The 71,889-nt window shown below is 40.3% G+C and overlaps 2 protein-coding genes and 1 non-coding gene across 7 annotated transcripts; all 3 read right to left on the bottom strand.

Moving 5' to 3' along the window:
* Nucleotides 1-170: 170 nt before the first annotated feature.
* Nucleotides 171-3,863, bottom strand: LOC121014983 (microtubule-associated proteins 1A/1B light chain 3C-like). The gene is made up of 5 exons (XM_040451640.1): nucleotides 3,806-3,863; nucleotides 3,640-3,695; nucleotides 3,375-3,483; nucleotides 1,040-1,049; nucleotides 171-375 (listed from the first exon to the last, which is right to left on the bottom strand). The coding sequence occupies exons 1-5, from the start codon at nucleotides 3,861-3,863 to the stop codon at nucleotides 171-173; spliced, it is 438 nt and encodes a 145-aa protein (XP_040307574.1).
* An 11,200-nt stretch (nucleotides 3,864-15,063) lies between these two features.
* Nucleotides 15,064-51,606, bottom strand: EXO1 (exonuclease 1). Of its 5 annotated transcripts, none has more exons than XM_040451807.1 (16): nucleotides 51,498-51,606; nucleotides 50,698-51,135; nucleotides 48,581-48,753; nucleotides 47,603-47,722; nucleotides 44,722-44,845; nucleotides 43,588-43,725; nucleotides 42,444-42,656; nucleotides 40,630-40,817; nucleotides 39,959-40,055; nucleotides 34,751-34,976; nucleotides 30,131-30,374; nucleotides 25,522-25,612; nucleotides 24,835-25,410; nucleotides 21,543-21,644; nucleotides 18,048-18,241; nucleotides 15,064-15,628 (listed from the first exon to the last, which is right to left on the bottom strand). In XM_040451807.1, the coding sequence occupies exons 3-16, from the start codon at nucleotides 48,739-48,741 to the stop codon at nucleotides 15,487-15,489; spliced, it is 2,616 nt and encodes an 871-aa protein (XP_040307741.1). In that variant the 5' UTR covers nucleotides 48,742-48,753; nucleotides 50,698-51,135; nucleotides 51,498-51,606; the 3' UTR covers nucleotides 15,064-15,486. The 5 variants fall into 5 exon arrangements, with proteins under 5 accessions (XP_040307741.1, XP_040307742.1, XP_040307740.1 ...); XM_040451808.1 differs by having other exon boundaries at nucleotides 24,835-25,418; nucleotides 25,530-25,612; XM_040451806.1 differs by having other exon boundaries at nucleotides 24,835-25,612.
* Nucleotides 51,607-66,501: 14,895 nt separating this feature from the next.
* Nucleotides 66,502-66,691, bottom strand: LOC121015211 (U2 spliceosomal RNA). The gene has a single exon (XR_005783700.1). It is a non-coding gene; the product is annotated as a U2 spliceosomal RNA (small nuclear RNA).
* Nucleotides 66,692-71,889: the final 5,198 nt, after the last annotated feature.

Raw genomic sequence — 71,889 nt, 5'->3', positions numbered from 1 at the left:
TGGGAGTGATACAACAATCATCTCGGGAATGGCACAGATAAGGACCCCTGCCCCCAAATGAGTGGGTTCATAAGGCCCCACACAGGGATTCCCCAGAGACCTGTCCCCAGGCTGAGGTTCCCAGTGACCGAGCCCACATGGAGTCCACCCACATGGGGTGACACCAGGTTCTAGACATGCTCTGCAGAGGACAGCAGGGTCTTCCTGGAGCCCAGGCAGTCGAACATCTCCTGGGAGGCGTAGGTCACGTACACGAGGCCGTCCTCATTCTGGTAGTCCCTGTAGACCTCTGCCATGGTCACACTGATGCTGACCAGGCTCTTATTGTTCACCAGCAAGTAAAAGGCTTCAGAGGCCCCCAGGACCAGGCGGCTCCTGGGAGGGGTGGGGGCCGGAAAGGGAAACTTTAAGTGGGCAGGGAATGGGCTCCTGACCCAAGGCCTGACTTACCTCTGTTTGTTCACTGCAAACATGTCTACCCAAGGAGCCCACCTCCCCACTTTGGTGCGAGGTCCTCAAACTTGACAATGACCCAGGAGTGCCTGCTGAAAATGCGGATTCCTGGGCCCCACTCCAGATTTGGGCTTAGTAGATCCAGGAAGCAGCCTGGGAATCTGCAGGATTGTAAGAGAGGCACACCTGACTTTGAGAAAGATTGTTCGAGAAGCACAGTCCTTCCACCTGCTTCCCTTGCTGCTGCCTGGAGGCTTTCAAAGCGTCAGATACATTTCCCTGCCTCTACCGGTCACTGCTGAAACAATAATTTATATGCGTCATTACTCAACTTTTTATACAAAACTTCATCTCTTGTCCCATTTGCTTTCCTACTAACAGATAAAGAAACCAAAGTGCAGAAGTTAAAGGGTTGGATGGAGGGAAGCAACTGTCCATCAACAGGCCAATGGGTAAACCAAAGTGGTTTGTACACACAATGGAGCATTAGCCTTATAAAGAAGGAAATTCTGACAAGAAATTGTTACAGCATAGATGAACTTTAAGAACTTATGCTAAGTGAAATAAACTAGCCAGGAAAAGACACTGTATGATTCCTCTTGCATGCTGTTCCCAGGGTAGCAAAATCGGAGAAACAATGTACACTGGTGGTGGCCAGGGAGGGGCGGGGCACGGGACACAGTGGGGAGTTAGCGTTTCATGAATACAAAGTTTCCATCTGGAAAGATGAAGAAGTTCTGGAGCTCAACAGTGGTGATGGTTGTGCAACTGTGGGAATGTACTTAATGCCACCGAACTGTGCACTTAGAAATAGTTAAGATGCATTTTTATCACGATTAAAAATAAAAGAAAGGGAAGAACAGCTCTCTGCAGTGTCTCTGGGGTGACAAGGGAGTTGTTGGAATCCTGCAGAAAGACTGTTCCCTTCCCTGGGGATTAAAAATGCCCTGGGACCCTCTGACGGGCTCAACATGCAAGGCCACCCCATCACTAGCTAGAAAAACTATTCACAGCACCAAAATGCTAAGCAAATAGGTCTCTGTTTGCTATGAGCTTAAAGCAAAGAATTTCCTGTGTGGTGACAAGAGAATATGGAAACCTGGGGATTCTGACGTCATTTAAGCAGCTCTGGGGTAACATTTGCAAAGGAATTACTGCCCTAAGGTCTGAAATTCCTCCCCTCGGGTTAATGCTGTAGAGAAACAGCTCCATTTGGTTGGAGTGCACGGCTGGATGGGTCTGTTGGTGATGGTTAGCCCTGTCTACTCCCCCTCGCCCAAACATTCAGGGCACAGCCAGGGCGCTCCTGGGATACAGTGATGAGGGCTACATTTATGTGGTGGGTGGGAGGGGAAATGGTTTCGGATCCTGGTTACCAAAAGGTGGATAACCTGAAGACCAAACCCTGACCACTGCGCTGCTCTCCCTCAGGGAGCAAATGGCCACTCTGCCTTCTGGGAAAGGGTAAGGCTGGGGGGAGGGGCTGTTGCAACCTCGCGCCTCAAAATTGCACCTTCACCTTCATTTTTCCACCAGGCGGTCCTTTTGTTAAGGTTGAGGGGTCCCCAAGAGTGAACGCTGTGGTTCGGAAGATGTTCAGGGCGGGGATTTTCATCTGTTTTGTTCGGTGTTCTTCCTGCAGAGCTTGATACACAATGGGTGCTTAATATCAATATGTTTAAATGCATTAATGTAGAGATTCAAAGTTATTGGGATGGAGAATGGGGAGTGCCTGAAAATTGGAGGCACATCTATATGGAAAGAAAGGGGGAAATGGGGTCAAAACTCACTTTCCAGTAAAGCCACCCATTTCCCCCCAGCATCTGGAGTCTGACCGGAGTTGGGATCTAAGGCTGACTTTGGTTTTCTTTCAGTTGCCCCCACTTTCCACTGGATCAACCTAACCCTTAGCAGGTCAGAGGAGGATGCGGAGTGTTCTAAAAGGGCTCATAAAAAAAATCATAATAAACACTGTGAAGAAACTGTCAGCATCAGCCAAAACCTTTGGGAGGTGGTTTCCAGTACAGGGAGACTCACGCCAGCCATATTTACTGAGCCCCAGTCAGCTACTTTTAGTTTTCATGTCATTTTTTTATTGAGGCCAGCTGGCAGGTGACAACTTCCATCGCTTAAGCTTTATTTTTAAAGCCAGCAACACTTGTCTGACTTTGCTCTTCCTTGTTCTGAGTGGGAGGAAGCTGGATATGGGGAAGGTCTGGCTCCTCTGCTCAGTGACTCCAGCAGGTGGGCAGACCATTGCTCTACCAAAAATTCCTTAGAGGCAAAATGCCGTCATTGGACATTTAAAACACCTGACACTGGACGGTTCTTTGGACTCGTTTCCAAAGTTCCTTTGGAAGATTCTCAGAGAAATTTGAAGCCAGAAATTAGAACACAGTACCAGCAGAATTTTGAAAAATAAGAGACAACAGCTCTTCTGTCAAATTGAGAGCCCCCACTTTCTTTAGAGTTGTAAGGTCCTTGCAACCTTTTAATGACTGTTTATTCATGAGACCATCCTTTTAATTTTTTTAAAAAAAAAATTTTTTTGAAATGTTTATTTAGTTTTGAGAGACAGAGAGAGAGAGAGAGAGAGAGAGAGTGTGTGAGTGGGGGAGAGGCAGAGAGACAGGGAGACACAGAATCTGACGCAGGCTCCGGGCTCTGAGCTGTCAGCACAGAGCCTGACGCAGGGCTTGAACTCGTGAACTGAGAGATCATGAGCTAAGCCAAAGTTGGACACTCAACTGACTGAGCCACTCAGGCACCCCAAGACCATCCTTTTCAAAGGCACAATTGAAGGGAAAAGGGCCAAGCAGGACTACTTCCCTGCCTCCCTCTGCTAGATCCTATTGTTCTAAGAATCCTGGGCATACATAGCACACGTGCCAATGTGCGCTCTGTCACCTCCCCGGTGACACTGAGGAAGAGGGTCATGGTCAGTGCCTGCAGGACCAGGAACCGAGTCTTGTCCAGCGGGGGCAGGAACCTCTCCCTGGGGTAGTGCTCCACTACTACTCTGTTAAGAGTCTCTGCGTGAATCTCTTTGGAAGCAAGTGTCCAAGAATGTGCTCAGTTCTCTGTGTCTTAGGAACTTGGAACAGAGAGAAGGTCATTGGGTGAGTTTCGGTTTTTCAAAGAACAGGATATTGCAGGCATCACTCAGGAAGCACAACGGAGTCTTACCAGGATCTTGCTGGGGAACTTCGCCTGGATTCTAGCGACTTCCTCTCTTCTGGTTGCTGTGAACATGTAAGTTCAAATTAATACATCGGCATGTAATAGAAGTCTGTGTCTCCTCTCCTCCCTGTCTCAAGGGCCAGAATCCAGACAGCGACTCTGAGAACTTTACCTAAACTCTTCCTCTGCTTGAAGGGTCTGAGGCTTTGGGTTTTCTGTGGAGGCTGCATTTTGCTCAACAGCTGTGTCTGTGTCTGTGTCTGACTTAAAAAAAAAAAAAAACAAAACCCACAACCAGGACCTAATTCATTCCTCCAGCTGCTTCCAAACCACCTGCAGGAGGCTAAAGGAGGCCCTTAGGTAGGGCTGTGTCACATCAGGCATCTCCAACCCGCCTTCCCCTCCCCCTCCCTGGGCAGGAGGAGGTCAGTCCTGAGGAAGGACCTGGAACAGCCCCCTGCTTGCTGGTCTGAGAAGGCCGCTTTGCTCACAACCGGTAAGGAATTTGTTTTTGTTGAAGAAATTAAGATTTACAATGTAGTGCATTGGTCCTCACACTAATGCTTACCGATGGGCCTAAGCTTAGGACCCCTGGGTAGAAACAGCTTCGTGAGGACACTGAATATAGTTATGGAGCAGGTTGAAGATCGATTTCACCTCACCCCGAAACACACTGCTATTGTTCACGTAAGAAATAGATACTCCAGAAAGGTTGAGTGATTTGCCCAGATAAAAAGAGGTGAAACGGGATAAAACCCAGGTATGTATGAAAGTAGCACTTTACTCTGCAGTTTTCCAACACGTTTTGTCATATTTATGCAGTTCTAGGAATGTGGGTAGGACAGTTATGCTCATGCTCAGGGTCTTGTATTTAGAAAGTGATAGAACTGGGATCCACAGAAATGAACTCACTGGCCTAAGATCCAGTAAACAGGCAGATCCGATCTCCTTTCTGGGCCACGATGTTCCACCCACTGTGCTTGTCTAATGCACCAGTGTGGCTTTCGTGACTGCTTCCCCTTCAGGGACACAGTATTGCTACTGAGGTCAGCTGCCTCCTCACCTCACATCCCTCTGTCTTATTCAGACCTACCCCTGTCCTGAGAATAAACAGGACCCTTTGCATCTCCTCTATAGCGAATGGAGACACCGTGATCTTCAGAGGGTGTCCCCGGCACCATTCCATGCAGAGATACCTGACATTTGAAGAGTCTTCTGTCAAATGATAATGACGTAGAGGAAAGTGACCAAACATTCTCCAGGTTGTTGAGGGACAGAAGGAAAGGTAGTATTTTATATAATTTTTTAAAATCTCTTTTATTTTATTTTATTTTATTTTATTTTATTTTATTTTATTTTATTTTATTTATTTTAATTTTGCCTTTCCTCCTGCCTAGAAGGCTGGGACAATGATTGCTGAGCTCACTCTGAGTCTTTGAGTCCACAGAGAGGAAAGGGAACGTGGACTTAGTAGGTAGAGCGTTTCTCAGTGGTTTCAATACAAGGGCTCCTTCTCCATGGACACCATCATTCCCTGCCTGTCTCGGCCCAGTGGGGGAAGTCAGGGCAGACACTTGAGGTACCAGAGTCCAGTTCCAGGCTCTGGCATATCTTCCACAGAGACACAACTGCCTTGGGACCTCTTTCTCATTCTTCTCTTAGCCTCATGTCTCTTTCTTCCCTGTCTCCATGCATATCATTCAACCAATCCCTTGAGCTGTGGGCTTTCAAATTGTTTCTTAATGTTCAAGAAGAAAGAATTCTATATATTCCATATCAACTTCACAAGATTTCTTTCCACGGTTATCTATATTTTACTTGGAAAAAAGGATCATTACTGACATTTAATGACTTTGTAGTTAGAACAGGCTGTGCAATAAAAAATACACGCCACATCCATTAGTGAAACATAACAAAAGCTTGATTCTTCCCACATCACAGTGCACCTCACGTGGGAGGCTTTCCTGTTTGGCTCTCTTCCAGAAGAAATTCAGGTGCCCATGTGACTTTACACTTGTAATTGTGTCTTCTCAAAATCCTTTGCTTACACATGTTCAGAGGAGAAAACTAATTTGCTTTTTCTAAGCAAATTCTTTTTTCCCTCTCCTCTTCTTTTCTTTCTTTCTTTCTTTCTGTCTTTCTTTCTTTCTCTTCTTTTTCTTTCTTTCTTTCTTTCTTTTTCTTTTCTCTTTCTCTCTTTCTCTTTCTTTCTTTCTCTCTTCTTTCTCTCTCTTTCTTTTTTCTTTCTTTCTTTCTTTCTTGTTGGTTAAATTGATTTCTTGATTGATTTATACAATAGCTTGTTCCTAACTGATTTGGAACTTGTGGGTCACCTAAGAATGTGAATACTAGGAGGCAGGGATCATCAGGGGCCATCATGAGGCTGGCTACCATAGGAGAAATTTTCTATGAGCTCCTGTTTCCTCTTCTATAATAATGGAAACAATTATTTTAACTCCACAGCAACATACTTTTATTCATCCATTTACCCACTCAGAAAAAAAAAAAATCCTTAGATACCTACCCTGTCACAGGCACTGTGGTAAGTGCTAAGAAAAGCAGTCATTACAGTTACATAGTTTCTGTCTTTCCATCTTCATTGAGCTTACAGCTTACTGAGGAGTAGACAATAACAACAAATACACAAATAAAAGTAAGATCTCAAGTGAGGACAATTACCTGGGGGTTGCCAGTGGGCATTCTGAGTGGAACTATATTTCAGTGACTAATTCTTGGCCTACCCATCCCTTCCCTTTCCTACCCACTCACACCCGATAACTGCTCACTGGAACTGCCCAGAGTTCAAGTCCAAACTCCGGTTAAGACCTTAGCAGTCTGAGCCCCTTCCTGAACTTCCAACCACCGTCTTGCTCCCCTGGTGCAAACCCCCTGATCTGGCTCAGCTGGTCTGTTTTGTGCTACACTCTGTGCATCTCCTTCTCTAAGCTTTGCTCACACAAAGTCCCTGTGCAGAATGCACTCCCCACCCCACTGCCTCTTATCTATCTCCATCACATACATCCCATTCAAGCTCCGTCAGGTTGTAAATCCTAAAAAGTCCCAAAGAGGGGCCTATCCTTTACCCTAGAAATACTTGCTGTAGGTACAACTCATTTTACATTGTCAGACATATTTATATTTAGCTTCTCTTGTGTACATGAAATACGAATAACTCTGGCTCATTTCCAGCAAATATTTCCTTAACATTGCAGAGGATACAGAGACAACTAAGACACAGCTCCGACCCACACTGGGATGACCACACTTGGTCACTCCTTTCTTGTCTTTGTCCTCTGCATCAACAAGGCCATTTGTTGCTTGGGTCTGATCCAGTCTAGGACAAAAATACACTTGTAAAATGCCCTAACAGGCATGGCATCCAGGATGATTTACATCAGGGAATGGAATAAATCTAATGCTTCCAAGGAAGGCTGCCAAGTGCTTTTCCCTTTTAGTCCCTTTTCTATAAATTGACTTCATATATTTGTGGCTAGTAAAATTTTAAAACTATTCCTACTTTGGTTAATAAATTCACTTTAAAATCTTACTTACTATGAAATCTTGTGAGGCTCTTCACTTTTTTTCAAAATGCAGTACTGAAATATTTGAGGAAATGTTTGAATACTGAAAAAAAAATCTAAAAGTCATTAATTGAGAGACAATTAAGTAAACCATGACACGTGTTATGGAGAAGAATTAAAAACAAGTTAATCTATGTATATTAACAGGAAAAGATATTCAAGTCACATGTAGATTTTAAAAAGTTAGCTGCAGAAATCGTGTTTTAAAAAATCACATAAAATAAAACTTCATAATTTTCCATCAACCTGATAATAGGGGGAGGGGATTAGGATTGGGGTACTAATCAAAAGAGACTTGAAGCTGGTGTGTAATGCTAGAATTTTTGTAAGTGAGACTACATTTGTGCTCTATTTGTATAATTAAAAGAAATAAAAATAAAGCATTGTACGAGAGGATTTTTAAAATAGACTTACAGGTGCTTGTACTCGCCCTTCAGATATCAAGCAATGTGGAGGGGCTGCCCTCTTGTGGATCTTGTGGAACAGTCTTTAAATGGTTACTCAGAAATCAGTTCACTGTGTTTTATTCCCCGAATCTTGGAGTTGTAAACTTCTGAGTTACATGGCAACCCCTCATGTTTGTCCCACAAGAAAAAAGACAACACAGCTTCTGTGGTTAACCCAAAGTCACTTATTTTAGGCAGATAGATTACTATCTGGAATTCTTCAATGATTCTTTTGCCTCCCCTAAATCATAAGTCAACAAGTGTTAAACACCAAAGTGTGTTTTGAAAGACACGAGGTGCGGTATAACGTTCAGCACTTGGTAGCTAGGCGTCAATAAGAGGAATGAGGAACACTGGCCCTTTTGCCAGGATCTTGCTGGGAGTTGAGAAACAAAGGAGGATAATGCTTTTATTATGTAGTGGATTGCAAAGTCTAATGTAACTGACACATTTAATAATAGCATTTAATAATAGGGTAACCTCAAGGCTGTACCTCGTCAATAAACAAGCACCAAATAAGGAACAGCCACTTACTGCTGGGAAGGGGCAAGGGTGTGGAGAGAGACCCCTTCTGGGCCACAGGTGCATGAGGAAGGCTGACGCTGAGGGTACTGCAGGAACACTGATGAAAACAATACAACCCTGGCACCAGAGCCCCACCCAACCACAGGCAACGCTAGAGGAACATGAAGGCAGTGGTGCCCTTAGGATGATTGTAGTAACAACAAATCCAACCCCATTAAACTCCTGACTAGCTTTCCCAATGCCCCGCTCTGATGAATAGAAGAGGCATGCCCACTTCTGGGCATAGACATTATTTCAGTCACTATAGTTCTATATCGGCATAGATGGCATTCAACCAAAAACAATGACACAAACACAAAAATAAATAGGGCAAAAGAAACTGTCAAACACACAAGATACAGAACCAGACTCAGAGATGAGCCAGATGTTGGAAATATCAGACAAATAATTTATAATAACTATGGTGACTGTGTTCCAGCAGGAAAAGTAGGTAATAGGCATGAACAGATGGGGGATATCACTAGAGATGGGCACTAGAAGAGTAAAATAGAGAGGCGCCTGGGTGGCTCAGTCAGTTGAGCATCTGACTTCAGCTCAGGTCATGAGCTCACTTTTGTGGGTTCGAGCCCTGCGTTGGGCTCTGTGCTGACAGCTCAGAGCCTGCTTCAGATTCTGTGTTTCCCTCTTCCCTCTGCCCTTCCTCTGCTCACACTCTGTCTCTCTCTTAAAAGTAAAGATTAAACAAACTTAAAACAAAGAGTAAAATAGAAACGCTAGAAATAAAAACCAAAAACACAGCAATAAAGAGCCAAGTAAAGAACTGGTAAACTTGAAAATGGATCTGTAGAAATGACCTAAACTGAAAACCGAAAAGCAGAGTAGAAGGTAGACATAACAGCATTAAGAGTATGGGACAATTTTGAAAGTGTGACACAGTGTAACTGAGATCCCAGCAGCAAAAGTGAGAATGGGAGGCTGAGCAGAGAGAAGGGACTGGGGATCACACTGTCAGCTTAGCTCTCATTCCTTCTTGCCAACGGCAACACCCCACCTGTCCCTCCACTATGCTCTTGGTCTTTAAAGTTCAGCAGCTGTCTGGTGCTGACTGTCCAGAGTAAACTTCAAGTCGTTGGGAAGTGGGGATAGCTGCTGGATTTTGTGTATGAGGGACAAGACCTGTGATATCTAAGTGCTGCATTTCATCTAGTCTAAGGTACACATTGTAACATTTTTGAAAATAGTGTGTCTTAAAGTTGGTGGTGTCAGTATAACAGATTTTCTTCTTTCAGTGGTAAAAATAAAATAATGGTGCCCCTGACAATCAATTACATCTTCAGTATGATGAATTACTATTTAAAAATATCATAAAACAGAAAACTACACAAAAGAGCTAAATAGCCTAAGTTCTTATAAAACTGCCAGCCACTCCCAGAATCCCCTCCATGTGCTTTTTCCTAACATCAATGCCCTCCTCCTCCCTGGAGTAACCACTCGCCTGAATTTTAGTTATCACTGCCTTGTATCTTTATTGCTTTATCAACAGTGTGCCTCCCTAAACAATCTATTTCAGTTTTTATCCAGCTTTCAAAAACATATGGACTTCCCCTCCTTATCCCTTTCCTTAGCTCGCCCGTTGAAAATCCCAGCGTATTAAATCTGTGGCTTCCCATTCTGGACTGTGCTAACTGCACATTTAAGATACAGTTCCACACGTTCCTCTGTCCTCCTTGTTCCTACGTTTTGGCAGCTGCACCTAGAGGCATGACCAGACTCCCCTCCCATCCCTTGGCAAGACTGTAAGAGGATGCTGAGTTCTTTCACTAAGAGGTATAATGTGTCCAGCTGTCTCTTTTGGGGTTTTAACTGCAGCTGACGCTCAACGTGTAAATCCATTAATCCACCAGCGGCTGCAAAACGGTGATTATGATCTCACTTCTTTTTCATTATTGGAACACTAAAAAGTTTTCTTTCCCTCCTTCATCTGTTTGGTTACACAGTGGTGCGGTTCAGAGGAAAGAAGAAAATGATTGATGTTTCTCCTTTATTTCCCTGTTTTCAAGATGATGAGTTGCATACCCTATCACTCTGAAGGTGAGCATTTGTCTTTAATCTGTTTCTGATGCATTTCAGTAAGTTGCAATTATTACCCTTTTTTCAAGATCAACTTTAACCATATTTGGGCCTCTTCAAGTTGGCTCCCGTCTTAGCTTCTGTTTTAATAAGCTATTCCAGGGCTTTCTTATATATTTTCTGCCAGGCACTTCCCCCCCCCCCCCCAAGATGTTCTGGTTTCCTTTGATAAAAAATAGTATTTTAAGACTTAAAGTTGAGTGGGGCACCTTGGTGGCCCGGTGGGTTAAGCATCTGACTCTTGATTTTGGTTCAGGTTATGATCTGTTTGTGAGATTGAATTGCTCATCAGGCTCTGTGCTGACAGCAAGGAGCTTGCTTGGGATTCTCTCTCTCCCTCTTTCTCTTTGTCCCTGCCCACTCACACACTCTCTCTCCCCAAATAGACATTATAAATAAATAAATAAATAAATAAACAAACAAATAAATAAATAAATAGGGGCACCTGGGTGGCTCAGTCAGTTGGGTGTCTGACTTCAGCTCAGGTCATGGTCTTGTAGTCCATGAATTCAAGCCCCGCATCGGGATCTGTGCTGACAGCTCAGAGCCTGAAGCCTGTTTCAGATTCTGTCTCCCTCTCTCTCTGCCCCTCCCCCACTCACCCTCTGTGTCTCTGTCTCTGAGAAATGAATAAACCTTAAAAAAATTAAAAAAAAAGAAAAAAAATAAATTTGTTTAAAATAAACATTAAAATTTTTTTAAGAAAGACTTGTTAAACATAAACATTAAAAAAAATAAAGACTTGTCTAAAAAAAAAGCCTATAAGCTGAGCAATGCTTACTAGTACTGGATTAGTTAATTTTTCCTAGGTCTCTTCAGCATGTATACATGCAGCATATATGCATATAACGAGTGTATACATACACACATATTTAAGTTTCTATCACTACTTCCAACTCAAATTTATAACTACAGGGATTAAAGGGGCGCTTGGGTGGCTCAGTCAGTTGGGTGCCTGACCAGCCCAGGTCATGATCTTATGGTTCACGGGTTTGAGCCCCACATCAGGCTGTGCTGACGGCTCAGAGCCTGGAGACTGCTTTGAATTCTGTGTCTCCCTCTCTCTCTGCCCCTTCCCTACTCACACTCTCTCTCTCAAAAATAAACAAACATTGAAAAAATTTTTTTAAAATATCCCATAAATGTCCACATTATACACCCAACAGTCTAAACTAACAACACTATCAGATACCATGAGCTAAGCCAAATGTTTCTGCACCTGCTTTCCTCTTTTTTAGTTTTACTATCATCTGGACATGAAGCCGTTGCACATCACACTGTCTTGCTTAGAACTCCAATTAAAATACAAAAATCTTTTTAATGTTTTATTTTTGAGAGAGCATGAGTGGCGGTGGGGAGGACGGAGAGGGGAGGTAGCAAGCAAGAGAGGGAGACACAGAATCTGAAGCAGCCTCCAGGCTGAGCTGTCAGCACAGAGCCGGATGTGGTGCTCCAACCCACTAACTGGGAGATCATGACCAGAGCTGAAGTCAGATGCTTAACCAACTGAGACAATTAGGGGCCCCTTAAGTCCAATTTCTATATACACAGGCTGCTATATTAAATGCCCACCACTAGTCTTTATGATGCTATTTCTCTAGTTATTTTGGTTTTGTAAAGGAGCTCATTTTCTGATAGGTTCTTCAGGAATAACTTAAGGGAACACTATTCCCCAAATTCTTGCCTGGAGTATGTTCAAAATGTTCATTTTCTTTTTCTTTTTTTAATTTTTTTTAACGTTTATTTATTTTTGAGACAGAGAGAGACAGCATGAACAGGGGAGGGGCAGAGAGAGAGGGAGACACAGAATCCAAAGCAGGCTCCAGGCTCTGAGCCATCAGCCCAGAGAGCCCGACGCGGGGCTCAAACTCACAGACCGCGAGATCGTGACCTGAGCTGAAGTCGGATGCTTAACTGACTGAGCCACCCAGGTGCCACCAAAATGTTCAAGTAAAAAGTAATTGTGGAAAAATCTGTTTTTGCTTACCCCAAGGATTTCTTTTTCAGTAACTTTGTTACTTAGGTCTTGGTGTTGCATGTTTTGGATCAATAATCTTGGGTATGAGTGCCCTTTAAAAAGTTTCAATTTTTTTTTTTATTAGAGTTTTCTGAAATTACAATTTTTTTCCTTTAGAGACTATTACCTGTATATTGCACCTTCTGTCCCTATCTTCAATATTTGTTGCTTCCTAATCTTTTTTTTTTTCTTTCCGTTTTGTCCAGATTTTTACTTCCCATCTTGTAAGGTATTATCTGTAGTATCTGTTATCTTGTATTACTTCTGGTTTAGTTTTCACTTCTGAAATGTCCATTTCTAATGCTTTTCTGGGTTTGCCTTAAATTTTTCCAATTCTAAATTTCCTTCATATCTATATTCCTTTTTCTTAATTTTTACATTTTTCAAACGGACTGTTTTTCATCTGCTCTGTGGACTTTTGGTAGATTTTCAATATCTATAAAGATGTTATTCTGCTTTTTAAATTATCATATGAGATTGATCCAAAAGCTTTCTCGTGGTTTCAAGTAAAATTAGTTTTCTTTGAGAAGGAAGCACAGTTCATGGGAGCTTCTTGAACATCAAATGTTTCTAAGTGTTCAAAAACAGGTATTCTGCGGAGATTTCTTGGTCATCCTTTGCTCCTCCCACTATTTCAACCATCTCTCTCTCCTTTGCTTCTGTTGTTTGTCCTGCTCAATTTCGGGCTTCCTCTCACCAGTTTTCTTCCATGGGGGACCCTGTCCCAGAAGGAGCCTTGGCCAAGTCGGCAGCTAAGTGGCAACAGTTCACGTGGACCAGTCAGCACTAGTTCCTTCAGAGGTCACACAGGCCCCAAGCACTTACCACAGGAGTGGGGAAGGCTTTCCTGGGTCCAACATGACCTACTATGTTTTAATGGTTATTCTGGAATTCTGTTCTCAGCTCCAGTAGACTCCCTGTTGCCTTCCTGATTCTCCATCCTGTGGTCTTGCTGTTGGGAGCTTGTCTTCACCCACTTATATCTTGGGATTTAAGGAAACTCCATCATCTGTGTCGTAATGCTGTTCATAAGTGTTTGATTTTTTTTTTTTAATTTTTTTTTTCCCAACGTTTATTTATTTTTGGGACAGAGAGAGACAGAGCATGAACGGGCGAGGGGCAGAGAGAGAGGGAGACACAGAATCGGAAACAGGCTCCAGGCTCTGAGCCATCAGCCCAGAGCCCGACGCGGGGCTCGAACTCACGGACCGCGAGATCGTGACCTGGCTGAAGTCGGAGGCCTAACCGACTGCGCCACCCAGGCGCCCCATAAGTGTTTGATTTTGATATCCACTTGGTTATGTGGGGATTTGGAGGCTGATAATCCATGGCATGGCTGCCATCTCCCACCCTCCTATACCAGTTTTGAATGTTTTCAGCCAGCTCCATTTTCAGATTTACCTCCAGCCCCTGGTTTTGAAGGAAGCTGTGTTGCCAGTTGCTGAGCCCATCTGAAGTCTGCCTCCTGTTGGCTTCTACCACTGCAGAATTGATCATTTCTTTGCTAAATCACTCACCACTTATCCATCTATTTCCTTGCCTGATGTCTCTTCCTCGGTTAACCTTTATGGATTTAAACTGTTTTATTCCTTTTCTGTCAGTTAAGTGGCATTTTAAATGGGCAAGGAGGGGCGCCTGGGTGGCGCAGTCGGTTAAGCGTCCGACTTCAGCCAGGTCACGATCTCGCGGTCCGTGAGTTCGAGCCCCGCGTCGGGCTCTGGGCTGATGGCTTGGAGCCTGGAGCCTGTTTCTGATTCTGTGTCTCCCTCTCTCTCTGCCCCTCCCCCGTTCATGCTCTCTCTCTGTCCCAAAAATAAACGTTGAAAAAAAAAAAAATTTAAATGGGCAAGGAGATAAACATTTGTAGACCATGTTTGACTCACATTCTTAATTTGTTCTATAACAGGAAACATTCAGAGTTCAAATTTGTTTTTTTTTTCCAGATTGTTGGTTTTTAAAAATTTTTATGGTGTTTCCTATTTTTTTTTTCCCATTCTGACTCTTTATCCAAGAGTCCTCTATCACATCTTATTTAAAAATTAAAATAATTTGGATCTCTTTCCTTTATCCTCTGTATCTCAGGTAAACCCTCTGCCCCCTGCCAGAGTTTTCCTTCCTTCAGATATTCACCTGCATGGCTGGTTTTTTCACCTGCATGGCTCGGTTTTTCTAGGTACCTGACTGTGGGGAAATAGGTTCTACTTACATAAATGGGTTAGAAAAACAGCTTAGGGTGGAAAGCCGCCACCACTGGGCGAAAGCACCCAAGGTTAGCTAGTGACATATTGTAATGGGATCACAAGTAACTTGTTATATCACCTGCAGCAAATTGCTTTCCGTCTGGAGCCAATATACCTTGATCACAAACTCCACTTGCCCCCTAGACCTTTTGATTCTTACACATACAAGTTAATGATTACAGTCTGATTGTTTTCTCCATGTTCACACGTATAAGGTCTTGTTTTCCTCACGTTCACCACATGGGTAATACCTTATGAGCTCAATAGATATGGAGACGAAACCCCTGTTCCGGGCTCTTGTCTCCTCCTGGACATTAGCCTCTCGTATTCAATTCTGCATCCACTCTCTTTCTGGACAAGAGAACTCCAGACTCCTAGTCTGCTACACCTGACCACCCCTGTCGAGTGTACCCTTCACAGACCCTAACGCTTTAGTGTCTTACACCACACCTAAGACTCTAGTTAAGGGATTTTCAGCTCACACTTTAACCTTTCCAGCTATCCCTCCCATTCCAGAAACTTTATTTCCAATTCAACCCTGAGAGGAAATACAGTGATTCCCTCCAGGATAAAATGATTACAGAATTGTGGCTTTTCATTTACTATCCTTACACTTGACAACATGACAGAAACCTTCAGAGTAGATTTTTCTAAATTCCAGGGGCCTTGCCCCAAAACATCAAAACTTCCAAAAACTGTCAAAGATAAAATTATTTCTCTATTTTAGCTTCTTACAAAATATAAAAAGCTGAACAAAAGAAATAGTTACAGTTAATATACAAAATGTACTCTATTTAAAAAATGGCATTACATCTATGCATAAATCTTTCAGTCTGGTAACTGCCCCTTTCCAAAACAGCACTTCAAATTGATAGAGATTGTCTTGCAGGCAATAGCCTCCCAGCTGCCTGCATTTATTGGAATATTGCTCTCTGAACACGCATGCATTCAGATTTGTTAAATATATCCTCTTCTGCTTCTGGAGTTAGTTGGATGTTGTCTTTGACTGGCGACAGGGGATCTGGCTTCTTACAAGAAGGAAGCTTTTCAAAATCTCTGCAAAATACAAGAAAATGAATTTGGTGTTTTTAGGGTACTAGTTATTAGAGAATAGTCTACCTAGACAAAAGAGAGATATATGAAGACAAGACCTTCTAATTTGTCTCTCTTCTGAGTATCCCAATAAAATGTGAGTTTTGCTTCTCAGTTCCCCCTTCCTGCTTCCTAAATCACCTTTTAAAGCAGGTGCAAGGCCACTGCTAAATATGTACTAGCTAAGAAAGAATGATTCCAATAAAGAACCTTTAGTTCCTTTCTCCTTAGCACCCTTCTCCAGTCTGGCTAAGAACCAACCTAAGTGAAGCATGAATAAGGTTTAAGCCCTATCTTTTACTCCTGCCTCCTCACAACCTTTTTTTTTTTTTTTTTTTTTTTGGGCTGAAAATCTCTAGGTCTATAAACATCCTATTAGGAACACACTTAGGAATACTTCTGCAGCCTCAATTTCTCTTTAGTAGCAGTTCTCGAAATATGGCCCACGGTCTCCTAAAAATTCTCAAGACCGTTTCGGGGGGTTTACAAGATCAAAACTATTTCATAATAATATTCACACTTTATCTGCCTTTTCCACCATGCTGACACGTGTTCATCCAAAAGCTGAACTGACGTAGAAACTACTGGCAACTCAGCACGAGTCAAGACAGCGGCCCCAAGCGACGCGAGAAATACAAGCAGTATTTGTATTCTCCAGCTCCATGCACTTGTAGTTAAAAAAAAGCCAGCCTCGCTTAAGAATGTCCTTAAAAAAGCAGTAAAAATCATTAACTTTATTAAATCTCAACCTTCAACCTCTTAGTGTGAGAAAATGGGAAACCAAGGAGGCACTTTTGTTGGTACTGAAGGATGGTGATGGTTATCTCCAGGAAAAAAAAGCACGTGTGACACTATTAGGGTTATTCAAATTTAGGTGATCGACTAACAGTATTTGTTGCCGAGGATAAAATTCAAGCTTTCAAGAGAAAGCTAAGATTTTGGAAAACTTCCTAATACTTAAAGACTTTGCTGATAAGATTGTGATTTCTTTATACTGTAAAATGAAATGTGTCAACATTTGGAAGGTAACTCAGTAAGACAACATTTCCTAAATGACCACTTCATGCATGAATAAAAGAGGCACTCAAGGTGCAATCTGGACCAATGGATGGTAATGTAACAATATGCAAAGTTGGCTGACAAGTTTCAGACTCTACACTGCAACCTTTAAGAAACCATCACTTGTTGAATTTTGGTATAATGTCAAAGTAGAAAATTTACAACTAAACAAAAAGTCTATTAAATTATATGTTTCCCAGCCAAAAATATGTGTGGAGCCAGATTTTAGTCCTATACTTCAACCAAAACAATCTACCATAACAGATCGAACACAGAAGCAGACATAAGAATCCAGTTCAATCCTGTTAAACCACAGTAAAGATTTGCAAAACAACCATACTTATTTTATGTAATAATATACTATTGATTTTAATATGGGCTTGTCACTGTTAAAGATAAATATTTTAAAATGTCCATTTTAATTTCTAAGATAGTTAAGTGCTGACAGGTATAATCATGTAAACCAAAGTATTTTGGGGCCCTTAGTAATTTTTAAGGGTGTAAAAGATGCCTGGAAGCAAACGTTTGAGAACTGCTGCGATATGGTATAATCCTAGACTTTACACAATGCAAAATAAGAAAATAGTTGTCTGGCACTTGCTTATTTAAAGCGTGTCCCCTCATACCATCCATTTAATCTGATTGTGACAACATTTCTATTAGATAAGATTTAATCCCACCACCCATGTAAGTTTCCCTCCCTCTACTCTTAGCACATTTGCTTTATTGAGAAGAACAAGAGAATAAGTTAATTATAAATCACAGCTACTCCAAGGCTAATTTTGTAGTCTAACAGAAGGAAGTACTACGGCTCAAAAAACATACATATACAGAAGATCAATTCTATTAAAATAGGGTCTGCCCCCTACATTAGAAACCTGGCACATTCATCATAGACACTGGATGATTCTCCCCACTTTAGATGTGATGATCTAGGGAAACAAATTGCTTTAAATCAAGAAGTGTGATGCAGCATTATTATCCCATCCCCGTGTCTAGAACAACCCTACTCTCATCACAATCCGGAGTGATAACAGAACAAAGCTGAGACACTTAGGCCAGAAAAAGTAATCTGCTTCAACAAAAGACCCCGAAGCCAGACCAGGAACTCAGGATTTTCAGTCTGGCATCTTTTCACAAGAAGGCATAGACACTAAAATTAAATATACTTAAAAAGAGCTAAAGAGAATAGAGAAAAATAATTCTTATAGGGTAATAGAAAACAAAACTGACTCAAATGAAAATAGAAAGAAATGGGAGAAAGTAATTGAAGTTACAAAAAAACAATAACTTATCCTATCTTAGAAGTAACACGGCAACTCACTTTTTAAATCCAAAATTTTTCCAGAGCTCATTGATTTTTATCTGCAATCCTGGCCTGTTCTCTGCATTATGATGATTTCTCTTCTGGATGTTTGATGGCTTCTTGCTGAGCCCACTGGCTCGGGCTGGAACTAGAGGCTTGATCCTGGTCGCAGAAAGATTGTCCACAGAACTAGATTTATACAGCCCGGGAATCTGAAGAATAAATGCTCCTTTTAACACTGTTCTGTTCAAGCAACTACCTTTAGTTAACTTTGAACTAGTAGCTGTAGATACTAGATACTGTTCTACTAGAACAGAACAGAAAAATAACTGATAAGCAATGTGTAAACATGTTCACTTAATATATTTCGATTCTACTTAGTAACGTATCTTGGATAGTTTTCTTTTTTACACGTAGAAGTGAATTTTGTTTTGAATAAGTTGGTCAAACACATCGCTACTCACATTTAGCCTTTTCTATCCAAGGGTTGATTTTTACCCTGTGGGAAACATGGAGCCATCAACATTTTGTTGTTGTTGTTTAGGATAGTAAAGAGTGAGGAAGATAAAACAAGGCTTTCAGAATGATGCAACTACCAGAGAAGGTACGAAGAACGGAAAAGTTCACACGTGAAAGATGAAATCTTGTCTTGGGGTGTTGGTGAGGGGAAAAGGGAGAGAGCAAGAAACAAGACAAAGAAAGAAAGATTAGAACTTGGATAGGTACCGATGTGTGGTGGTTTTTCTTTATCTCCTGCAGAAGGATCGAGCTGGCAGAAAGAAAAAGGATAACCCTAAGATTTTGAAACTAAATGGCAAAGAGAATAATATAACTTATGTAACAGACAGAAATGTTCTGAGAGGTTTGAGGTTAAGAAAAAAAAGGTTTGGGGTGCCTGGGTGGCTCAGTTGGTTAAGTGTCTGACTTCGGCTCACGCCATGATCTCACGATTTGTGAGCTCAAGTCCCGAGTCGGGTTCTGTGTTGACAGCTCAGAGCCTGGAGCCCGCTTTGTATTCTGTATCTTCTTGCTTTGCCCCTTCCCCGCTCACACTCTGTCTCTCTCAAAAAGGAATAAATGTTTAAAAAAAAAAAAAAAAAAAAAGGTTTTATTTTAGATATTAAAGATGGATATTGGGGAGCAAGGGGGAAAATTCTGGGGAGTTTCACTAAAACAGGAGTGACAGACTCCTGACAACTTCTGAGAGCAAGAATAATAATAAAAAGATGCCTTAATGTCCAGACATAACTTCTTTTGCAAAAGTACTTTCTACATTTCCAGTCCTGTCGCTGTAAATAATTTTGGTATCTTTCCGACTTTCTACTGTGATTATATAAACATAACACAGTGTGCCTGAGTATTTGTGAATATTTAAACAAAAACACCGTGTCATACATACGTTCCATGTTTTTTCTCTTTACTCAAAAATAAAAGGGAGGTGCCTGGAAGGCTTAGTTAGTTAAAAGTCCAACTTCAGCTCAGGTCACCTCAGTCTGTGAGTTCGAATCCCACATTAGGGTCTCTGCTACCAGCACAGAGCCTACTTTGGATCCTCTCTGCCAACCCCCTGACCCTCCCCTATTTGTTCTTTCTCTCTCAAAATAAAATAAACTTAAAACAAAAACAAACATGGATACCTTTCTGAGAGAGGATGTTTGAAAAAGGCTTTTGCACTCAAAGATTTAAAAATAATCTTTTTTTAATGTTTATTTTTTTTGAGCAAGAAAGAGCGACAGAACATGAGCAAGGGAGGGGCAGAGAGAGGGAGACACAGAATCCAAAGCAGGCTCCAGGCTCTGAGTTGTCAGCACAGAACCTGACATAGGGCTTAAACCCACAAACTATGAGATCATGACCTGAGCTTAAGTCAGACGTTTAACCAACTGAGCCACCCAGGAGCCCCCCAAAATAATCTTGTATTTACATATTCCACATTTATATATTTAATATATCTAGGATTTTTATTTGTATAGTAGGAGATGGGGGATCTTCTTTCAAATCAATATGCAGACCATTTACTGAAATTTTTAAAAAGTTTTTATGCTACTAGAAAAATAATATGTTCACTATGGAAAAACAGGGGAAAACAACAGAAAAAAATTCACTTATATTCCTACCACCTAAGAGCTAAAACCAGTAATGTATTTAATAATTCACCCCCTTATTTTTAGATAGGCAATTTTCAATTTTTCACTATTGTAACTAATGCAGGCTAAGTGTTCATGTACTTTTTTTAAATGTTTATTTGTTTTGAGAGAGAGAGAGAGACAGACAGCACAAGCAGGGGAGAGGCTGTGAGAGGGGGAGAGAGAGGGACAGGGAGGGAGAGGGAGGGAGAGGGATGGTGAGGGAGGGTGAGGGAGGGAGGAAGAGGGAGGAAGGGAGGGAGAGAGGGAGGGAGGGAGGGAGAGGGGGAGAGAGAGAGAATATCCCAATCAGGCTCCATGCTGTCAATACAGAGCCTGACTTGAGGCTCAAAGTCACAAACGATGAGATCATGACCTGAGTCGAAATCAAGAGTCGGTTGCTTCACCAACAAGCCACCCAGGCGCCCCAAGTGTTCATGTACTTAAACTCTCACGATTTCCTTAGACAAGTTCTAGAATTGGAACTTGAATTATTTAAATTGGGTTGAATTATTTACACTCATATTCAAATTGCTTTCCTGAAATGGCAGAGCAATTTATACACAATTAATATGTTTATTTGTCTCGCTATAGTCTCATAAAAATGAGTACAACTAAAAATATTTTTTGAAAATCTGAGAGGTAAGAAATTATGTTTCATTATTTTAATTTGCATTATTTGATTACTAATGAGGTTGAACATGCTTTTATGTGTTAACCAACCATTTATACTCTTTCTTTTGTACTATATATGTCCCTTGTACATTTTTGAGTTAGAAATTAGCATTTTTCATATTAATGGGTAGAACACTTTATACATAAAACATGCTTTAGCTTGTGAGGTTTCCTTTTGCAGTCACGCAAATATTTATGTATCTTGATAAAAAAAGTAACCTGACTTATCGGATATACAGTTTCTAGAAGGTCTTTTGGCAATATATATCAAAGCTCTAATTCTGGTGCCTTTAGACTAGCAATACCACTCCATGGAATTCATCCCTATGAAATAATCAAGAACGGCACGTAAATATCCACAAGTTCTTGGTTGCAGTCTTGTCTGCTACTGCAAAGAGTGTTTAGTTAAATGACAAACATAGAGGACTGGCTACACTCATCCAATGGCTATTAGTCATCATAAGTAACGCTGTAGAAGCACATGAGAAAAAGAGGTTTATGAGGTTTATAGTGCAGAAGATAAGGGTTTCTTCAACAACTTTACCACCTACAATCAGGCATAAACATGGCCCTAGAAGGACTGAAAGTAAACATTTCTCCTGTAAATTAAAATATACGCATTTTCATTTTTAATTCTGTTGATATTTCTCATTTTTTTGGTAATAAACACAGACTGCTTCTGAAATTAAAAAAAATTAGATGTTTGTTTTACCTTGTTTTTTAGAAGTGTGACTTTTCTTGAATACTGAGATAAATGTAGCTTGGATTTCAGAGTACCTTGATCCTCAAATGACTTATTATTGCAGTCAGATTCCTAGATTCCCCAATAAAAAAATAAAATAAGATTTTTACTATGGATTTGTTTATGACAACTAACCAATATTCAACAAACTAGCAAAATGTTTTACCTCAAGTAAATTGTATAAACGAAACGATACATTTGAATTTGAAGACTTTTCCTAACCCTTTCAGGAGCCTGTCAAAATGCTGACTCTGATTAGACAAAAGTCTCCTGATGTAGTATTGCTTACCCAAGCTCGGCTAATAGGTTTTGTAAACTACTAGCTACAAAAAGCTGAACAGTACAGCCAAATCTTTAATTGTGGAACACAGTCAACATTAAAGAAAAAAAAAGGCATCTGCTTTCAAGAAGTAGAGTAATATTGCGTCAAATGCAGTTACTTTTCCCAATGCCGCTGAGATCTAACCTCTGCCCTATCCCATCATATAAAGCTTTTCTTTACACAGAAAAATCTGGATTCCCATGAAACTCAAATAAAAAAAGGACAATGAATGAAGACTTTACATTTCTGCATTTTTCAAGAGGATTTTTTTTTCAATTTATTTTGGGATTCTTTAGAGTATTATATACTTAAAAAATAATCCCAAAGTGAAAAGTACTCCATTAACATGACTGTAATTTTCAGAAACTCTAATATTCCTTGCTCATAGTTAACAGTAGTGGTGACTCAGGGACAAATCATTTGCTTATTTTTCTTTCTTCTTTTTTTTTTTAGTCGACACATGTTACATTAGTTTCAGATGTTAAATCATTTCTTAAAATAAAGGTCATGAGTAAGGCCAAAAGATTAATTCACCTCAAATAGGGTCAGTGAACTCAATACACACAGAATCTAAGACTGTTGCTTTTCACAGTGAACTACCAATGGAAGGCCCCAATACAGAAATATTTTCTTCAGAGCCACACGGTAAAAACTAATATTAAAGATGAAGCCCAGTGGCACTGTGGCTTTCTGACACATTTTCTGAATCAACGAAAGATTATGTAATTTTATGTTAACTGTTAGTGTTCTAATTCTTTGAGAATTAACAATTCATTTATCCTAACAGGAGTTTACTCCATCTGGTGGCAAGAGAGGACTTCATGAATGATTTCTAGTTTAGGTGGGTAGTTGTTTTTGTGGGGGAGGAAGGGAGAAGAGGGTTCATGTCTCTGTAACTGATTAATACAAAAAATGGTTAGCTAGAAGACAGAAATGTGGAAAGTTCATCAGCATGACCAGCCCACAGCCTGTGAACTGGTATGCTTCTCAGCAACACATGGCTAAAAGATTACAAAGTGAAACAGGAAGATGTCTGTTGAAAAAGGAGAAAGCACTTGCCTTGAAAGAGCTCAGCAGACCTAAGAGTAGTCTCATAAATAGATGATGTTTTCATGAAAGATGTTCAAGAGACAGCTACTGTGTTGGCACCCAAATGGGGCCAAGGGCAAATGCAGCATGCAGTACAAAATGAAAAGGATGGTGTTAAAATGGACGATTGTAGTATTGTTTTTGTTTTTGTTTTTAACATTTATTTATTTTTGAGACAGAGAGGGACACAGCATGAACGGGGGAGGGTCAGAGAGAGAGAGAGACAGAATCTGAAACAGGCTCCAGGCTCTGAGCTGTCAGCACAGAGCCGGATGCGGGGCTCGAACTCACAGACTGTGAGATCATGACCTGAGCCAAAGTTGGAAGCTCAACCGACTGAGCCACCCAGGCGCCCCTATAGTATTGTTTTCAAATGTTTATTTTTGAGAGAGCGTGAGCGGGGGAGGATGAGGGAGAGGGGGACTGAGGATCCAAAGCGGGCTCTGCACTGACAGCAGAGAGCCTGATGTGAGGCTCAAACTCATGAACTTTGGGATCACGACCTGAGCCGGAGTCAGATGCTTTAACTAAATGAGCCACCCAGGCGCCCCTAAAATGGATATTAAAAGAAACAGAAAGAGTGTTGCAGACCAGTATGGATGAACTGAGGGCAAAGCAAACGAAAGGAAGAAGAAAAGCACACGTCTCCAAGGCAGCCCAGGGGTGGCCTGGCCTAGTCTTCACACTTCAATACCGCAGGGAACAGTTTGAATTCAACATATTAACTGATTTCAGCTTTCTCTAAATGAAAACAATTTGTTCTCACATTGTAAGTTAGCTTTTTTCTTTACTTTGAGTCCAATACAACCCAAGTTTCCTTTGGAAACTTGAATAAAATATTTTCCTTTTGATAAATACAAGCTATCCTGATAGACACACTCCAAAATTGAGGATTATCAAAATTCTCTCAAGTAGTACCGCGGCTATAACCGTTCTTATAACTTGGTAATTACAGGTGGTGAAGATAAAACGAAGTATGTTATATTGGTAAATCTGAGGTAACTCAGATGTAGAGGAAGCTCTTCTGTCGTCATGTCATTTACAACATCACGGCATCTTATGAGCAGTACATATTTGAAGCTTTAAGTCAGACTAAAAGATTTCATAAACAAGGGAAAAAATGGTTAGGATGCTTTTATTAACTTAAAACAATGACAAAATCACATGCATTACCATTTTGTTTTGTTAGAAAGGGGAAGTTTAGCAGGACTAAGAAGGGTAAATGAAAATATATTTCTAAGTACTAAAAGCTTAAGATGAACACCGTCAAATTAATAAGGCCATTTACTTATAAGGTTTCAAATGTTATTTGAATCCAAAAGTATATTAAGGAATTAAATATTAAATGTATTGTAAGTTACCATTCTGCTTACGTCTTAACTGTTCCACAGCATGTAAGTAACTCAGGAGATAGAGTTAGATTGAATGTACAAGAGTTTAAAGTATTAAGCATACAGAGAAGTCCTTACAATGAATAAAATGTGAAGTTTCTACACAGTAAGACCTAGAATAAAAAATTCAGACAGCAGGGGTGCCTGGGTGGCTCGGTCAGTTAAGCCTCGGACTCACGATTTCAGCTCACATCATGATCTCACGGTTTTTGAGATTGAGCCCCACATCCAGCTCTGTGCTGACAGTGCAGGGCCTGCTTGGGACTCTCTCTCTGTCTCTCTCTGCCCTTCCCACACTTGTGTGCATTCTCTGTCTCAAAATAAAAAAGTAAACTTAAAAAAAAAATTAAGACAGCCAATTATTTCCATAACGTAGACAAAATTTCCCCAGTGATCTGATTAATACCAGATCTTCTCTTATGTATGGATTTGAAAACAAAGGCTTCATAATGTGACTTACCTCTGAGTCGGAATCCTTACTAGGCTGAGACAGTTTTGACACATTTAAATTGTGTGGTGACAGTTCTGGGCTTCCTTGAGACTTTGGACACCAAGCCGCTGCCCGCACGGGAGGCGCTCCGTCACCAGACTCCTCACTCTTTAACTGGGACACAGCAGACGCTTCCCTCTGGTCCGGTGCCGCAGTGAGGGGATCGGTCCTTCTCCGGAACTGCTGCAGTGCTGCGCCTGGAGAGGGGCTTGAAGTTCGTGAAAAATCTCCAAGACTTCCAGACCAGCTAAAACAATTTCTGAGTGTCCCCAGGGTGGGTGGTGAGATGGTCCTTGTGAATTTGCTGGTCTCCAAACATAGAGAGTCGTCAGCAATCATAGTTGCATTGTCTGGAACCTGATCACCTGAATTACATGCTCCATCTGGACCAGCCAGCTTCTTGCCATCCTGACAGTCTGATTTATCTACACTGGTGCCTTCATCTGCAATAGAACTTTCATCTGGAACCTCATCATCTGAATTATATGCTCCATCCGGACCAGCCAGCTTCTTGCCATCCTGACGATCTGGTTCAGCTACACTGGCCTCTTCATCTGTGACAGAACTTTCATATGGAACCTCATCATCTGAATTATGTGCTCCATCTGGACCAGCCAGCTTCTTGCCATCCTGATGATCTGGTTCAGCTACACTGGCCTCTTCATCTGTGACAGCACTTTTTTCTGGGGGCTCACCGCCTGCTTTCGCTGATACACAGTTGGCAGAATCCAGAGAACTGCAAAAAAACCTAACAAAAAAAACAATACAAAGAATGCATAAATGTTTTAGAGTTTTCTCACAAAGGTGATAAGATTCAGATAATGAAAAATGGAAAAATGGTCTTGTTTCTTCAAGAAAAAGTCTCCTAAATACATAATTTCATAAATAAAGAGAAAACTGTTCTTGAAAGTTTAAATTTTGATTATAACAACATTCACACATTTAGAAATTTATTTGAAATCCTGAAGTTGTAGACAGGATTTCCTAAAAGCAGTCCTCTCTACATTCGTGTATTTGGAACTGGCATAATTTATCTATACCTCATCATCATATAGGTATCCTTTCCCCTAACCTTCACTGAATAGACTGGTCCCAACAGACCAGAAGCTCCTTGAGGACAGCTACCATCCAAGCCATTGTGTCCTCCACAGTACCTACAATAGTGGCTACCACATGGCTGACAGTCAAATATTTGAGGAGATATGGAAATATGCAACAGAAAGGACAATTTACAACTACTGGTCTCTTACTTTGTAAATGCAAAATAAAAAAATTTAGTCATTTACTCTTTATCTTGGCTTAGTCCATTGTAGTGAATCATCTGGGAACCTGTAGTCGTCCATACTCTACTGGCTTTTAAAATAAATATCCTAGGGGCGCCTGGGTGGCGCAGTCGGTTAAGCGTCCGACTTCAGCCAGGTCACGATCTCGCGGTCCGTGAGTTCGAGCCCCGCGTCGGGCTCTGGGCTGATGGCTCAGAGCCTGGAGCCTGTTTCCGATTCTGTGTCTCCCTCTCTCTCTGCCCCTCCCCCGTTCATGCTCTGTCTCTCTCTGTCCCAAAAATAAACAAACGTTGAAAAAAAAATTAAAAAAAAAAAAAAAAGCAGACAGGATGAAGACAAACTTTGGCATATTTAATACCTCCTGTTGCATTAGGTTAATGTAGTGGGCTGATATTACATTAAATACAAATCACATTAAAGAGTGGGGTGATGATAAATTCTCGCAGATATATTACTGACTGGGCACTGTGTCAGGTGCTTGATATACTTCTGCTAGTCTTCAGAACAGCTGATCCATATTTTATAAAGAAATAGGCTCAGGGAAATTCAATGGTGTGAAAGATCACTCGATTAAATTTTTTTTTTTAATTCATTTATTTATTTTAAGAGAGAGACAGTACAAGCACGGGAGGGCCAGAGAGAGGGTGAGAGAGAATCCCAAGCAGGCGCTGAGCTGTCAGCATAGAGCCAGATGCAGGGCTCGAACTCACAAAATTGTGAGATCATGACCTGAGCCAAAACCAAGAGTCAGACACTCATATGACTGAACCACCCAGGTGCCCTGGATCACTCAATTAATGTGATGACACAGTGTGAATTCACATCCAGGCTGATCAGATCACGTGCTCCTTTCCACCCACCATGCTGAGGAGCACCAGGACCTCTCCCATCGCCAGTCCTAACTATGCCACCCTGGGAAAGTTTTTTTTTTTTTTTTTTTAAACCTCTTGGAGCCTGAATGTCTTAACCCAAAATGGAGAAAATAACAACAACGTTGAATGTCTCATAATTTTCCTGAAAGGAGGAAGAGAGTATGTTAAAGAACTTTGAAAATTAGCTAAGAGTACCAACTTCCTAACACTCAGTTGTTATTAGATGTTGTTATACCACCCAGGTCAGAAAACTGTAGAGACTTACAATTATTATTTCATAGGAAAGTGACAGAAAAAAAATTTTATTTTTCCGAACATCTCGCAACAATTTATCAGTGCCACATCTACCTAAACTATTAAAGCAGTGATGTGCAGCTGTGAATGGAAATTTGATTAAGCTTCGCTGGTGACTAGGTGAGGCCTGCAGAGATATGCGAACTCTGTTCTCATTAGCCCGTCCTCGAAGAAGAGGTGGGCACTGAGTGACAGAAAAGGGAAATTTTATTTTCTCCCACATGGAAAAACAAAACGCAAGTTCTAAAAATTTCTCCAAGTAAGAAAAGACAACTTTCTAGAATGTTATTAATCAGTGTGTATCATCCAGAGCCTTCTTCATCTTTGGCAGCCTCCTTTTTCATTGTTGCACTGGTAATGCCATCTTTAATGACAGTGACTAGGAAAGGCAGAATCAAAATGATCCTTTAATTGGGACGTGGCTGTTCCCTTGAGAAGGCCTGATGGGAGAGGAGCAGTGGGTGGTTCCTTCCTGCCCACTTCCCACAGTCATGGTCAGACAGCCTGGCTCAGCCTGGTGTATACACTTGAAGACAACAGCCTCTCCAAGTCTCCTAGGGGAATGCGGGGGCTGCTCGGTTCTCAGAGTTGCTGCCTCATGTGCCCACATAACTTTCAACATTGAGACGTCCTGTTGCTCGTTGTGACTTCACCACCCAGACAACAGAAGAAGAGCTATTCATTGTGTACTGATCATCTGTCAGGTACTGTTTTAGGCACCTTTATTTACAGTATTAATTTAATCCTCTCAGTGGCCCTGAGGTTGTCAGAGATGTTGGTCCCATTTTTTAAAGAGTGTGCGCCTAGGTGGCTCAGTCGGTCAAGCGTCAGACTTGATTTTAGCTCGTCATGATATCGCGGTTTGTGAGTTTGAGCCCCGTGTTGGGCTGACAGCCCAGAGCCTGCTTGGACTTCTCTCCCCGCTCTCTCTGGTCCCCACATCCACTCATGCACATGCTCTCTTTCTCTCTCTCAAAAAATAAACATTAAAAAAAAAAAGAGGGAACTGAAGCACCCAGAAGTCCACTTTCCTAAGTCAAACATCTCATGAGTGAACAGGATGGGATTCAAATCGAGGCGGTCCAATCCCAGGGTATAAACTCCAGACCCGTACATTATCCGGACCCCAAAATCTCATCATCACTCACAGGGACTACAGAACAGCCTACCCAATCTTTCTGTTCCACTTTGGCCTTCTAGAATCCATCCTTCATGGCACACTTGGAGTGGCCCATCAAAAGCAGGTATGATCAAGTCATACCTGATCAAAACCCTCCAAATATCTCCTGTCACCTCTAAAGACGAGAAGTTCCTTAGCCTGGCTTGCAAACTGAACTGGCCTTGTGCCTATTTCTGCTCCCTCAGCATCCTTCCAGACTTGCATTTTGGCAGCTAATAAGAGCAACTGACAGCAAGAAGCTGTCCCCATGCCTGCCCCATGCTGTTGCCCAGCTCCATCCCTCTGCCCAAGCTGCCTGCCTCTACTGGGAAGGTAGAGGCTGCATTCTTTGTAATGGCACCTGCCCCTGCCCCTTCCTTCTGACCCTTTCCAACCACCCAATCCGCATGAGACGTCCATTTAATGCCCCCAGAACACCTCAGGCATACTTCTGTCACTGTACCTACCACACTGTATAGATTTCCTTTACAGATCTATTTTTGCAACTGGAGTATAAGCTTCTCAACAAATATTAGGGCTCTCATTTTTGTAACCCAATGCTTAGTGTGGTATTGGTTTTCAATTAATATTAGAGCTCTATAGTCATCTGTATTTAAATGTACTTCTAAAAATACCTTGCATCCAAAATCTATAAAGAATTTATTAAACTCAACACCCAAAAAACAAACAATCCAGTGAAGAAATGGGCAAAACACATGAATAGACACTTCGCCAAAGACATCCAAATGGCCAACCGACACATGAAAAAATGCTCTACATCATTCATCATCAGGGAGATGCAATTGCATTACTAGGCATTTATCCATGGGATACAGGTGTGCTGTTTCGAAGGGACACATGCACCCTGATGTTTATAGCAGCACTATCAACAATAGCCAAAGTATGGAAAGAGCCCAAATGTCCATCGATGGATGAATCGATAAAGAAGATGTGGTATACATAATATACAATGGAGTATTACTCGGTGATTAAAAAGAATGAAATCTTGCTATGTGCAGCTACACGGATGGAACTAGAGGGTATTATGCTAAATGAATTAGCCAGAGAAAGACAAATATCATATGACTTCACTCACATGAGGACTTTAAGACACAGAACAGATGAACACAAGGGAAGGGAAGCAAAAATAATACAAAAACAGGGAGGGGACAAAACAGACTCTTAAATATGGAGAACAAACAGAGGGTTACTAGAGAGGGGTTGTGTGGCGGGGGGAATGGGCCAAATGGGTAAGGGACATTAAGGAATCTACCCCTGAAATCATTGTTGTACTAGATGCCAATTAACTTGGATGTAAATTAAAAAAATAAAAAAATAAATGCTCAAAATAATAATAAAAATACCCTAAGAAATTGTTTTTAGCTCTTAAAAAAAGTAGAAACAAAGAAGCAGGGGACCCTCCAAAACGAGAGAATTTTTCTAATGCAAAATATAGTAAGTCGACAGTTCTTATTTTGTGTCCGCATGACAAGAGCTGTGCATTTACATCAGGACTACAGCTACACATGATACAAATGGTCAAGGGATTAAGCCAAGCCCACGCCTACTCCATGGACTGCTTATTTAAGACAGCTGAAATAAATATCAACAGAGTAGATAATACAACAGACACACAACATCCTGTAGATAAACTGTACCTGCTTCTTGTCCCTGGAACCACAACCGCACCACTTTCTTCATTTTTTCTCTGTAAAAATGCTGCAAATTTATTTCTTGTCATAGGTGGTGTGCTTATGTTTTTTTTAACAGTAGTTCCATCTACCAGGTCAGGCATGAGCATTTCAGAGTTCAATGATTTATGAGCTTCACAGTTACTTTTCTTGGTCTTCTTTGTGAATGAAAGGGAATACTGACTCAACAGATCGTCTTCTGACAGCTCCTCTAAACAGAAACAAAAACAGTCCGTAAATCTTTATGCCTGCCGTGTGCAGACTCAGCCTTAATGTTACAGCCCACATCTCACTGTCTTAAGGATGAAGTCTTATTTCTTTAACAGTGCATCCCGAAAGGAGATACAAGAATGACTTAGAGGAAAAAGGAAATTCCCTTAAGCTGTGGTTTACAATTTCACAAATTAGTTAAGATTTAACGTCCATTGTTTTTATGATTTTATGTGAAATTACTGAAACCAAAATTTCAGGATACGATCAATTATGTAAGGCTATATACTTATTATACCAAAGGCTTGATTTTGAATGAAAAAAGAAATTAAGGCAATTTACATGCCAATGTATGATTTACTGTTTGACTTTTAAAATGTTCCAATAAGACAGCTCAGAGCCTGGAGCCTGCTTTGGATTCTGTGTCTCCGTCTCTCTCTGCCCCTCTCCTGCTTGTGCTTTAACTAACTAACTAACTAACTAACTAAATAAATAAATAAACAAGTAGATAAATAAAATGTTCCAATAAAACCAGCAGCCATTTCTACACACCGTCCATACGTTACAGTCTCGGAAGTATATGTGACTGTCATGTTGTGAAGTAATCTATGCTCCAGTTCTGATCCTCATTACCGAGTTATGGGGCCCTAGAAACCTGTGTGACAGATGTATTCTATGGCATTAGAATGAATCATAAGACTAAATAATACAATAGGTTGATGCCTGACATAGGCCACCAGAGATAGTGCTAAGGTGCTTTAAATCAGTCCAACTAATTCTGTCTGAACAGCCTCACTCACGTAGGAATAAGTACTCACTACTTTAGAAGGTCAGAAAAATGGTTGCAGGTACCAAACACTAGAGAGACGATGCTGCCTCAAATTTAAAAACCTACAGATTTTTAAGAAGCCACAGATCCGCAAACTTGATTTTGATTCCTGGCAAAAGCCTAAATTTGTTTATTATGCAGAGAACTGTGAGCCCTTATGGAAGAAGGAAACAAAAGCTGAGGATCCTCAGCAAGGTTTCTCCAAGAAGCAGCCATGCCAGGCTAGCCTCATTTTCCTTTTGTGATAAGGTTTTAGACTAGCTATTTGGGGGAATGTCATGGATTTAGCATATTTTGAATTGAGCAGGACACCTCAGCGTGTCTCATTATTATCCTGGTGGACAATGCAGAGCAAAATAACTGTAAATTAGCTATTATGTGGAATTGCAGCAAACTGAAGAACCCCAAAGACTGAACGGCGGTCTGGAACCTAGTGTACGTTCTCGCAGTGTCTCTACTTGTGCTGATTCCATCAAATGTTACACAAGCAAACACATTTTAACACAGGGAGCCATACTTCTCTAATTTCCAGGTGACACAGATAATACCCATATGTAAGTAGACGATACGAAGATTTTTTTTTATAAACGCAGAACAATGGATTATAGTGAAGATTGCCTCAATACAGATAATTTACTTCACATTCAAGTTTAAATATATAACTGTACCTGGCTTAACAACTAGTGGATTCTGATTATAAACAGTAAATGCAGCAAAATGACAGGAATGTTAATAAAAGCTAATGCTATCTTATTTTGTAATATTAAAGCATAGTCTCTGGGTGAAGGGCTGAAATAGTGACATAATTCTTAATTTTTACTGTGCTCTGTGGTAAGAAGACTGTATTTCAACAATCACTGACTATAATAGTCACGCAATCATTAAAAACTACATTGTATCCAAAATACAACATGGTAGGTAAGAAACAGCTGGGGAAAGAAATTTAGGAGAGTCACAGTGGCTGTCTCTAAATATATGACAGGCTGCTGACTAAAAGGGGTAAACTTATGGGGCTCTTGGGTGGCTCAGTCGGTTAAGAGTCTGACTCCGGCTCAGCTCATGATCTTGTGGGTCTATGGGTTTGACCCACATCAGGCTCTATGCTGATAGCTCAGAGCCTGGAGCCTGCTTCAGATTCTGTGTCTCCCTCTCTTTCTGCCCCTCCCCCACTCAATGCTCTGTCTCTCTCTCAAAAAAACAAACAAAAACCTTCAAAAGCATTTTTTAAAGGGGTTAACTGTTTTCTGTTCTGTTGTTGTGTTTAGATGTATGTCCAGGGCACAAAATCCAGTGATAGGTGGTAGTTATAGCATAAAGAACTTACAGATAAGAAGCTCCCTACATAAAATGAATAGCTGATTTTCATGGGAACAGAAGGGAAGGAAGGAACTAACATGTATACTGTACTTGATACATACCAGGGGCTTTTAGAGGTTACCCTATAGAACATATACAAAAATTTGTGGATAGGCAACATCGTTCCCATTTCAGAAAAGGAAACAAAGCTCCAGAGATATAATCAGGAAAAGATTTAGGTGCAGAAGGAATCAATACATTTTGACAAAAGATGAATAATCTATGCCTAAATTTACAAAGGGCTTGTTTTATTTTTGTTGTTAGACTTTCATTCATTCATGTAGCTGTCTGAGGAAAAGAGAGAGGGGACAGATTGCAATTATCCTTTCTACTTCTACACAGCTTCTAGGAGAAAAGTGAAACACCTTTCTTTGCCCAATACTTAGTATGCCACTCTCGCATTGTACTGCCACTCACATTGTACTGGAGGTTCCAGAAGACAAGAAAAAGAAATAAAAGAAGGAGGGGAAAACAAATGAACAAACAAACAGCATCTAGAGTGCAAAAGGAGAAGCATGACTAATCTACCATTATTCGCAGGCAGTATGGTCATCGATACAGCAATCCTGCAGAGTCTACAGAAGAGACACTATGAACCAATATATAAATTTAGTAAGGTTGTCAAACAGGAGATTAAAGCACAAAAGTCAATTGTACAGTTGACCCTTGAACATGAGAGTTAAGGGCACTGACCCCCTCCAGAGTCAGAAATCTGTGTATAACGTTGGACTCCCTGAAAACTTAACTACTAGTGGCCTACTCTTGACCAAAAGCCTTACTGATAACATAGCTAATCAACACATATTTTGTATGCTATATGTTGTATTGTAATAAAGCTAGACAGAAGAAAATGTTAAGAAAATCATAAAGAGAAAATACATTTACTGCACTGTATTTATAAAAAAAAAAAATCCACATATAAGTGGAACTGGACAGTCCAAATCCTTGTTCAAGAGTCAACTGTATTTCTAGCAATGAATAACTAAAAATCAAAATTAAAAGTGTTTGCAATAACATCAAAAATCTGAAACATAGTGATAAATTTGACAATATATGTCTGTAAGACCCACACACTAAAAATTACAACACACTGAAGAAAAATGAAAGACTTCACTAATCAGATCAGAAAATCCAAAATAGTGGAGTGCCTGGGTGGCTCAGTTGGTTGAGCATCTGAGTTTGGCTCAGGTCATGATCGCGCAGTTTGAATTTGAGCCCAGCGTCCAGCTATGTGCTGACAGCTCAGAGCCTGGAGCCTGCTTCAAATTCTGTGTCTCCCTCGCTCTGTGCCCCTCCTTGCTCATACTCGTCTCTCTCTCAAAGACATAAACATTAAAAAACAAAACAAACAAAAAACCAGTATAGTTAAGGAGTCAATTCTCCCCAAAACTGATCCATAGATTCAACCAAATTCTAATCCAAAATCTCAGCAGGCTTTACTTATTAAAAAACATTTTTTTAAATGTTTATTTATTTGAGTGTGTTGGGGGGGTGGCAGACAGAGAGAGAGAGGGAGACACAGAATCTGAAGCAGGCTCCAGGCTCTGAGATGTCAGCACAGAGCCTGACTCAGGGCTCAAACTCAGGAACCACAAGATCTTACCTGAGCCAAAGTCGGATACTCAACTGACTGAGCCACCCAGGTGCCCCTATTTATTTTTAAATTGACAGCTGATTCTAAAAATTGTATGGAACTATGAAAATCAGAGAATAGCCACAACTTTGCAAAACACGAACAAACTTAGAGGACTTCTTTTACTTAATTCCAAGATTTACTATAAAGCTATGGTAATTAAGACAATGTTCCGGCATGAAGATGGGAAAAGACCAATGATACAGAATAATAGAGTCTAAAACAGACTCACAAATATATGGTTAAGGTCAACTGATTGTCAACAAATCTGCCAAGGTAATTCCATGGGGAGAGGGCAATCTTTTAACAAATGGTGGTATAACAAGTGGATTGCCACATACACAAAAAGTGAACCTTGATCCTTACCTCACACCATATGAAAAATTAATTCAAAATGGATCAAAGACCAAAATCTAAGACCTAAAACTATAGAAGTTCTAGGAAAAAATAAATAAAATAAAGGAGAACATCTTACTGACCTTGGGTTTGGCAAAGATTTCTTAAATGTGATCAACACTCACTAATATTTCACAATATGTACCACAAGCAAAATACATACCACTTCTTGGTCTTTTCACAATGGATGACTTCCTTGGAAGATTTAATCCTTTAACACTGATCACTTGTTCAATGCCCACAGTACTTGGACTTTCCTTCAATCTTATAGCATCTGAAGCAATATTCAGTTCAAGTCTAGGGCAATAATTCCTATGCCAAATGCTATTAACATTAGATGACTTCTGGCATGTTTTGTCATTCCAACTATGACTTCTTGACTGGGCAGGCTACAATAGTAAAAAGGAAAAGGGTTACTTGAAGAAGGAAAATAGCCAAATCATTTCCCTTCTCAACATAAGTTATAAGTAAATAATTAACTTATTCTTTTGAATAGTTTTTGAGGAAATGTTTTTTTTTCTTAATATTTATTTTTGAGACAGTGAGAGAGTGAGACAGTGTGTGTGTGTGTGGGGGGGGGAACAGAGAAAGAGGGAGACACAGAATCCAAAGCAGGCTCCAGACTCTGAGCTGTCAGCAGAGCCCGATGTGGGGCTCGAACCCATGAGCCGTGAGATCATGACCTGAGCCAAAGCCAGACACTTAACCAACTGAGCCACCCAGGCACCCTGAGGAAGTATCTGTTCTTTAATAACATTTTCTATTTTGATGTACTACACTTTTCCATTAAATGTGTCTTGTATTCCTGGGTCTGCTTCTCGTAATGAAACTCAAGTGACCTTGTTAGCTCATTTCTAAGAAAAAGTGAATCTTCCTAAGATGAACAGTGCAAGAAATGAAAATGCACTTGAACAAATGTAGCCAGAAAAAAAGTACTTTCTTTTAAATTTATTTTTTAGAAACATTTTACTTATTTTTATTTTAGAGAAAGAGCATGTGGGTGTGTGTGCAAGAGTCAGGGAGCGAGAGGGAGAGAGAATCTTAAGTAGGTTCCATGCTCAGTGCAGAGCCTGACGCAGGACTCGATCCCAAGACCCTGGGATCATGACCTGAGCTGAAATCAAGAGTTGGATGGTTAACAGACGGAGCCACCCAGGCGCTCCAAAAAAAAAGTACTTTTAAAATTCCAGTATTATTTCAAAAAATAGTAATTAGTTTAACAAGCATCTGGTAGTAAGCCTCTGAATAGTCATTTACACACCCTTTCTTTACAAAGCACCTGAAAGTTAAAACCATAAAACAGTGTATTTAAAGTAATCAACCATCCCACCTCTAGAAAATGGTTGAATTCAAACCAAAACAATCTAATTTATAAAACTCTAGTTTCTATTAGACCCATACTTGGTACCATCTTCAGTGGACAATCTGGAGAAACAGAAAGCTACTTTGGTCTCCACTGAGTCTTGCATAAAACTTTCTCTGACAAAGAGTTTGCTGACAGTAAGTGCTGGTAAGTAGTCATTCTTAATGCTAATATAAGTTATTCACAATGACATCATGGATATATTAAGAGGATATCAATAAAACTCTAATAGAGAGGCAAAGGGAAAAATTAACAAAGGCATAAAAAATGTTGGTACTCAGGGCATGAATTCCAGTCAACAAAAATCCCACCTAACTTGGAATGAATCTAAGCTCTCAAAGAAAGGATAAAAATAAATAAAACAAGGTGACATTATTCAGGATACGCTTTGAGAATTAACAAGGAAGGTAATTTGGAATAAATGAGGAAACGGTTATAAAAAACAGCTTAATCGTAATGGCTCATGGCAATAGATCCCATTGACAGTTTTACTGAAAAAGACAACAGGCAAGTAGAAAACCAGACTGGGAAGACTAAATTTTAAATAAAAAGGATTAATTCGCTTGTACAGTTAAGGATTCCTACAGAAATTTCTCTATAAAGGGATGGACATCTTAGTGAGCCATAATGACTCACTGGACAGATGACTGGATAGATTCGATACAGCCAAATATTATAGAGTTTCTGAGACAAAGAAACAACTTAAGAATCATTCCTGATGAAATTATACTATCAATAATTCAAATGTGTAAAGATAGCAAAGTATACACTTTTCAGTCCCCTTCTTTTGATTATTATCCCCCAGAACAAAACACAAACTCCATCCGCAGTAAAACTAGGATATCTGTGTCGATCAGAGTATAGACAGAGGAATTTTAAGAACTCAGCAGAAGAGAGATCAAGCCCAAGTGTCTGCAGAAAATTCCAAAGAGAAGTCAACTTCACCTGCACAAACATGAGAAAAGCTCAGGAATTGAAGGGACCAGTTATCACACAGGCTTTACATGGGGCAGGGCTAAGAAAAGGAGGATTATTTGACCCTTGGTCCTTTATCTTCCAACTGACCAGTCAACTCACACCTCCCTGCCTTCAGAACCAGAGTAACTGTTCATTTGAAACCCAGAAACAGAAGACACTTCAGAAGGTGGGAAGATCCATTTATCTAAAGACAGATATCAAATTAAAGGCTCACCCCAACTCACTTTCCCTAACCAGCTCTTAAAATGCAAACTGCCACAGGGACACCTGGGTGGCTCAGTTGGTTAAGCGTCTGACTTCAGCTCAGGTCATGATCTCACAGTTTGGGAGTTCGAGCCCCGCACTGGGTTGTGCTGACAGCTTGGAGTGTGCTTCGGATTCTGTGTCTCCCTCTCTCTCTGCCCTTCCCCTGCTCATGCTCTGTCTCTTGTTCTCAAAATTAAACATTAAAAAAAAAAGCAAACTGCCACGTTTCCATGTGCCAGTAGAAATTGTAGGACCCCTTTTTGGAAAAATGGAACTCTGCAGAGAAAACATGCTGACATTTGGGACTTCACAAAATCAAGCCAGCTTGTTGGCAACCAGATCACCCAAGGGTAAAGCCCAAAACTGTAGGCCCCACTCGTTCACACAAATTTTCTCGAGCTTCTCGGTGCCTCTCAAATAGGAACAAATAGACAAGAAGCTTCAGATGTTTGAAGAAAAGTCTCTGCTATGAAAGAGAAAAGGCCAAAACAAGTAGAAAAAAAACCAAAAAAACAATTCAGAGCAGAAAACGTGCAAGAAATTATAATTGGTGTTCTCAGAGAAAGATCCGTGAAACAGAATCTTTAATTTAATAGGCCACATGTGGCCACTGGCTACTACACTGGATAGTACAAAGTTGGAAGACAAATGTTTCCCAGAAAAAAACAAAGGACAAAGACATGAATAAGAAAAACTAGAGGACTAAGAAATAACATCTAATTAATAGAGAGGTTCTAGGAAAACAAAGAAGGTTTACATGATTTGAGATGATCAACATAAGGTTCTTTCCTAGTATCATTAGGGATTTGTGTCCTCTTGGTAGGCTTGGTTTATTTCAGCTGACAGTAATGATTTCTTTTCAACGCTCAACTGGTCGCCAGTTTATCAGCGGCCACCTTCTCCAGGCTCACCTCTTTTTCTTTCTCAAGGCCCTCTGCTTCCTTCACATGGAACACTAGGACATTCTTGGGCCATCCATAATGAACTGCTTACTACCCTCTTCCACCCATGCTTCAACCTGTAGTCACTCATCATCTTGAAAATCCCCACTGACATTTGCAAACCCAGGACACGTGTTTCTCCACAAGGAGACAGCAAAGCTTGGCCTGGGGTCGTAAGTCCCCAATTATTTAAATGTGTGATCTGGGCAACTTCCCTAACCTCTGTCTTGTTGTTTCTTCATTTGTAAAATGGAAATAATAATATTGACCTCACAGGCTTGTTGAAGAGTAAATGAGTCACTATGCGTAAGGTTATTAGAATAGTATTTAGAACATAGTAATGCCCCGTAAATGTTTGCTACTATTATTATGAAGAATTCTCTTCAGTGGAGTTAGGTGCATGGTCTTTTTATTTTTTCATGGAGCCTAGCATACATCTCTACTACAGAACTTACCTTATTTCTATCGATATAACCATGTCTCCCTCCCTTAAGGAATGAGCACCAGAGAGGAAGAATTAGATTTTATTTTTGTTTATATTCCAGAACACTAGCTAACCTATGCTAATTACAGTGCTTAATAAATGCTAAGTCAGGAACTGAATTAGTGAGCAAGGGTGGGAAGACCTGGATTAGACCAGAAGCTTTGTGAAAGAAGAAACTATCCTTCAGGAGGACAACTTAAAAGCAAAAGGACTTAGCAATGAAAGAGATCATGTAGCTGATATTCATTCCTTCCATAGATAAACATGGTAAAAATAATATAGCAGCGAAGTTCTTAATGTCCTGCCTTTATGAAAATTGCACTCTGCTGGGAAGACTCACAAAGTCAAGTATTGAGATGTAATTTATGTAGTGAAAAGTGCTAGAAAAGAAAAAGGAGAAATGTTATTAAGGAAAGCTGATAAGGAATGAAGTTTTTTTTTTTTTTTTTTTTTTTAATTTTTTTCGTGTTTATTTTTGAGAGAGAGACACAGCATGAGTGGAGGAGGGGCAGAGAGAGAGGGAGACACAGAATCTGAAGCAGGCTCCAGGCTCCAGGTTCTGAGATATAAGCACAGAGTCCAACGCAGGGCTCGAACTCACAAACCACAAGACCATGACCTGAGTCAAAGTCGGACGCTTTACTGACTAGTCACGCAGGCGCCCCAAAGAGTTTGTTCTTGACTGTGGATGGATTTAAGGTTCTAGGAAAACATTTATGTAGAAATCCAAGAAACATTCAGAATTACGTGGCTGGTACTAGACTGGAGATAGGGTTAAAGATGCGCGAGGTTTCTGCATAAGTAAAGCCATCTGAACTTATTTTAGGAATAGATATGAACAGAACAGTCAGAGAAAGGAGAGAATGGTTGGGGGGGGGGGTTGTCAGAAGGGATATACACAACCGGAAAAAGTAGAAGAAAACATGGAGGGGCTCAAGGACAGAGCTCAGAGGCACTCAATATTTGCTCATCGAGCAAAAAAACCAGCTTTTCCTTCCAATGGTAGCATTGCTAGGTTTGAATCTTCAAAATGCCAAAGGCCAGAGGCGAATGGCGTGGGATGAGAAGAGGCTTGTAGACACAAAAGAAATGTTCACATCTAAAGGTCTGGTAATATATCATGTGGTTGCTTTTTAACTTAAGGAAATTAACCAATCTACCTATGTTCTAAGACAGACAATTTCTCTAGCATGAAGTTGTTTTAAACCCACACTGTGCAAACAGCTGGGATACAGCAATCCTTAGAAGATGTTTATTACATGAAGATTTGCCTTTAGTCACAGTTCCTAAGACATAACTAAAACATGCTCTCTAAAAGTGAAGTCACTTAAAAAAAAAAAAAACTCATTAAGACGTTACCGTAGCAATGTCTGGATTGTAGTTATCGATCTGTTCAAAAGTATTTATATCTTTATTTCCAAGTGCTATTTGAAGAGCTATGGAATCATCAAAATACCTAGGTTGGTAAGATTAAGGAAAAATGCTTTCATTAACAACCAAATGAATATAACTACGATAGAAAAGTGTTTCCTATCGTTGCAGAAAATGCTCAGGTTTAGGGCTCCAGCAGATCCTGACTTTCTACCTTCAGCATTCCTGAAACCACAGGTGTCGTTCACTAATGTCTACTTGTCACTAGTAGATCACATACGTGACCCAGGGCTCTGAACCACACTGAGTGTACGTAGCCCGGGTTAGGAGCAGGACACACGGTGTGCACACGTGCCCAGGATGGCCCTCCTAATAAATCGAACTTGTTTGTCGAGAAATGCCGCCCTTGCCATGGGTACCTTAAGTGACTGACTCGGTACATGTTTCTGTCAAGTCAACCCAAGTAATTAGCAAGTTATAAACAAAAAGCTGCTCTAAATTTTCACCAGCATGGTATTTAAAGTTAACAAAAGATAGGCTTCACTATAAAAAAGAAAGCAGAAAACAATTTACAGGCTTTTTACTGAATGTTTCACTAAAAATATCTCCATAAAAATAAGAAAGAAATACAAAATTCTATTCTGGTTCAGAAAGGATACTGCCCAGCATAGCTCAGTGTTTCAGGATCAATATCGTCTTCATATGCATTCAGAGGGATGAGTTTCCTTTTGATGGGATCAAAAACTAGCTGATAAAGAAAGGTATTGTTGGCCCGAATAAATCCTTTGATGTAATCTTCTGGTACCGTTATATTCATCTTAAGATAGTGTCCAATTTTCTTGATGACCTAATAATGGATGTAAAAATATTTACTGGTTATCTACAAATACAGAATAGGGAATGTATCATCTCCAAGACCAACTGGTTCACATTACAGGAGGCTGAGGCGAGACAGAAAATCAACTAATTTTATCTACATTAAAAACCTCTACCAGAAAACACAATCATGTTGCAGTACTAAAAACTGTCTCTATGACAGTATCTTCTTTGATTTTTCTATTAACCCAAAGAATGAACAATTCAGTTACAACGTCAAGTTTATATTCCCATGTGTGATGTTAAGACACATTCCTCACCCTCAAAGTCCCTTTTATCTAAAAAAAGCAAAACAACACACAAAACCTGAGAATTAAAAATGGAGTCACCATCGCATCACACTCACAGGTGAAGAGCCAGAGAGTGAGAATCAGCGGCCCGGGAGTCACAGGCTAGTTAGTGCCCAGGGCTCCATTCCCGGCTCTACTACCAACTCCTGATGAGAACTGCCCGAGGCGGGTGGCGGAAATTAGCTTAACATATACTTATTTTTTAAGGTAAAGCTATCTGGGAAATGACAGAGTGGTGATGTAGGAGTCTCAGTTTTCCAGAGGATACCCTGCACATGATATTGCATCAGATTGTATGAGGATGTAGATGTGAGAACTCAGCTGTCTCCTATCAAGCCATGTTAGAGATTTACATAAATGTTCAGTTCCTGTCATTTTCATGTTTTTAGAAGACACGGCTATGTTTCTTTAGAATATGCTATATATGTTGAGAATGAGAGCAAGAGCGAGAATCCCAAAGAGGCTTTGCACTGTCAGCACAGAGCCCGATGTGGGGCTTGATCTTACGAACCATGAGATCATGACCTGAGCTGCAATTAAGACTTGGACACTTAACTGACTGAGCCTCCCAGGTGCCCCATGAATTTATTATTGTTAATTTTAAATTAATAAACATTTTAATTTTGTTTGAATTTCATTCAGTAAATATCAATAGCTATAACCCATTAAACAAAAATTATTGCCACGAAGAGCTTTTAAGAGTGTAAGTGGTGGGGCGCCTGGGTGGCTCAATCAGTTGAGTGTCAGCTCTTGACTTTGGCTCAGGTCATGATCTCAGTTTGGCTGATCTCAGTTTGGCTCAGGTCATGATCTCAGTTTGTGACTTCGAGCCTCACATCGGGCTCTGTGCTGCTAGCACGCAAAGTCTTGGGGATTTTCTCTTTCTGCCTCTCTCCTGCTTGTGTGCTCTGTTCTCTGTCAAAATAAATAAATAAACTTAAAAAAATTTAAAAAACAAACAAAAAAAAAGAGCGTAGGTGGATCCTGAGACCAAAAAGTTTGAGAACCACTTACAACAGACAACAGGACAGAAACTGAAAGATAATTTTAACATTAATTTTATCTAGAACACTTTACCCTTAAGTCTCTTTATATAAGTCTTCATTTAAAAAATTTGTCAATTGCTTAAAACAGGTCCATCAGTTGCCAAAAACAAAATTCTAGTGTTTTAGTCATTTTTTCCTTTCAATGACACAACACGGGCTGTTGACAGGATAGAATATTTAAAATTCATATTCTGAGGGGTGTATCTATGATGGAAGAAATGGTTTGGAAACTGAATATGGCACTTGGTGAATCACTCCCACCTTTACAATATCCGGATTATTGGCTAGTCTGAGCACTTTGCAGGCCTTTGCTAACCCGATCCCACGCAGTGAGGAGAGGTAGTCACAGCCTGAAAGTATGCACATATACCGGAACTTCTCCTCGGTGAACACGTCCCCAAGCTGCCTGCACATTCCCAGCCGAGCCTGGTCAATTTCTAGTCCATTTCCAAACTGGTCCATTTTTAAAATCACCTTCAAAAGGAAGGGAAATTGTTAAATACCTAAGTACCTGTAAGGGTCATTTCAATGTTTCGTGATCTAACCCATTGTAATATTCCTAAGAATTCTTTCTTGTTATTTAGCATCACATTGAGAAGAGAGACAGGCCAGGTAATCACTGTGCAATTTGTAAATAAATTAAACTGAAACATACACTATGTCTAGATAGGGTCCTGCACCAGGACTCCCTTGCCCTGACTCTGGTAGAAAGAGTGTCTCTTACCCCTTACTGACATTCAGAGTTGTCATGGCGATCAAATAACAATCCATACAGAAATCCTTTCTCTTAGAGTAATACATGTTCATTGTAGAGAATTTGGAAAACAGGGAAATTCAGGAAGAAGGAAACCAAAGTTGCCTGACACCTCTCATTTGTCACTGTTACCCAACATTAACCCTTCAACAGATCCTTCTAGTCATCTATAAAATATATAAATAATATGAATAACATTGGCAGTAACAAAAATGAGATCTTATAGTTTTGTATCTTAATCCTCCCTTACTATGTCATGATAAAATTTTCCATTAAACAGTTTTATACATAATTCTAAGTAACTGCAAAACATCCTGTTAGGTAAGTTATTTACCTCACCTAGTTGAAAAAAAATAAAGCATATAAATTATTACCAAAAATAAGAATAGCAAGTCTGCACTCTACTGAAGAATTCGGATAAAACAAAACCTTTTAACCGTAAGGGCTTACTCTGAAAAAGTGTCCAGATTACACAAATGTCAAGCAGCAAAACCCTGCATTTTAAATAAAATAATTATTAACATTGTAAAGTAGGTATTAACTGCAGGTATTAAATAAAATAAAGTGATGATTCCTGGAAAAGAAAAACCTTAGTGCCTTGATTTACACCATTGCCAACTGCACAGAAAACAGTATGGAGTAGTAAAGTACCTTTTTACAGCCAAAAGCGAGGAGATCAGAGTCCTCTGTGATTATGGCTTGTACAATACCAGCTTTGTTAAGATAGGCCAGCTGCGCGTCTGCTTCGTATGGAGCCACGAGACAATCCACTCCCTGGGACCGGGCAGCCTGCCAGAGAGGATCATGGTCAATCTCCAGGATGGCATCTGGAGAGCACTGAACAATTTCCCGTTTTACTACCAGCCTCAACATGCACATGCTGATAATTGTTTTCAGAAATCATTTCCTTTGAAGTGTTTCTACTTTTAGTCCTAGCAAATATTGAACTAATCATATAGCCACAAAGAATTTAAAAAATTCTTTTTTAAAAAATCACTTTATAAATTTGGAGAAAATAGCTGTACATTCAGAGGGAGAAAAAAAAAAAACAGAAGCCAGAAAACTTTAATTATCTCAAGTTGTAGAAAGCTTGCATCTTCAGAATGGCTACGCTCCAAAAGCATACAAGACATTTGTTTGGAGCTCTGGATGTATTTTCCCTATGAAAATATATTTTCTTTTCACACTACAGAAGTCTACCTGACACTGTTTTGATAAAATTACAGAATTTAATCACTATATTTATTTTCCTATTTGTTTACCAAGCAGTTTGAACAGAGGCCTGAAGGAGGGTAAGTGAGGGCTGGGACTTTGGGCCACTGAAGTAGGTCTATGGTTGTAAGACGCTTTTAAGCAGAAGCTGATTGAGGAAGACTAGGGTCGGAGAGTTCCGGAGTCAGTGAGGCTGGTTCTACAGACCTGACGGCCTACAGAAGTGAAGGTTATACATGTTGAAGACTACAGGGCAGTGGGGTGAGACTGATGCTCCAGGAATTAACACTTCCGTCTCTACAGAACAAGGTGCCCATGGAGCTCATCTAAGTCACTTATCTAAAACGGGAGAGTGTCTCTTAGTCCTTAGGATTTCTCCCCCTGGAGACTGTCGGACTCTTCTCTGTCAAAAGATCCCGCTTCCTCTTCCTGAGACCTGCCACTTCCTTGAGTTAGACCGAGAGTAATTTCCCTCCCTTCATTTTCTTGCTCTCCCATCAATATACAACTCATAACTGGCTTCGATGAAGTTGGCCATTTGTTCTCTTTGGCTTCATTTCCTGTTGGGCTTACTTTAATGACTTTGTGGGCCATCACATGTGTGATATTGATGGAACGGGTAAAACAGTCTCTGGCTTCTGAAACCTTCCCCTCACGAAGAAGCTGCTTTCCCTTAAGAAGATTGGCTTGTCGTCTTCTGCAAGGGGAAAAAAAAATAGTAAGAGGCTGACTTCAAGAAATTCAAGAAATTTTCCTAGGGGGAAAAAAATAAACTTTGACTCATTGGACAGTGTGTACCAGGTGCTTGAGAACATTAATCTGGATCTTTTGGGCTTCGAGTCAAAAAGCACACAGGTGATTTATCATGTACGCACACACAAGCGTATCCTCAGACTTTTTTACATCACGCTTTATGTCAAGGGAAAATGCAGTAATTAAGACACTTAAGAAAATATGAGGCAAGGGTTTTATACCATCAAAACTTTTAAGTATAAAGGGTGCACCTTTATGGACATATAAAGACCTTGAGAAATACTGTTTCTGAGCTTTTCTGTGGAATCTACTAGACAACAAATTTCAGAAAAACCAAAATAACATCTGCATAAAAACTGTCAATAATAATCAAGTATGTGGTAATTTGTAGACTACTAAATACAGGTTAAACGGAGAGACAGTGATAACACACGTTCTAACAATATGGAACCACTATTTTTAAGTGGGAAGAAAGCATATGCAAAAGGAGAAAGAAATTTTAACCGTTTTCAATAATCATATTGGTAGGGGCATCAGTATTTTATTCTGAATCTATTCTTGAGTATAATAAAATACGTGCATTTACCTTGGGATAGAACAAAGGAGTAATTATAAGATACTCCAACTTCATCATCCCTTTACCCTTGAAAATAAGGATTCTAGGTATGAAGAGAGGAGGTGAAGATACACTGCAGAAGAGGTAAAAACCCTGAGTCCTGAGTTTGACTTGGAAGAATCAGTCTGAACTTATGAGGTTTTTATCTTTAAGTAAATGTGCGCATACATATACAAATTCCCTAGTTGCACAGACTGGGCTCATGGAGGAAGAGACTTGTAGGAAAGGATTTTAAGTGCCTCCTCCCACTGCTACAATGGCACAGAAAAAGCTGATCTTACAAAGACAAAAAGAATATGCAGGACAGAGACAGGCAGCTGAGACATGTTTTTAGCCATTCTTGAGCTTAGCAAGAGAAAATTAGTAAGTATCTGCAATTAGAATTAAGAGCCGGTGGGCGACACCCGGGTAGGATGTGGTTTGGACTAGTCTCTCAGCCGCTCTGGTTTAGGTCGGTCACCAATCCTTTCAGAACTAACCTAGAATGAACTAACTTTTATTGAGAGTATATTTGGTAAACTGTACATTATTTGTAATAGAACGTGGGCTCACACAGTTTCAGTTATTCCTTTCTAAACAGTCTTTATAAAGTTCTGGCTTTAAGAATCAGAACCCTCCAGCGTGAAACTGATCTGACTCTGTATGCGAATCAGAGCCCTCCAAGTACAGCTAGGTTCCAAAACCTAGGTCTGAAAAACTCTCTAACCTATCTAGGCCGAGAGAGAGCACAGCCAGGACACCAGCACCCTAACCGATGGCTCCCTCAGCGAGGCTCACTTCTGTCTGGGTGTGATTCACACTAGCTCTGACAACTAAGCCCAGGGGTCTTTCCTATACAACACAAGGACTCTGGGACCTAGAAACACAGATGCGAGGGGGGGTGTGGGGGGAGGGACAAATGAGAGCAAACGAATATGGGGAGGATACCTGTTTTATTAAAATACAGAAGTTATTTCTGAGGCCTGTTGTTAGAAACTTACTAGAATCTGTGAAGTTAAACATGAATGATAAAATTTCTGGGTTAACTATTAAGGGAAATAGAAGACATTACTTTTCAACTAGAAACAAGAGACAATAAAGGTAGAAAAAACAATCCAGAAGTCAAGCAAGGTAGGGGTCAACCTCCCCCCCCCAAAAAAGAGAGAGATGGACAAATATAAAATACCAAGTAAGAGAAACAATGTATTAAAATATATTAGTAATTAATGGTCAATGTGAAAAGAATAAACTCTCCATTTAAAAGATTTTCAGGGGCACTTAGGTGGCTTAGCCGGTTGAGTAGTCTGACTCAGGTCATGATGTCATGACTTTTCAGCTGACCTTTCAGCTCAGGTCATGATGTCACAGTTTCAGGAGTTTGAGCCCTGCCATTTGGCTCTGTGCTGGCAGCGTGGAGCCTGCTTGGAATTCTCTGTCTCTGCCCCTTCCCTGCTCGTGCTCTGTCTCCCTCAAAATAAATAAATAAACTTAAAAAAAAATTTTTTTTTTCAAAAAATGGCAAAGATTGACAGAATGGATAAGAAAACAAAAACAAAACACAGTAATGTGTTCTTTGTAAGAGACAAACCTTAAAACCAATGAAGTAGTAAGCTGTAGGTTAACAAATAAAAAAAGACAGTGGGAATATAGAAGGAAAAGTTATGGCTACGGTTACAATCGGACAGAAGACTTTAGAACAGAAAAGCAAAACTAGGGACTAAGAGTCACTAGTAAAATAGTTACCACAAGAATGTAACTAATTCTAAACTTGAATGCAACCAATAAAATAGCTTCAAAATAAAACAAAAATGATCAGAACTATAAGGTAATTGACAATTCCACTCCCCCCCCCCCCCCACGACCAAAACCAAACAAAACAGCAAAGATAGATTTGAGCACCATAATCAATAAGCTTGACTTACTGGACAATCTTCCTCTTAATAACTGAAAATACATATTCCTTTCTAGCACACATGAAACATTTCAAGAAATTTGTTGAAGTACTAGGCTATGAAGCAAGCCTCAATAAATTAAAATTCAAGAAAATTGGTATAGACTATAGCATCAGACCTTAACGCAATTAGAGTGAATAGAGAATCAACTTACTCTCTTCTAGACTTTTCCACTTCCTTTTTAGAAGGTAAAGTACATCCATCAAATACAAGAATAGGCTTGATCCCATGAGAGAGTAACATATTTACAAATTTCATACAAAATCCTACATACCTATGAAAATAAAGAAAAAAAAATTTTAGGTGCATTGCGTATTATAAAGTAATACTCTTTAAAACCAGAGGAGATGGATTATGAACAGGGAAGTTTTTTTTTCTTTCTTTTCTTTTTTTAAAGCAAAATGTTTTCACAGGACATGAAAACTCTAATTTAGGCTTCAGGGTTCAAATCCTGCCTTGGATCCTAACGGGCTATGTGACAGCTGATGAGTTATTGACATTCTCATCTACAGATTAAAAGGCTTTGACATCCCTTCCAGTTCTGATGTTTTGTGGTTCCAAATCTTGCCTTTTTTCCTTTTTTTTTTTTTTTTTTTGCTTTGAAAAATTTCAAATCTACTGAAAAGTTGAAAGAATAGTACAATAAATAACCGGATCCCTTCAACCATACCATTATCACACCCAAGAAATTTAACAGCAACAAAATATCATCTCACATACAGTCTGTACTAAACTTTGTCCAACTGCCTCAACAGCTCTTATAACCAGTGTGTTCTGGTGAAGATTTAACAACCGGTTTGGCAAGAGGAGGTGCCTGTTCCGTAGCATCTGTCCATTTCCCTGACATGAATGTATTACAACGGTGGATAAACTACCAATGCGGGGTCACGGAATGCTGAACTGGGAGAAGACGGTGGTGCCCTGTGAACTTGGATGAGTTGGCTGCAGCACAGCATTGCTACATCCTACCCTGCAACGGTCCAGGATCCAAACAAGGATCAGGTATTGCATTTAGTTCTGGCAAAGCAATTAACTGGACAACATCACAACTTCCCTCATCTATAAACAAAAGGATATTTAATATAAGTCTCAGTCTTAACTGGCAAAGAGTTAATACAAGGTGCAGACTTACTTATCAGTAGGTTCACCTTTGGCTAGTTTTTCAGCACAAGCAATAGCTCCTTTGTGAAGCCAGCAATAGGTATCCACAGCTACTACCTGTCCTTTATACTTCCTCACGTGGATTGGTTCAGAAGCTTCTTTGATAAATTGCAGCAATCCTTGTATCCCCATTGTGCCAATCAACTGCATGATACGAGGGGAGAAAGGGAAAACAGCAACATTTAAAGCAAAACATATTTATCCAAAAGGTTTAGAAAAATAAGAGATCAGAAATTGATACAGCGACTGTTACTGCTTATTTGAGAATCACCTCTTTAATACTCAATTGGGCTCCTCCCTGCCAACAATTTCCATAATCTGGAATACTTTCGCTAATCTCTAACACTAACTCTAATGTCACTTGATAGTCCCTTAAGATTTATTCTTTCCAAAGTGCTTTCTCACTTGGAATCATCATGTATGTTTCAAGCTGTTAACACACTACTAGGCACACAGAAAGTGCTAAAAGAGCATGAGTCTCTCTCTCTCTCTCTCTCTCTCTCTCTCCAAAAAGGCATTGCTAAAAGCCACAAAACCGTGCATGCTAAGGCATCACACTGCCTCTACACAAGCATGTTAAGAGCCAGCATGCACATCAGCGTAGGAGTGGAAACTCCAAACAGAAGGAAAGTAGACATTTCAATTGAGAAAATAAGCAGAATTACAGAAGTAAATTGGTACATTTTTAGGACTTAAATTCACTGCCATCAGAATGTCTTATTCCAAGCAACCAACATTCTGTTAATAAGCAGCAATGGTGCCCAGCGACAACTCCATCAGACTCTCTGAAAGTTACTCCAAAGAAATGTGAAAGTGTGCTTGCTGTGCAAAATACTGATTTCAGACGAATGCTTCTTTCACTTCCTACCCCGTCCCGCCCAGAAAGAAGCCCCTAAGTCCCTTCTATACAGAAATTCTGGACAAGGAGGGGGATTATTTGCACCCACCCCTACCCAGTCAAAAATCTACATATGCCTTTTGACTCCCCCCAAACTTAAAGCCTCACCAATAACATAAAGTCGGTTAACATATACTTCATATGTTACATGTGTTATATACTGTATTCTTATAGTAAGCTAGAGAGACGAAAATGTTAAGAAAACCATAAGCCACACTTACAGTACTGACGAGGGAGTGTGGGGCAAGCTGAGGGCTAAGTACAGGCTATTAGCACCCGCCCCACCCCCACCAGGTGGAATATGTGTGATATTCCTCAGACCTCCTGGCTACCCAAGAACAAAGGAAAGGGGTGTAAGTGCTTGCCATGGTGATGTGGGAAACCAAGGCAAATGAAAAATTAAATCCCCTTACTGCTTACAGACCATTGACAAGTCCTTGAAACAGTAAAGGAGCTCAGCTGCCTTGATGATGACAAAAGGTAATCTTTCCTAGGGGCAAAAGGTAATCTTAGCTTAACATTATCCCAACCTGGAGGCCACTGTCAGTTTACTTTAGCATAAAAATTCCTTGGGAAACTTTCTTCATCTCAACTCCCCCAAGATATATGCTGGCAATCATACTCCAAGCTTATGACCTCCCCTGACATGCATCTGAAGGGTCCCAGGTTTTACTAATCCCAGGTATTACTGCAGTAATTAATGGCATTTTCCTAACAGCAGCTCAAGGTCCTGGTAACCTTGCTTCCAAAATTCCTTAGAGACCTACCCTATCCTTAACCCTCTCCCAACCTGAGGGGATATAATCAGTTACCCCCAAAGTTACCCCAGTGCAGCTCTTCCTGCCCATGGGTCCTGTCCCTGTGCTTCAATAAAATCATCTTTTTGTACCAAAGACTTCTTCAAGAATTCTTTCTTGGCCATCAGCTCTGGACCACCACAGCATCACCCAGGAACTTCACCAGTACCGTACTGTATCGAAAAAAATCTGTTTGTCGTGGACCCTCACAGTTCAATCCCCTGTTGTTCAAGCGTCAGCCGGCCTACCCACCCCCCCCACTCCCACTCCTCATGATAAAAATTGAAAGCAAGGAGGCTGAACAGCTGCTTGGTGTTTCCTAACATCAACCTCTCCCACCAAACTACGTTTGGAAGGAAAGGAAGAAGGCACAGGGTGGCAAGTCAGCCTCACCTTGATGCTGTATCAAAACTCGGATGCTCTAGTTCAGCAGCGCATTCACCAGCTGCGGAGCCAGGTGGGGGGATTCCGACGTTTAAATCCAGGTAATCTGGCTGCAGGTGCTCCTCAAGCCGCAGTTTGAGAAAAACAATCAGCCTCCCACCTCTCAGACAATGCCTCTAAAAAGAGTTCTCTTCCACTTTGAGGAAAACTGACGGGACACACATTCCGTGAAGCTGATGTGTCTTCTAAGCTGGGCAAATACGCTCGCATAAACGTTTCCTCTGGAGCGTGGTGGGAATGGCCGGGGGCCGCTGCGCAGGCATCATCTCAGGGCGCCCGCCAGCGGCACGCCAGCTACAACACCGGCGACCTCGCCGCCCCACTCCCGTTCACAGGCTGTGCACAAGCGGCCCGCAAGCCCATTCCAGAGAACACGCTTCCTTTCGCCTGCACGACATCAAGAAGACAGTTCACTTTGCACATTTAAACGCCGGGGGAGACTGCTAGGTCGGCGGCAGCCCTGCAGGAGTCCCGCACGCAGGAGCCTGCGCCCGCGGACCCTCTCTGCCCTCCCGAAGGGCAGCCCCGCGCCGGCCCGCACCGCGATGTGCACTCGGGACTCTGCGGCCGGGCCGGGAAGACCTCGCCGGACCCATCCCCCCCGTGCTGGAAGACAGGAGTCCCGAGAGGATGCCACCCAGGGCCCACGCGTAGCCCGCTCCGCTCCCTCTCCGGGCAGGGGTCTCCCCGTCCGCCCCAAGGGAGCCGTGAAGGGGCTCCGAAACCCACCCCCGACGCGCCCAACTCACCCTGGGCCAGCTCGCCCGAGGCAGGCGGCTCGGAACACAGAGGGCCGGGTGGCAGCCGGGCACCAAAGACTTTTCAATTTGCGCGGGAGAGCCCGAGGCCCCGCCCCAGCGGAAGTGACGCCAGAACGCCCCTCCGCGACGCCGGCGCCGCTTCTCTTGGCCTCCACTTCCGGGACGTGAGCCTCGCTCCTCGTGGAAGCGATGGCGGCCCCGACCCTGAGACACCGCGACCCCGCGACTCCGCGACCCCGGCCGCCGCCTCCCGCCTGCATACTGTGCTGCTTTCCGATGGCGCGGGTGGAGCTGGAGCAGCTGACCCACGGGAAACAGTCCCCGGAAGTTGGTAATTTTCACTCGCCGGCGCTGCTGGGAGTTGTAGTTCTCTGCTGATTGCGGCCTCAGGTCGGGTCTGCTAAGGTTTAAAGAGCGCCATCGCGTGTTTGTGTGGAGTTTTTTTAAACCTGAAAAAGATCCTGCTGCAAATTAGTCTCCCTTAATTTCTGTGGTGTTCTGTAAATCCCGAGGCTCTTCAGAGACAGTTGCGCGGTGGGCTCCAGGGAAACAAGATGCCTCTTGAGTTATATTTTTTGGATCCTTCCTGTAGACTTTGGGGTGGGGGTGGGGGGCGGGGGGGGGAGAGAGAGCGGTTAGTAAACAATGTCACTAGGAAGTGACAAAGAGTTACTTCTTGACCACACTCAGCCCAGACTGCTATGAGCCCTCCTCTCTACTGGGTCCCTTCCTCGGCCCATAAAGACTTGAACAAAACACTAACACAGTTTCTAACAGTTCAAGGCCACATCCCTAGGATTTACTGCTGGTTCCAGCCTACATCTGATAGTAGGGTCTCTGTCTCCCAGGGTCTGTAGGAGCCTAACTTCTACAAGGCTGGTAACAGTCCCAGGTGACTCACTTACTCTCCCGTCCTGGGTTTTGTCATTTTTCACCTCCCGGACTCTACTGAGCCCTCATTCACCCCTCCCTGTTCCCTCACTCTGTCTTCATTTTATTATTTTTTTTAAGTGTGTTTGTTTGTTTGTTTATTTATTTAGAGTGCAAGCGGGGGGGGGGGGCAGAGTGAGAGGGAGAGAGAGAATACTAAGCCGACTCCGAGCTGTCAGCACACATTACCACGTGGGCCTCTCACCAGCTGTAAGATCATGACCTGAGCAGAAATCAAAAGTCCCTTGCTTAACTGACTGAGCCACCTAGGCGACCCCCTCATTCTCTCTTTAAAACAGCCCTCCCCTCAACACAAATCAAAGTTAAAAGCTGGACTGTATCCTGCTGCAATAGCATAATGCTGATTAACACTGTCCTTACCACTTTATCTGGTGTCCAGCTTTGTTCATCTTTGACCTAAGTCGGGGGCGGGAGGGAACCTTTATTGCCAAATAATCATGGAAATGAGCCTTATGGTTTGCAGAACTTAAAGACAGTTTGGACTCTGGTAATCACTTGGGTGAGGCTTCCTATCCTCATAACACTCTAGACCTTGTATCTGTCCTGTTCTCTTAGAGCTACTGTGGTAAAAAATTGGGAAAGAACCTTAGACCAGACCACGAAGTGTGTTCTGGACCCAGGGATGGGGAGGAATGATAATTCCTACTCAATTTAAAGAGCTGATGGGAAAGAATTAAGCACGTTTAACAAAATGCTCCCCATTTGGTGAGCTTCTCTACATGGTTCCCTCCTTCTTTTAAGGTCTTTCCACGATCAATTTAACATCAATCATGCCAACATTCTCCCTTAGAAACTGCTGAAATGGTGCCACTTTTGGGTTATGTGCTCAGGGCTGCTTCCTTCCCTGGTCTGGTCTTTAGAGCTGAGGCTAGGAGAGGAGGTCAGAAAAGTTAGCTTTCCTTGTGCTTCCAACAGCGATGGGTAGACTTCATCCTGGACCAGCGTGGAGCTGACTGTAGGGGAAGCTGGGGGTCAGTTCCAAACTGCAATAGGGTAGAGAGGAACTTAAGGGTGGGTGGGGTGTGTTTGTAGAGAAACGTTCTAATAGTCACTGGTCTATCGAGTTGTAGTAAGTGCTTCATACATCAGATCCAGCCAAGAATATGCCACATATGGGTCCCTTCCTGACACCCAAGCATCAGAAAGGTGCCCATTCCAGCCACGCTGAATCCATCATGAAGCGAACATAGAAGATGGCTGTACTGTAAACAGCTCATACCTTTACTGCTAATTTGACTCCTTAGTGTCAGACTGGATTCTTGGCTGCAGCATTTGAATTGGCCACAGCATGTGAAGGCTGAAACTAAAAAAGAAAACATGAATTTGAAAATGATTTCATCGAACAGGATGTTTTTTAACTTTTTGAAGGGATAAAACCATTTGAATCAATCCATGTGGTAATGTGCCCGAGGTGTGCCTGTCATCCTAGTGGTAGCGGAACACAAAGAAATGGTCTCTGTCCTCAAGCAACTTAGGATCCAGTTATGCAGACAAAACATGTATTCATGAAAAAGTTGAGGAACAAACCATGATGGTGTGTGCTGAATGCCACCGGCTTTCTGAAATTTTCCCTGACATGCACCCAGACACCCTGTGATGACCACTTTGCCCTGATGCTTTTCATACTCTCTATTTTATGGACTTTGCCCCTAGATTTAGCAAGTAATAATAATATAGACGCAGTGAAATTTGAATTTCAAACCAACATAGGAGACATTTTTAGTTATGTCTATTGCGATATTTGGGACATAGACTAGAAAATCCATATTTATCTGAAATTCAAATTTAACTTGGTATTCTGTATTTTTATCTGGAAACCTAATTTTCATATGCCTGGTGTTTTGCACTGGTATTGATAAAAAAAAAAATGTCTGAATTTATGGACTAATAAATGAATGTCCTAGCTACAGCACTATGCATTCTAGAATTTCTGGGAAGCTCTGATTTTTAACCTTTTTTTTTCCTTTCTTTCTTTTCTTTCTTTCTTTCTTTCTTTCTTTCTTTCTTTCTTTCTTTCCCCTTTTTTTTTCTTTAAGTAGGGTCCATGTCCAACATGGGGTTGAACTCATGACCCTGAGATCAAGAGTCACCTGTTCTACCAACTAAGGCAGGCAGAGCCCCTGCAGCTCTGATTTTTAATTTGTTGAAAGGTCATGCATTCTGATTTTTATTTTAGAAAATACTACCTCTGTTGTTATGGAGCAGTGTTTTCTAAAATGAGGAACAGGGGTGATTGTTAGGGGCCCCTCTGGGATGCCCCCCTACCTTTGTCTGGTTTAAGGTAGGCTTGCTACAGCCACAGCAGACTGGCACCCCCACCCCACCACTCATAGAAAAGTGAGCACTTTCCAGGAAAAGATGTGGGAACAGGGGTTCTTTTTGTTGGCAGCACAGGAGGCTTTTTCTCAGCACCAAATTTCCGTCCAAGCCATGGAGACACGGAACTGAAAATGACCTGAGGTGCTGGGAAAGTCAGCATCCTTTGTCATAGAGTTGTGGGGACCGCATTTTCATTTCGGTCCTCTGTTGAATTCAATATGAATGTATGAAAAAGGATGCTTAGAGTGTAAGGGTGAAGATGATGGTGGTGATTGTTGTAAAGACATGGGACACAGTGCTCCTCTCTCTGGTCTTTAACAGCTCTAGTTTTTTGACTGATGGGCTGGTTTTTAAGTGTTCATTTTGGTAGTTCAATTCGATTGATTTTTATTTACACTTCTTTGTTTTTACATTTTTAAATTACTTCAATTGAATGACATGCTTTCCTTGTATTTTTAGTTGCTTCTATTATGGCAAGTGACACTTATAATTTGAAATAAATTTAAGTTGAAAATGAGTCAATTTAAAGAAGACGTAGTAAGTAAATAATAGGACAGGTGTTTCTCTCTCGTGGCAAATATGAGTAAGTGGAGTTTCCCAAACAGTCATTTATTTCTCCCAGCCTCAGAATAACCCTTTTGCCATTGTCCCATTTCTCAGCTCCCCTTATGGTAAAATGTCTTGACAGGATTGTCTGGGGTGGGGGGATAAAAAAAAAAAGAATTGTCTGTTCTTGCTTTCTCAAATTCTTCCGTTCACTATTGTGTATTGTTTTTAATTCATGTATAAGTATGTACAGAAAGGGGCACAAATGCTAAGCCAGTTATCCCAAGATGAACATAACATATTACCCTCACTCAGCCCTCCCTGAAGACCCTTGTTCCCCCTTTCCACTTGCAAATATCTCTTTTCCTCTCAAAGTTAACTATGATCTGTCTTCTAACTGCATACATTAGTTTTGTCTTCTTTGTAAAGTTTATGGAACTGGAACCATGTAGTTTTTATTCTTTAACACTTGGCCTCTTTTACCTAACATCATGACACTCATCCATATTGTTGAGAGAACCTATATTCTTTCTTTTTCATTTTTATGTGTAATTCAGTTACATATATATACAATTAATGCATTCTGTCATTGATGGATATCTGAGTTGTTTCTAGGTTTGGGCTATTAATAATGCTCCTATGAACATTCTTGTGACTTGGTGTGTGACTTCAATTCCCACTAGTCTTGCACTTGCTCACTCTATTTCAGCCCCACCAGGGTCCTTACCATTCCTTGAACAACTACTACCTTTGCTCTTGCTTATTTTATTTATCTATCTATGTATCTATCTATCATCATCTATCTATCTTTCATTTGAGTGTAGTTGACACACAACATAGTAATTCAGTTGCTTACTTTATTTTAGCTACAGTAGAATCCTTGCCATTCCTTAAACATTCCAGGTACATGCCCACCTCTAGGTCTTTGGCCTTCCCCCTAGAATGCTCTTCCTCTAGATATTCACATGACTTACTCCATCACTTTTCTTAGGCCTTTGCTGATAGACTTCCTCTCAGTAAGCATTCTCTAACCATGCTACCTACATTAAAATTAAATTCCTGTCCCTACCTTGGGACACTCAGTTTTTTCCCCCTGATTTATTTTTCTCCATGTTACTTATTATAGTTTGACATATTTGTGCATTTTAGTTGTCTATTGACTGTCTTCCACCCCACTATAATGAAATCTCTACAGGGGTAGAGATTTTTTTTTTCTTCTATAACACGGCTTGACATGTAGACTCCCAGTAAATACCAGTTGAATAAATGAGAGAGTAAATATTAAAATTAACTACCAGCCAGAATCTAAAGTAGTCACTGACATTTTTAGAACTTTGAATAATATAGCTGTTTTCAAAGCTGTTTTACAGTCAAATTGAACAATCAAAAAGTTATCAACACAAGTATTATTTGAATAATCTAGTACATAAAATGCAGAAAGAATAAATGTTGCTTCTCATTCCCTACTATGGAGAGAAAACACTTTAAATGGCCTTTCTGTGTAACACATTTACACAAAATGACAAGTCCAAAAAATAATATCCCCAAATGTGCATTTTAGAGAAGCTGGCATAGATATTTGGCAAAGCTCTCTTTTAGGGATTGAAACATTAGAATAAACATTATCTGTCTATCTGTCTAAATAAAAGGGTTTTTTTTAAATCTTTTTTTTTAATGTTTATTTATTTTTGAGACAGAGAGAGACAGAGCATGAACAGGGGAGGGGCAGAGAGAGAGGGAGACAGAATCTGAAGCAGGCTCTAGGCTCTCAGCTGTCAGCACAGAGCCCGACGCGGGCTTGAACTCATCAACTGATGAGATCATGACCTGAGCCGAAGTCAGACGCCCAACCGACTGAGCCACCCAGGTGCCCCTAAATAAAAGTTTTACTATGAGAATATTGAATTATAACAGTTAGGAAGCACCTAGTATCCTTCAAGTTTGTTGTATGTTTTACCTGCTTATCTTGTTTAAACACTCATGACAATACTATGAGGTTGGTAAATTTATGTTCCCCATTTTACAAATGAAACAACTGAACTACAAAGGGATCTGAACCCCATGTAGCTTAACTCTGGAGCCTGTGCTTTGACCCACTACCTTTGGATGGCCATTATAGATGCTTACCCACGCACATAGATATTGTTACATTTTCAAAGGTATTATTTTAATTTTTTTAGTTGTTTTGGGAATAAAAAAGGAAAAGAACAACCTTTATTTAGAATCTACCGTGTTTTGTATGTTACCTCATTTAATCCTCAAAATGGCTCTGGAAGATGACTATTATTGCCCCGTTTACAGAAGAGAAAACTGAAGCACAGAGAAGCAGATAAGCTTATCCTAATCCTAAAGCTATTATTATGTGATGTGACTCAAATGTGGTTCAAACCTAGGTCTCCAAAAACCCATACTCCTCACCATGATTTACAGGGAGGAAAACCGATGTTACCCACTAAACAGTGGAGCCCCGGGACAGGGGGAGTGACACACAGTTCCAGCTGGGAACAGGCTGTAATGGGGCCGTGGAATCAGGAAGACAGAAGACACAATCTCAGCTGAGAATTTCTGGGTCAACAGATGCCTTTTCCTGACCCAGGCCCTCGGGGTTTCCTTGCCACGTGAGTGCTAGGAGAGTAGGTGGAGTGGGGCCCTGTGATCACAGCCAAGCTAACTCTTCATTCTGGGAGGAGGACTTTAGTAAGTCACACATACTGGGTCCAGTGGTTCAGACAGGAAACTCCTCTTCCTGCCGTTGGAGCGGCAATCACACCTCCAATGATCCTCACTGTTACCATGACTTCTTCATGGCCCAAGGTTACTCACTCATCTCAACACTTCAACTCTTCGGTTTTGTTTTGAAAACAAAATGAGAAAAAAAAAAGTTCAGAGAATGCTATCCCCTTTCCTGGTGAGCTTGGGAACAGTCATTTCATAGGCACAGAATAGATACGGCTTTTTCGACTTTAGTGGGAAGGTGTGAGTTGCAGTAGGATGTCACAATAACAGTTCCAAGGTGGTAAGCTGATGGGGAACACTCATTCACCACATAGCTGGAAGGGACGCTTGTATTGAAAAACTCAGTGAAATACAACCTGGAACAAGAAGCAGACGTGAATACATCAACGGAGTGAGAAAACAACCAGAAACAGCCTGCTGAGTGAGGAGAAATACAAGATGGAGAGGCTGAGCTTGAACAAAGGAGTCACATTGATTATGAGGCAGAGTGGTCCTTGTGTTTAGAGAGCCAGATTCTGCATGAAGCAGCTGCTGTCAGAATGAAAGAATAATGAATTCCTGTCCATTTATTGGTCTTTCAGCCTCCAGGGCACTTACTCAGCCAGCAGTTCTATTTTCAGAAGCAGAGGATAAACACATGCTTTAATCTCACCATTTAAAATCTAATAAATATCTTTGCCAAACATCTGTGACCAATTTTTCCATTGTTCTTTTGTATATCTATAGGCATATCTATATCTAGCTGCCTTCTGTTATCCTTTACATACTGCCTCACTTGGTTAAGAGCTTAAGGTCTGTACATGCATTACTCAGATTCACATCTGGACTATACCACCTGTTAGCTATTAATTAGCTGACTTGGGAAAAATTTCCTTGTCTCCTTATTTTTCAGTTTCTCTGTAACTGCAATGGATAATAGATCTAGGTTAACTGGTTCATAGGATTTTGGATATTAAGTGAGATGATTTGCGTAAAGCAAATATAATGTCTCGGTATTGGTTAAGTGAAAAAAAAAAAGCCCACAATATTTAATAGTGTGTGGTGATCTATAGTGTGCTGAGAGCCTTCACACACAATTTTTATTTGGTTTTCACAATGACTTAGTGAGACAGTCCAGGTTTGTCCTTTTCATAAAAAGGTAGGAGGTTTCTAGCTCCATTCAGGGGCTCACATAATACCACAGAGCAAATGGTAGATTCAGAATATTTTATCTAACAAGACATTTTTGGGATACCTGGGTGGCTTGGTCAGTTAACAGTCTCACTTCGGCTCAGGTGATCATCTCATGGCTCATGAGTTCAAGCCCCACATTGGGCTCTGTGCTGACAGCTCAGAGCCTGGAGCCTGCTTCAGATTCTGTGTCTCCCTCTCTTTCTATCTTTCCCTCTCTCTCGCTATTTCTCTCTCTCTCTCAAAAAGATATTTTAATCCTTAGATTAATGGCTTTTCCACACTTTTATGTTACTTCCCCTTAAAATGAAATTGCTGTTCTTTTTGTAGCTGATTTGGCCAACTTCATTCATACTAGGAGGAGCCTAGGTCTCCTCCTGCCAGAACTCATCCTGAACTTCCGGATTCCCTCAAGAACTACTCAGAGGACCTGAATTGGTTACATAAAAATTGTGCCTGTGCATATTGTCGCCCATTTCTGGAAATATGCAGGGGCTTAAAGGAATACTTAGTTATGTAAGGGAAGGAAATTGAAATTTACTGAGCAGAAGTCTTTTAGTTGCAAATGACAGAAGCCCAACTTAAATTAGCTCTTGTAAAAAGGGAACGTATTCCCTCTGTTTTGAGTTGAATTGTGTCTCCCTCAAAAAAGATATGTTGAAGCTCTAACCCCCATTACCTCAGAATGTGACCTTATTTGGAGATAGGATTATTACGGAGGTAATTGAGTTATCATGAGGTCATTAGGGTGGGACAGAATCCAATGTGACATGTCTTCATGGAAAGGGGAATTTGGATACAGAGATGTGCACAGAGGGAAGACAATGTAAGAGACACAGGGAAAGGTTTACCATCTACAAACCCAGGAGAGAGACCTGGAACACGGCCCTCCCTCACAGCCCTCAGAAGGAACCAACCTGCCAACACTTTGATCTTGGACTTCTAGCCTCCAGACCTGTGAGTTAATGCATTTCTTCTATTGTTTAAGCCACTTGATCCGTGTACTTTTTTATAGCAGCCCTAGCAAGGCAATACACCCTCTTATAGCTGAAAAGTGCAGGAGTAGCTTAAGGATTTAGGTAGGGGTGGATCATCAACTATCGAGGCTTGGTTCAAGAATTGTGTCAGTCATGGTGAGTCCACCTCATTCCACTGTGAGTCTGTCTCCATTAGGCATAGACTTAGGTTTTCTGCATCAAAATTCCTGTAAGCAGTGTGGAATCTATAAATAGTTTTGACATTTCTGGCATTTCTGGGTTTGCATAACCCAGATACAGTACCCCGTTCTCCATACCATTTTATCTTTATACACCTGTCTTCAGTAGCTCTTCAAATGATATAATTACTTTTTCTGAAACTTTGAATTTTCAGTTATATCTGTAACTGATACTGGTGAAATGTGGCTAGTAGCTTTCTAGAAATTATCAGAACTCCCTAGAAATCCCTTTTGAGTTTCAAACTGTAATGATACAAAGAACCTTATGTTTGAAAAGGACACTGACTTTATCCATCAAAATTTCTCAGGTTGAGTGACCTTTTGATAGTGAACCTGAGTGGACTGCAGACCATTTATTGCCTCTGTTTTACTCTGCACATCACATCTCCTCTAAATGATCTGGCTGTGGCAGTGGGAATCCTAATGCACCACAAGTCCTGCTCATCCCTTTTTTTTACACTGTATATTTTGTAAAGATCTGGCTCCTAAAAAGTAGCAACTGCAGAAATGCTCCTGGCAATCACTTTGTCATCCTTGGGTAGTATTTCTGCTTAGACCAGATGTCACGGCCTTCTTCCTCAGATTATCTGTTCATGACAAGTCAAGATGTCCTTGTGCTTCTTAAATTATTTTGTATTTTCTAATTATAATAGAAACATATATTTTTGTATTATATATTTTGTAGTGACCTTAGGTAAATACAGAAATGTATGGAGAAGAAAACAAAAGTTCCCAGGAAGACTATAAGATTCAGAGAGAACTGTTAACATTTAATGTATTTTCTGGCACTGTATATATGTATATACGTATATAATCTCATGTTTTTCTCATACATTATTATCTCATGAGCATTTTACTGTGCAGTAATAATTTTGAACGCATCGTATTATATATTTCTTCCTTATAAATGAATCATAATAATTTAACTCTTTACCTATTGTTGCATAGTTAGCTTGTTTTTATCTTTTCTTATAAATGGTGGACATAATTATATCTTTATCCTCTTATCCCATGACCTCCTTGGAATCAATTCCTTGAAGAGGAATTGCAGAACTTGATTATCTTTATCCTTAATGTCCTTGATGTGTACAGACTGCCTTTCCACAAACGATTAGCAATTTAAACCACCAACTCATTATGAGTGCTTCTCCTCTTCCAATGTTCCCCCAGTGATATAGGACATTCTCATTAAGAAACATTTTGACTGTGGGCTAGCTGAAAGATGTTACCACACCCTTCCTTTACTTCTTTGGTTACTAAGAAGTTGAGCATTGTTTCTTGTATGGTTTTTCCTTATTTGCATTTATTTTCTATGTTCATTCATTGTGTCCTCTGCTTATTATTATTTTTTTTTACTAGTTTTCAAGTTTTCTTTTTTCTTTCTATTCTTTCTCTTTTAATATTGGACCTCAGAGAAAGAGTTGAGTTAGTGATATTCCTCTTTTCATGGACATTGCTCCCTTTCATCCTGATTCCTGATTCCCATCTTACTACTGCCTCTCCCCACACCCCATGTAAGCTTCCTAGTATACGCATTCATGTGTGTTGTAAAATAGATACTATTATAAGCGTATATTTTAGATTGATATAAATGAAATGGTATTGCATATTACATTTACGTCTGCTTCTCAGTTTCACTTACAGCAATTTTAAAGATCATCTATGTTGCTCGGTGTGTATCTGGTACTTCTACCTGCTGCAAAGCACTACATGGTGGGTGAATATGTGCATATTCAACAGGAGTGGAATTGCTAGGTTATACCTAATGTGACTATTGAGCCAGTGCTCTTTAGAAGGCTAGTCCAGTCTAAATTCCCACCAGCTGTGCATGAAAATTCCTAAATCCCTACATTCTTCCCATACTTACTGGTCACTCTAACAGATGAGAGTAATAAGGTATTATTTTACTTTGCTTTTCTTTGATTGCTAATGAATTTGAGCATCTCGATTTGGGTTTTCTCTTGTGTATATTGCCTAATCATAGAACTTCTGCAGTTTTTAAAATATTTTCTGATGTATTTGTTTTTTTTTCTTTTTTGTAGATTTCCAAGTCTCTTGTATGTTTTGCTCTACTTGTACATCATATTTGTCAGAAGTGTTTCATCCAGTTCATTTTACTTTTAATTTTGTCATGCTATTTTATACATGTCTATTTTAAATTAGTAGGTAGTCACTTCTACTAATGGTATTATGTGATTTTGTCCAATGCATTTATGACATTTGACAAAGTGAATTATGTTTTCTTTTGCACTAGCAACCTATCTGTTTTACTGCTTTCCCCAAATACAGTCTTCACAATACGCCAGCCAGTTGTTCCAAAAAGTGTGTTATCACTTTTGATCCACTAGGGGCCAACACTTCCCTGAAAGAAACTGATGTGCCTTCCTAAAACTCATCCTTTCCTCTCTGAAAGGGAGGAAGGTAGCTAAAAATAAGTAATTTCCATTTAAATTAAATGACTGGAAACTATGTGAAAAGATCTAAATAAAATGAAAAGGCTACCGAATTACATCAAAAGAATTCCAAGGTTTTTTTTAGTGAAAAAAATAAAAGCAAAAAATACAAGTAAAGCAGTTAAATGTTTAAAAAATTAACTAAAAACCTTTTAGTTTTAAAGGTTTTTTTTAATGTTTATTTTTGAGAGGGGGAGAGAACGAGTGGGGGAGGGGCAAAGGGAGAGAGACAGAGAGAGAGAATACCAAGCAGGCTTTGAGCTGCTAGCAGAGTCTGATGTAGAGCTTGAACTTATGAACCGTGAGATCATGACCTGAGCTGAAACCAAGAGTTGGATGCTTAACCGACTGAGCACCCCAGGTGCCCCAAGAAAGTTTTAGTTTTTAAAAAAATTTTTTTTTCCCAACGTTTATTTATTTTTGGGACAGAGAGAGACAGAGCATGAATGAGGGAGGGGCAGAGAGAGAGGGAGACACAGAATCGGAAACAGGCTCCAGGCTCTGAGCCATCAGCCCAGAGCCCGACGCGGGGCTCGAACTCACGGACCGCGAGATGGTGACCTGGCTGAAGTCGGACGCTCAACCGACTGCACCACCCAGGCACCCCGAAAGTTTTAGTTTTAAAATAAAAATAAAAATGGTTCAACCTCTATTCAAAATCTACATAAAACATTAGTAATAAGAGATAGGTAATGAGAAACAGCAGTAATGACTTTTTCTACTTTTCTACCCTTCTTTGCTCTGAAAAGGCAGGGAGCTCTCCTGGCTTCATATTTTGTAGCTTCTACACAAACAACCAAGTCAAAAGCTGTTCTCAAGCTAAAAAAAAAAAAAAAAAAAAAAAAAAAATCGGTGTTTTAATTCCAATGAGGCAATCTGTACAAAAGGTCCATGCTGACCTTAAAGCAATCCTTGAAAAATGCTTCCTCTCTGAGTCCCATTAAAATTCTTAAAATCATGCTTATGACACAAAAGTAGACAACTCCACCGAGGAAGGAAAGGAGGAAGAGAAAGAGGGGAATGAAGAAGGCAGAAGAGAAAGGATAATCAATTACCAAGGCTGCAATTCTTTTATCTAGGAAGATACAAAAAGACAGCTGAAGACAGTTCTTTACACATAGAGAGCTGCTTCTGTTTAGTCCTGGAAGAAAGGATCAAGATCCAATCATGGCCCACATGGAAAACAACATGAAAATAAAGTGCTATTATTCTTTCAAATATTAAAAAAATTTTTTTAATGTTTATTCATTTTTGAGAGACAGACAGAGCATGAGGAGGAGAGGGAGACCCAGAATCTGAAGCAGGACCCAGGCTCCAAGCTGTCAGCACAGAGCCCGGCATGGGGCTCAAACTCACAAATTGAGAGATCATGACCTGAGCTGAAGTCGGTTGCTTAACCGACTGAGCCACCTGGGCACCCCTAAAATTTTTTTTAATGTTTATTTTTGAGACACACACACACACACAGAGCATACAAGTGGAGGAGGGGCAGACAGAGAGTGAGACACAGAATCTGAAGCAGGCTTCAGGCCCTGAGCTGTCAGCACAGAGCCCGACACGTGGCTCGAACCTGTGAACCATGAGATCATGACCTGTGCCGAAGTCGGACTCTCAACCGACTGAGACACCCAGGTACCCCTAAGGCACTATTATTATACAAAGATGCATATGTCAGGTTGGAACTTGGTTTCTGGGGTGTCCCTTCCTAAGGGCGGCAGCTATCTCATATCAAATATCACAGCCCATGCTGTAAGAAGCAATTTGCATGTGAATTCAATCAAAATGGCAGTCCATGATCTAAGAAGCGATTTGTATGTGAATTCAAACAAATGCATGAAAGTTTTATATTTGTATGTAAGACAAGGTAAAATTTTAATGATCAACTAAAACACGTCTTAAACATGACAATTTACATTATAAAACACTTTCGAATTAATGTCTATTCTGTTTACTTTCAGTTTAGTACTTCCAAAAGCAGGATGTACAACTGTAAGAACACATTTACAAGTACTAAGAAAGCCACGAATTAGTTCATAAAGTTTATTTTTTTAACTCTTAATTGATAAGGGTCATTTTGTATGTGTAACTAATAAGCAGAAATTTATTTTCTCTGAAAGCACACCATCCTTCTGTCTCCACCCCCACCCTCTGGTCTCCCAGTTTCACTCTCCAGAGGTGGAAAAAACTATCGTTTTATTGCCAGTTTCTTCCTATCTGATTCATGTGAATTTTCTTTCTTTCCTTTTTTTTTTTTGCAGAAATGGTAGTATGGTTATAGGGATTGTTCCATACCTTGCTTTATTTTTTTTTCAAGTTTATCTACTTTGAAAGAGAGAGTGTGAGTGGGGGAGGGGTAGAGAGAGAGAGAGTCTCAAGCAGGCTCCACACTGTCAGCCTGGAGACTGATGAGGGGCTTGAACCCATAAACCTTGAGATCATGACCTGAGCCGAAAGTAAGAGTCAGATGCTTAATCTAGTGAGCCAGACTGTTCTTGTTATTTGCAAGCCTTTTCGTCAACAGCAGGCCACTAGCAGTTATGTTTTGGGGAAGTCAACAATTATACATGGATTTTCAACTGCATGAGTTGTTGGCACCCCTAAGCTCTGTGTTGTTTAAGGGCCAACTGTAGTTTGGCTTTCATTTCAGGTCAGTTAGAACAGAATGAGGTATGTCTTATTCTTTTTAGTGGTTACAAAGTATTCCATTGGTTGAACATACCAGAGTTGATTTCTCTAGTCTCCCATTGAAACACATATAGGTTGTTTTCAGGCACTGACTATCACCACAATAATTAAGTGATTTTCTGTGTACCTGTATTTCTTTTGTGAGAATATAATTTAGGAATAGAAACTTGGAAGAGGAATTGATGGATCAGAAGTTATGAGCATATTGTGTGTGAATAGTGCTGAAATTGTCCTTCAGAGGGATGTAGCAATTTATATTAACACCACACTCTCTCCAAGATTGCTTTTTGTCAATTTTTTTTGGTCTTTTCCAATCAATATATTGGGTGAAAAAAAGACTCTTATTGTGATTTTAACTTTCATTTCTCCTAATATGGGTAAAACTTCAACATCTTCCTATATTACTTAAAAACTTTTTTAATGTTTATTTATATTTGTGTGTGTGAGAGAGAGAGTGCGCGCGCACACGTGGCTGGGGGAGGGGCAGAGAGAGAGGGAGATACAGAATCTGAAGCAGGTTCCAGGCTGTGAGCTGTCAGCACAGAGCCTTATGCAGGGCTTGAACTCACGATCCATGAGACCGTGACAGGAGCCAAAGTTGGACACTCAACTGACTGAGCCACCCAGGCACCCCTCACATCTTCCTATTTTAAAACCATTTGTATTTTTGGTGAATTGATTATGTTTTTTGCCCATTTTCCCATTTTTCCATATAGTTGTAAGGCATTTTTTTAACAATTTGTAGATATTTGTGAATATGGAAATTAGCCCTTTGTTTTTATATGTTGAAAATAATTTCCCTGAGTTTATTAGCATAAATTTAACATTTTTATGTAGCAAAACTATCGTTTTTTTTCTTATATGGCTTTTGTGTGTTTTATCAGTCTTTATTTTGTTTTATTTTTTTATTCCCCTGAGGGGGTACACCATTACTGGAGGTACTGCAATTCCAGATTGATGCGTGGAGTGGACAGAACAAGCTCCTATTCCATTTCCTGGTCCAAAAATCCGTTTGATATACTGCCCTTGGAGAGAGGACATACCAGAGATTAAACTGATAAGAACAAATAGTATGCTTGATCTTAGCTAAAAGGCTGAGAAGCCACATCATGTCAGGTTTTAAAAGGTCCCCAAGTCTGAGACTGCTTTTAAAATTCTTCCATATTTCCTTCCAGTATTTTCATTATCTCATTTTTCCCTTTAGTATACTTAATCGGCTAAAATTTGTTTTGATGTAATCCAGAGTATTTTTTTCCTAGATGCTTGGCTCCCCAAAACTCTCTGACTAATTTATTGACAATTCATCTTTACCATTGATTTGAAGTGTTCATGTCTCAAAACTGTCCCCATAAGTATCTGTATGTTTCTTGACTCTTATGTTGATTGATCTGTATATTTCTGTATGTACATGTAGTAGACTATTTGATTACTATTTCATTTTAATAGGTTTCAAAATCAAGACAAGAATGCCCACTGCCATCACCTGTATTCAACATCATACTGAAAGTCCAAGCCAGAGCAATAAGGCAAGAAAAGAAAAGGCATTCAAATAGGAAAGGAAGAAGTAAAATTGTCTCTATTTTCAGAAGACATGATCTTATACATGGAAAATACTAAAGATTCCACACACACACACACACACACACACACACACACACACAGAAAAAAAAACTTTTAGTACTAATAAACAAATTCAGCAAAGTTACAGAACACAAATCAACATAGAAGTCAGTTGCATTTATGCACACCAACAATAAGCTATCCCAAAAGGAAATTACAAATACAATCCCATTTACAATAGGATCAAAAAGAATAACATACTTAGGAATAAACTTAACCAAGGAGGTGAGTGACTTATACACTAGGAAGTATAAAACACTGATGAAAAACCCAAATGAATAAACAAACAAAAAGCAGAACCAAACCTACAAATACAGAGAACAAACTGATGGTTGCTAAAGGGGAGGAGGGATTGGCAAAATGGGCGAAGGAGAGTGGGAGATAAAGGCTTCCACTTATGGAAGGAATAAGTCATGGGAATAAAAGGCACAGCATAAGTGCCTTCTATACTTAATGATACTGTAATAGTGATGTATTGAGACATATGGTTGCTATACTTGTGGTGAACAGGGCATAATATATAAGCTTTTTGAATCATTAAGTTGTACATCTGAAACTAAAGTAACATTGTGTGTCAATTATACTAAAAAAAATAGAAAGAAAAAAGAAGTATAAAACACTGATGAAAGAAATTTAAGCAGACAAATAAATGGACAGCTTTGTCATGTTCATGTATTAGAAGAATTAATAGTGTTAAAAGATCCAAAGTAACCGAAGAAATCTACAGATTCAGTGCAATTTATCAAATCCCCAAAGGTATTTTTCACAGACATAGATTAAAAACAACCCTAAAATTCATATGGAACCACAAGACCGTGAATAACCAAAATGATTTTGAGAAAAAGGAACAAAGCTGGAAGCCTCATGCTATTTATTTATTCATTGATTTATTTATTTATTTATTTATTTATTTATTTATTTTCAATTAACTGATATAGTGTAGTCTTGGCTTTAGGAGTAGATTACATACAATACCCAATGGTCATCCCATGTTCCCTCCTCATTGCCCATCACCCATTGTCCCCACCCCCATCAACCCTCATTTTGTGCTCTGTATTTAAGAGTCTCTTATGGTTTGCTTCCCTCTCTGTTTTTATCATATTTTTCCTTACCTTCCCCTTTGATCACCTGTTAAGTTTCTCAAATTCCACATGTGAGTGAAATCATATGATATCTGTGTTTCTCTGACTGACTTATTTTGCTTAGCATAATACCCTTTAGTTCTTCCACATTGTTGCAAATGGCAAGATTTTATTCTTTTTTATCACTGAGTAGTATTCCATTTGTGTGTGTGTGTGTGTGTGTGTGTGTGTGTGTGTATGTATTTATGTATGTGTGTGGATATATATATATATATAAAAATATATATATATATATATATATATCACATCTTCTTTATCCATCAGTTGATAGACATTTGGGCTCTTTCCGTAATTTGCCTATTGTTGATAGCACTGCTATAAACATTGGGGTACATGTACTTCTTTGAATCAGGACTCCTGAATCCTTTGGATAAATTCCCAGTAGTGCAATTGCTGGGTTGTAGGGTAGTTCTATTTTTGATTTTTTAAGGAACCACCACGCTGTTTTCCAGAGTGGCTGCACCAGTTTGCATTCCCACCAACGGTGCAAGAAGGTTCCCCTTTCTCCGCATCCTTGCCAACACCTGTTGTTTCCTGAGTTGTTAATTATAGCCACTCTTACCATTGTGAGGGGGTATTTCAATGAGGTTTTGATTTGTATTTCCCTGATGATGAGTGACATTGAGCATCTTTTCATGTGCCTGTTGGCTATCTGGATGTCTTCTTTGGAAAAGTGTCTATTCATGTCTTCTGCCCATTTCTTCACCGGTATTTGTTTTTTGGGTGTTGAATTTGTTAAGTTCTTTATAGATTTTGGATACTAACCCTTTATCTGATATGTCATTTGCAAATATCTTCTCCCATTCCATCTATTGTCTTTTAGTTTTGCTGATTATTTCTTTCATTGTGCAGAAGGCTTTTATCTTGATGAGGTCCCAATAGTTTCTTTTTGCTTTTGTTTCCCAATAGGGTTAAAATATTTATTAGTTAATTATTATATGCACACTGAAAAGCTATTGGTTTTTTTCTGCATTAATTTTGTACTAGACAGCTTGCTGAATTTTCTTCTTGTTTATAATGGCTTTTAAGTTAATTATCTTGGGTTTTTCAGGTATATAGACACAACATGTGAGAATAACACATTTACATTTTTTTTCTGTCTTCATTTTTAAAGAGCAAAGTAAGAATCTACTAACAAATAAAGCTGTATAACTTTTTGTTGTACATAGAAACAGTATTGATAGAATAAACACTTAGGATACAGAGTAAAAGTTAGGACTATTTTAAAATAATTGGGGGTGGGTGTAGAGAGAGAGAATTTACCAGGAAAAAAAAAAAAAGACTAAGTTCTTAGCAGTCATTAAGAAAATTAGGAAGCAAATCAAAAAATATGTATAATAAGCATGAACATTAATGGACATTAGTGTCTGTGAAATCTGTTATATTATGACTCCTACCTTGAACTTTAGGTTAAATACCTCCTTGTGTTGTGAGTGAGATGGTCAAGTTATGTGGCCCATCCTTCAGCCTGCTGCAGTGGCAGCTACTGAAAAGAGGGTACCAATGTCCCCTTTTCCAGCAGCAAAGCTGCAATTAATGGCCAATGATCACTCTGACCTGCTTCCTCTTTTTCCTCAGCCAGAGATTAAAGAATTGTCACTGACTCTTCATAAAAGGAAGGGGGAGAGAAAGGGTGTGAGAGAACCGCTGGATTCAGTTGAATATGACTCAGTCATGGACTGTTAACAAAAGAGGGCAGCTGTGTTGCTGTTTTCACGATGGGGACACTGAGCACCTCGTCCCTTGTGGGAAGAGTCGCCTTATGGACGGGGCAGTTGGCTTCACTCTTTTAGAGACACTTCCTCGCTTTGTTGGCTTCCTTGAAGTTAGCATCACTGCACTGGCTGGCAGCCTGCTTCCTCCCTGCCAAAAAACTATTTTGGATTCAATTCATAGTTTGCCTCCTAATTTATTTTTACACTTTAAAGAAATCGGATACTATATCTATTTGTGTGCTAAGTAAATTTTATGTGCATTTAAGTGTTCTCAGGCAGACCAATAAGTTCTACAGAACTCTTTTTGTAAAGACATAGAGAAAACCAACTTGATTGAGAAATAGAAGCCTGGCAGAACACTGGTTATGAAGTTTCAGTTACATGAATGAGATTATATGTTTAATTACATGAATGGGCTTAACTGTTCAGTCCTGCCTTTTTCACCAGAACAGTCCAGCTTGACTTTTCATGTCCGTACATACAAGTGTAACTCACTCTTTTAATGACTTATAATTATGCACTGTGTGAATGTACTATAAATGAATCGACCCGTCCTTTGTTAATGGAAATTTGAGTTGCTCTCGCAAAAATTCATTGCATTATATGTACCAAGGTATACAGAATGAGAATGAGGATGGTTATACCAGAATCCCAGTTTTGCCCAGAGCAGGAGTATTTCTTACTGGAGCAGTATCCACTCTGTGGCAGTGGAAACAGCAGAGAGCTGCCAAGCATTGGGAACTGTGATCAGGGCCATTGATATTTGGATGTGACAGCATTGGCAGGTGGCCTGACGCAGAGGGAGGCCATGAGGGGAGCCATAGGAGTCGATTTGGTAAGCTCCAGGACTGAGGCTTAGTAACTGCAACACTGGAGAGAAATAACAGGACTGGCCATATTTACATTTTCTTAATCCTGAAATACTGGCACAAATGTTGGTATTACTGGCAGTCTTCTATTTAAGAAAATAATTGTATGGTGTGGTCATCTACACTTTGTCATGAGAAAATCATGAACTTGAGAGAGAGCCAAGGACTGTTGTTCCTGTGCCCTTCTAGCCTAAATCTTTCTAGAAAGGGTAAGCTTGGAAGAAGTTAGAATAAATTATCTTAGGGGAGAACCATCTATTTGTATGAAAATGGGTTTGGTGCTCTCAGGAAAGAAAGGGAGGAACCTTTAATCCAGAGCTTCCTTATCTTTTCTTTTTCTCCTCACCCTATGCCTTCCCTCATACTACGTATTTCCCAGGGCCCCTTCCTAACTCCCTATCCCCACCCTCACCCCCATCCAGATTCCATCAGGGACTTCTGGACACTGGGCCCAAACTAGCTCTGGGAAATACAAAGTGCTCACCTTCATCTGTAATTTAGAACATTGAAATTAATGCAACCAAGGATACTTTGAACAGGTCTTTTCTTTTCTTTCCTTTTCTTTTCTCTTCTCTTTCCTTTCTTTTTTTTTTGAACAGATTTTAAAAGGGAAGTGAGGCAGTGAGAGAGATTTCTAGCAAGTCACCTCTATTTAATACAAAATGTAAATGGAGTATAGAACTTTCTGGATATGTGTCATAATGTCCATAACTCAGAGGTTAGATTTTTGAAATACTGAAATAATGGGACTACACTAAGAAAAATACCACAAGATACTTGGATTTTCAAAAAATAGCCTGATATTCCGGCATACCAGAATGTAGTTGAGCACTGAACGATACGGGGGTTGGAGCACCGACCCCCACACAGTTGCAAATTTGTATTTAACTTTTGATTCCTCCAAAACTTAACTACCAATAGCCTACTGTTGACCAGAAGCCTTACTGATAACATGAAC

Source organism: Herpailurus yagouaroundi, unplaced genomic scaffold (assembly GCF_014898765.1).
Source record: "Herpailurus yagouaroundi ecotype Mexico unplaced genomic scaffold, PumYag 205, whole genome shotgun sequence".
In the NCBI taxonomy this organism is placed as follows: Eukaryota; Metazoa; Chordata; class Mammalia; order Carnivora; family Felidae; genus Herpailurus; species Herpailurus yagouaroundi.
The sequence above is the reverse complement of the archived record's forward strand: the minus strand, read 5'-3'. Positions and strand labels throughout refer to the sequence as shown.

Coding starts and splice junctions, on each gene's coding strand:
- LOC121014983 (XM_040451640.1), bottom strand. CDS start 3,863: ATGCAGCCTCCACAGAAAACCCAAAGCCTCAGACCCTTCAAGCAGAGG. Junction 3,696..3,805: donor CAAGCAGAGGAAGAGTTTAG/GTAAAGTTCTCA, acceptor ACATGTTCACAG/CAACCAGAAGAGAGGAAGTC. Junction 3,484..3,639: donor AGTTCCCCAGCAAGATCCTG/GTAAGACTCCGT, acceptor ATTCACGCAGAG/ACTCTTAACAGAGTAGTAGT.
- EXO1 (XM_040451806.1), bottom strand. CDS start 48,741: ATGGGGATACAAGGATTGCTGCAATTTATCAAAGAAGCTTCTGAACCA. Junction 40,056..40,629: donor ACACTGAGCTATGCTGGGCA/GTATCCTTTCTG, acceptor TTACCAACCTAG/GTATTTTGATGATTCCATAG. Junction 34,977..39,958: donor ACAATCCAGACATTGCTACG/GTAACGTCTTAA, acceptor TTACTATTGTAG/CCTGCCCAGTCAAGAAGTCA.